The 65149-nt window shown below is 45.8% G+C and overlaps 1 protein-coding gene across 1 annotated transcript; it reads left to right on the forward strand.

Annotated features, from left to right (window-relative positions):
- Positions 1 to 2513: 2513 nt before the first annotated feature.
- LOC135904270 (monocarboxylate transporter 12-like) lies at positions 2514 to 59538 on the forward strand. The gene is made up of 7 exons (XM_065434890.1): positions 2514 to 2894; positions 22895 to 23008; positions 29645 to 29752; positions 34739 to 34885; positions 45725 to 45868; positions 54034 to 54825; positions 58212 to 59538. The coding sequence occupies exons 3-7, from the start codon at positions 29662 to 29664 to the stop codon at positions 58388 to 58390; spliced, it is 1353 nt and encodes a 450-aa protein (XP_065290962.1). The 5' UTR covers positions 2514 to 2894; positions 22895 to 23008; positions 29645 to 29661; the 3' UTR covers positions 58391 to 59538.
- Positions 59539 to 65149: the final 5611 nt, after the last annotated feature.

The raw sequence follows: 65149 nt of genomic DNA on the forward strand, positions 1-65149 counted from the left end.
GCGAACGCGTGCTTTCCTGCGTCGGTTCACGGCCGCGCTCGATCTCGACGCCGTACGTGTGGTTGGTCGGGGCAGAGACGGCTGAGAAGGGAACGAGCCCGAATGGCCGCTAGCTGGCAGCTGTCAAGCCTTGTCCTCAGCCTACCGAGGAGAAAGGAAGACAGCGGAATAAACACCTGCATGTGCGCGCATTGTCTGAGTCGTGTCATCTGCACCTGCGTTTGTTCACTTCGCACTTCTTAGATGTATGGCGGCTTATAACCCCGAAGCACATCCATCCACGTGTATCGAGAGGGAGGATAGGTGGCGCATTCTGAACGACACTTATGAGTGAACAGGTGTAAAGTTTGTGGTTTATTGAATACGAGATAAATTCAGCTATGACACTTCTGTGCCTTTCACCTGATGGAACGCACGAAACCAATGAAAATGTCGCGCGATGCATTGATCTATAGAGCAGTCACTTTCCTCATAAAGAAAGGCCGTATTCACGAAGGTTTTCGTTCTTGAGTGTTTTTTACCATTGGCAGGCCGCCTTTACTAAAAAATATGCCCAGCATGAGGAGAGGCTGAAATTTTCTCTTGCGGATTGTAGCGCGAGAATTTTTTTCTGAATACAGCCCCCGAACACGAACATGACTAACGCAATGCAGGCGAGTGTTTCTCAGTGATTCTCATTAGCTTGCTCCCTGGGTGCTGACTTGCATTTCTTGACTTCTTGACTGATGCGCGGGAGTTTGGTTTCTGGATTTTCTGAAGTGCCGCATTGTCCAGCATGACAAACGGTTTAGCACACTGGTGATGTCTGCAGAGTTGATGCATAGCTGTCAACGTTCGCGGCGCGAAGTGTTAACGGAAGATAGAGAAAATACCAGAAAAGCGCCAGCTCCATTACTTTACCTTGCATAACGATAACAGAAATACCTCGATGTTATTGCGAACGTTTGAACTGATAGGCTAGGCGCCTTCTAATTATGATACAGGTTGCGTTACCCTTTAATGAGCAGTTGCTCAACGGGCCGAACGCATCTCGACTTCCCGAACAATTCAGCATGAGGAAACTGTCTGGCTTCTCACAACAAACTTCCCTCGAATAATATGTGTCCTTCGAGCAAAGACAAACACGGTGGGATAATATCTTGCTTCTTTTTATCGTTTGCTAGTTTCGCTCGCGCATAATTGGGCTTGTTTTGAACACTCTCTTCTCTCCCCGTGTTGAGCGCAGCTTTCATTCTTTAGGCATTCACCTAGAGAGCGCGACCTCCTCCTCCAGCAATTGCCGTCGCACTTCAGGGGGGCCCGGGGGAACGCGTCTCTAGAAAGCAACAAAGCGAGTCCGCAAGCTGCAAACAACCTCGCAGGCGACGTGCGAGATGAACGCGCCTCGAACCGGTTCGTGGAGTTGCCGGTGCGTACTCGACGATGCCGAGCGGGGAGGGAGGGGTGCGTCGGCAGTCGAGTTGCGCGAAAGCGCAGCGCCCCGAAAGTGACCGAATCGGAGAGCGACTGCAAGAACGGATTATTCAAATAGAGAGTCGGGTGCGCGCATGGGCGCAGAAGCGTTACGGTGTAGGAAAGTTGCTTGGGTCATGCGATAGCCTTCATTATTGACAGTGTCGTGTTATCTCTTTTCTAACACGTAGCACGTTGTTTATTTTATAATTATGTTGTGGTATTAGGGCGATTGACATGATTGAATGGCGTGTGCAAAATAAAGGGAAAGTACTGCTGTACCGTATATATATATATATATAAGAAGCTACCTGTCATGGAATTCACTCTGATAGCGCCACCATTTCCGGATCGCTTGATATATGTAGCTGAAATTCCTAATATAAACTAGTAATGTGTCGCCGGCTTGTCCACAAACGGTACCTTAAAAGATCAGACAAAGATTTTTACGACATCTAACTTTGAAAACATGTTGAAAAAGTCAATATGTTGCTTTTCTGATAGTAATGTCACCTTTACTTGCGTGTTGGGCAGAATTTACGGGTCCAGAGGAATAGCAGGTGGTAGTAGTCAGAATGCAAGGCCAGGCTAGATTCGTACAACTCATTCCTCACTGTTGACCTCCGAAATCTAGCGCCATTTATATATATATATATATATATATATATATATATATATATATATATATATATATATATATATATATATATATATATATATATATATATATATATATATATATCATGCGTCACGGAAATGGGACGCGCTATCCTACTGAATCACATGACAGTTAGCTTCTTATTTCAAGTTAGCCACCTCAGCAGGCACAGCAAGCTCTGCTTACAGGAGGGCTCACGTCTCTGGCTTCTATTACACGCTATATCTGTATTATTCCGGCGTGCAAAGAGACAAAATAATAAGAAACAGACGCCGCGCGAAGGAGATACGCAACGATGGGAGCACGAAGGCTGCCTCTTCCGCGAGCGCCAAGGCCGTCGATTATAGCAGAGCTGAGAGTGAAGCGCCGGGGAGAGAGTGGGAGGGCGGCCACACTCACCTCGATCGCCTTGCCGTTACAGACGGCCGCGGAGTGTTTCGGAGCGAGTGCCGAGTGATTCGTACGAGGCGAGGCGCGCGATTTCAACGCACTTTAGTGGACGAATAGTTAAGGAGTCTTCGCGCGTTTCGAAGCGCCCGACATCGGAGGACGTAAGCAGAGCAGACGGCCTTGGCGAATTGTAAGGGCTTGGTTAGCGGTAACCGCCGGCAGACGGTGGCCTACCTTGCGCGAATTGAATGCCTGTTGCACAGTTGCGGTACGGGCGCGGCTGTTTCTCCTTAACGCGCGTAGTTGAGGAGTCGCGTAATCGAATGGTGCGGCCGTGGGAGCTGGACGACTCACCTGAGGTCGTATCGTCATCGAGGCAGCTGACCGTCGAAAGGTGAGACCTTGATTCGTGAGAGCGTTGTAACTTACGCGAAAGGAACCCCTCGTACGGTTTGCGCCGCTATTTAAACTTTTCAGTTCTTTAATGAGGAATAATTGCATAGCATTGTATGGCAATGAAGTACCCTGGCGAACAGCGCGGATGGCAGGACTAGAAATAAAGACGGCACACACGCGCTTTCTTTCTGCGCTTGTCCTTCTGGTATTCACAAAATAACCGCCCGATATTGTTCTCCGGCACTATGAAATAAATCTTTAATGAAGATTTCATTGCTTCCTATCCCCAGCCTTATTATACGTACGAACCGTTTGTAATGGTAAATTGTGCTATATTTGTAACCTTCAACAATTCTTTCTTTTTTTCATGATAATTGCGCAGAGGTGTTTTGAACGCGACAGGTTGCAGTCAGGGGCGTAGCCAGGGGGGGGGGCTTATGGGGCTTCAGCCCCCCCCCCCGAAATTTTTTCGTGCTGTCTATGCACCGCCGACCAAAGCAACCCCCGGCGCTGAAAATCATTCTGGATTTTGTCTAGAATGTCTTTTTCATGCTCGAAAAGACATTTCACCGCGAACATTGCGAACTCAGGCTGGATTTCGCGCCAAGGCCCATGTACCGGAAGTCACATAATTAATTAACATCGTGGTTATCGGCTCTTGTGTGCGCAATGGATGCCCAAGATTTTGAACCACCACCAGAAGGCGGAGCAGTTCGGCGCTGCCTTGACTCATCTGATCCCGTAACGCAACGAGGGTGACGACTTCTTGTCTGCAATTGTGATTGGGGACGAATCATGGTGCCACTACTACGAGCCTGAAACACGATGGCAAAACTTACAGTGGAAACATTCGAATTCACCGTGCCCAAAGAAAGCAAAGGCCGTCATTTCCGCCGGGAAGGTGTTGTTGACTTTTTTTTTTCGATCGTCAGGGACCATTACTGATAGAATTTGCTAAATCTTGAGAGGCTATCAATTGTTTCCGACATTGTGAAACGCCGGAACGGCTGCGTATCGCAATCAAGAACAAACGACGTGGAAAATTGACGAAGGAGGTCATCTTGCTCCTCGACAATGGCCGTCCCCACGTCGCTGATAGGGTTAATAAAAAATTGGCAAAGTTCAAGTGGGAAACGCTGCAGCATCCGCCATACAGCTCAGACCTGTCACCTTGCGACTTTCACATAATGGCCCAACCGAAAAAACAGCTAAAGGGAACCAGATTCGTGTCAGACGATGACGTGAAAGAGTCGGTTGCAGACTTTTTGAAGCAGCAACCCAAGACATTTTGTGAGACGGAAATCACGCGACTCGTTAGTCAATGGGACAATTGTCTAAATGCTTATGTAGACTACGTTTAAATGAAATACCCCGCTTGTCATATATTCGCATTGGCTCACTTTCATTAGACTCGCCCTCGTTTATTTTGCAAAACTCCTGCTTTTTATACGTGCTCTGTGTTGCGACTATAATTTCGGTGCAATTACTCACGATACTCAACCGGTGACAGCTAATCCCACGTAATACATTGGAAAAATGACAACGTCAATGATATTTTTCACTCGTCGTTGCATATGTACAAGAAGTTAAACACGCGGTTCTTGAACGACAGTTTCATTAACATATTTGTCCTCAACTTGTTCATTTCATGGCCTTTACATATTTCATATCAGCTACATGCGCTCCTTTGTTGGTTTCTAACTGATATAGTTCTAAAGTTCGTGTGATATTTTCTTTACTTATTAAATAGACAAAAACATGAAAGCATAGATATATGATATTTTGGGCACAATTTTTGGCACATACAAGTATATTCTTTTATGAAAAAACTAATATTTTACTTTTTTTGACATTGTGTAGCGTTCAAGAATTCATTTGCAGCATCTTTGGCAATGGCAGCGCAGTTATTCATGTATTTGATCCCTTGACAAATTGTTTAGAGGAAGCTTTAGCTCGGGCCCAACTCCGACGCGGCATATTCAAATAAATGAAAAACGCAGAAACGCTTTTCTGAGATAACCCCTGGATCGCTTTTAATTAAATTTGTTGCATTTGAGAAAGTTAAATTCTAGTGTCTCTTGGAAGCGGAATTTCGATTTAGCGCCTGAATCTTGTTCAAAATATGTTGAAAAAATCGAAAGTTCGAAAAAAATAGAAGCACGATGTTTACAAACTAGCAGCTCTGCATCAAGAACAGATATCGCGGCTCTGTAAACGGCATATAATATAACAGTCAAAGCGGATAAACTTGGCGCGTAAATTTGTATCTTACATGAATTGGTTACGTTGTGTAAAAGTGTTCTGCAAAAGCCGCATTTCCATATTACTTCTCTTTTTTGAGATTCAAGTGTAACAAATCAATTTTGTCCGCTGTAGATGTACTATTAGGTGCTATTCACAGAATTGTGATATCATTCTTCATTGTTGAGTTAGAGTTTTAAACTTGGTAGTATAGTTTGCGAAACATGTGCGATTTTGGTCGATTTTCAATAAAGAATTGACAACCTAAGTGAAAAATCCGAAACCAGCCGTCACTAGAACTGAAGTTTTTCTTTTAAATGCAACAAACCTCGTCAAATTTGGTGCAGTGGTTGCCGAGAAAAAGCAATTCCCCTTTTAGCGGAATTTAAAGGAGCTAAAGCTTCCTGTTAAGAGGAAGCTTTAGATCGAGCCCAACTCTGACGCGGCCTATTCAAATACATGAAAAACGCAAGCACGTTTTTCTAAGATAACCACTGGGCAGATTTTAATCAAATTTGTTGCATTTGAGCTAGAAAGTGAAGTTCTAGCGACTGTTGGAAGCGGAATTTTGAGTTATGTCCTGAATTTTGTTAAAAAGATTTTCAAATATACGACCGTTTGAAAAAAATAGAAGCGCGAAGTTTACAAATCCATAGCTCTGCTTCAAGAACTATTGCGGTTATGTAAACGGCATCCACGAGATCATTCAAAGCGGACAAATTCGATATGTCATTTTGCATCTTACGTGAATTTGTTACGTTGGGTACAAGGGTTCTGCAAAAGCTGTATTGCCATATTATAATTTTTTTTTATATTCATGTGTAACATATCAATTTTGTTCGGTTTAGATGTACTATCAGAGGCAATTTATAGAATTGAATTACCCTTTTTCGTTGTTGAGTTAGAGAGTTGTAAACTTGATAGTTTCGTTTTCTGAAAATTTTCAATTCTTGCCAATTTTAATAAAAAATTGCCGACCTAACTCGAAAATTCGATACCAACAGACAGTATATTTTAAGTTTTTCTTTTAAATGCAACAAACCTCGTCGACTTTGGTGCTGTGGTTGTCGAGAAAAACGAATTTTCCTTTTACATGTATTTAGATAGGAGCACTCGAGCTAATGCTTCCTCATAAGGAGGAGGCCGAGCTGCAACTTGAGCCCCCCCTGAACGAAATTTCTGGCTACGCCACTGGTTGCAGTGGCTATATACGTACGAGTGGTGCCGAAGTTTTTAACTGGAAACAAAATAACTTGCAGTTCCGGTATAAATAATTTGAGCAGTCGTAACAGATGTACTCCACGCTGAAACAAGGGTATCGCATACGTGCAATAACAAATGAGTAGTTGTTATTTAAAAATTTTTTTTGCATCATCGCTAATTTTTAGGCCTTGCAAATGCTGATCGACACCAGTTTCAGTTTCATAAGTCATCTTTGCTATGGCACAGCCAGCTCTCTCAAAGGCGACCATTCTTGCTGGGACGGAGAAACCTACTGCCGACAAACGTATGCTCTCGTAACGCCGCCCGCGAGGGTAAATTTAGCTGGGATTGCGTTCATGCGTGGTGCAACAACAGCTCTATTGGAGCGCGCCAATCATGTGTGGACGAAGGATGGCTTCTTTTCTCGACACAGCAGCACCAAAAGAAGGTGCGCGTGCAGTGTGGTTGCAAAGATATGTGACAATGCTATGTTTTCGTTGCTTCGGTTTTAGCAAGCGTTTCTGATCGTTTTCAAGGACGTTTCACGTCAAAAAAAGAAAAAAAGGACAGCCGAGAAAAATGCACCCCGTAGAACAAGTCATCTCGCGCCAACAATCTCCGTAGTAGGTTCCACGCGACTTAGTCTGGTCGTTGTGGAGTCATCGTCATCCTTACGTCCAGGTCCTTGTTGCCGTCGGGCCGTATACCGCTGCTTTCTGTGTCATTCAGGATTTTGTTTGAGGGAACCTACGCGAAGGGGGTGGGGAGCAATGTTATTAAGTCCTTTTTCTTTTTGAAGGTGTGCCGCAAGGCTTCTGGGACGCAAGAGGGGGCACTGTGCTCTTGGCTTGTTCAATACGGAGATCATACCAGGATTCCAGAAGCTTATCTTTCGTGATATATCAACATAAACGAGGGGTCTCAATCTCTGTACGAAAGGAAATGGCCATTTTCGAGCAAAACGCTTCACATCGTGATTTTGGCACGCAAAAACTGATAATTACTCTTTTTTTTTACCCGAACGCTTTGCTTAGGTGGCACGAAATGAAAGCTGAAATTGTTAACGCTATCAAGTTATCTACTTAAGCACGCGGAATACTAATTTCACAAAACACATTGCACACTTTCTGAACAGTCATGGCACGAAGTCCGGACATGATTAGGAGCCGAACGTTTTCATACAAATTTCAGAATAATTTGTTTAATTATGGGGTTTTTACGTGCGAATTCAACGATGTGATCGTGAGGTACGCCGTATTGGTAGACTCCGAAGATTTGGACCACCTGCGGTTCTTTAACGCGCACGTTGTTTTAATAAGCACACGGGAGTTTTCGTATTTCGCCTGCGCCTAAATACGGCCGCCATGGCCGGGATTCGATCTCGCGACCTCGTGCTTTGCAGCCCAACATGATAGCCACTGAACAACCACGGCGGGTAACAATTTGTGACCATTCCTTGATAGTCAACTTATTTTACTCTAGTATACCGAACAAACCTACTCGTAATTATTCATTTTGCAAGAGTGAGCCTGTGTAATGTTTCAAGCAGCGAGGGAGCTAATTTGTTGGCTTTCAAATCTACCGAGTCACAAATTAGTTTGGTAGGTCGAAATACAGCTGTCATGAGTTAGTAGTATTTCAGGCTCAAGGAGAACCAGTAATCAAATCATAAAAAATATAGAATGAAGACAGACGTAAGATGTTGAGGAGAAGAGTTTCGTCAAAGAAAGAGTTCTGGTCTGAACACACATGACCATCACACAGCTGAAAATCCTATAAGGTGCAGTTGGGGTTCCATTAATGTCACCCAGAACCGGTAGAGGGACGTTTATGGAAAAGTCTCAGCTAGAACGCTCATGTATTTCATAGTGCATCCTAAGGGCCGATATACCCAAATTGACACAAAGTTTAGAATTTCGGCAACGCAGACATGACAGTCATCTACAGCAAAGGGGGACTATGTTTTAAAATAATTTTTAATGGACACAGGGTCACAAAAGCGGTTATGATCTGTAGCGCGGTTCACACATGTATCACGTAACACGCTTGTGCTATTTACTGTGGACGGAACCGGTATGTTGGCGTGCGTTTGGACCTACCACCCATCAATTGCGTGTAGGACCCGGACAGTATTGTATAAGCCCTTCAAAGTTGATATATTGTTTGGCTAGCGATAGACAGACGTCAGTGAACCCTCAGTTGCGATGTTATCCGTGTTTGTTCCATCAATGCTTACTTATTTAGGCATAACCACGCATTCTATAATTTTGTGCTGCATAAGCTAGAAAGAAGAAGTAGCCCAGGCACTCTTCACGTCGATCTTTCCTCAGCAACTGATGTATGAAGCGGAGAGCACACCGCCACTGCATTTCGCCGCTGCAACCTTCCCAAAGCTGAATAAATAAAAAAAAGTTAATATGTAAATATTTTCAGTTATATGTCTATACATGGAGACCTCTCATACCCATAATTCCAAGCTCTTTGAGAAGCTACCGCCCCCCCCCCCCCCATTTGCCCCCCACCCCCACAAAAAAACGTGAAAGAGCGTCTTTGGAAGCAGCGTATACAGAATCTGTAACGAAATTGTAAAATTTGAAAGATAAGTCTAGATGTCCCTAAGTGATGCCTGGATGCCTGTGCAGTGAGAGGTTGCCGCCATGACCATTCATATGACTCTGCTTTCTCTCTCCCGTTATGCCCCTTCGCTTTTTCCTCGACAGGCAGTCATTCCTAACTGCTACCTTAACATCTAAACTTACTGTAGGGTCCTTCGCGCAACCGTTATGGCGCCACAGTAATTGACCGAGCTGCGAACAGCTGGCACAAGTATCAACCCGCAGATCGAAAGCGCGCACAGAAATGGAGTCGAGGTGTGGCTCGCCATTTGGCGTTTTTGTTTACTGTGGTATTTTCAACCAACTACAGGCCTCAGCATGGTGCAGTTCATAAGACATTCACTGACTGATAACACTGCCCTTCCGTACGAAAGACAACAGAAACGACGACGGATAACGGCGAATTCTCGGGTATTACGCAATCGCAGCGCACGTGGAATGCACCGGGTGCTTAATTTCCATAAATTCACAGCAATGCTTAAACATGGCCTGTTGCAGATAGCACATTTCTCCTTGGTCATGTTTAGTCTAACCAGATGACATTGCTTACACGAAACAGTCACCTCGGATAGTTGAATGAATGCTACCACTCACTGTAATAGCATCTAACCAAGTATGCTGTATTAGCGCTTATACCACAGTTTCCAAATTGTAGCAGGCGCGCTCATAACGCATATTCAATTCAATTATTTCTGAGGCCGCAACTAGCGTCGGAATTTTCGATGCTAAAATGCGCTATGAAGAGCCAAATCGCCGTTCTGTGAGTTCACGGGAACGTACCAATTTGCCGCACGTCCAAGGGACTTTCCCTGAAACTTGACGCTAGAGTCATGATCTTTAGCTAGTCGTCACGAGAGCTGATGTAACCCGCATTCACGTCAACGATTTCCTTAACTGCCCTGAAGCGATAATTTCAGAGATAACAATGAGAATTCATTGTGATTTCATATGCATGTCTAGCTTTTTGTATAGCCTACTTGCGGAAGTGCAATTGTGCTACCCCCCTGCCATGGGCTACATTAAATAATTCCTTAAGGCCTTTAAGTACCACGCGAGAAGCACCGCACAAAAATGCGGAAGATGCGTCCAATACGCCAAAGGGAAAAGAAAAGCAGGACAGGGAGGTAAAAGCGCGTTTTGAACAGCTACAAAAATGATATCGGTTGCCAGTTGTATATAAATTTAAAAGCCGCACCTTGCAGCTCACAGCGGCTGTAGTGACGTTCTCCCCTAGTTAACTTAAAATATTTCTCCAGCTTTACTCGTAGGACATATTCAAAACCAGTTTATAAAATTGCATGCACTGCTTTCTTTTCCGTGTGAGCCTTTTCGCGTCTCATGTATCTATAGAGCGAAGAATACAAACAGCAAACTCTTGGCAAGAACACAAAACGCGTTATGTGGCAAGCCAAGGGGAAGTGCTGTATATTCCAAGGGATAATGTTCTGTTTCTCAATGGTTGCATCATTGCATGTATTCCATGGCGTCTAAGGAGGCGGTGAGAGGAGATATATCTGAGGGAAGTGGATGAACGCTTAGCATTCTACTATCGTCTTCTGTGTAGTGTGAGGCTAGTGAAAGTACGTTTTATTCCTCATTTAGTTTCTCTCGCGTCATCGTTTCAGTACCGAAAAAAACGATGCGCTACTAAAATAAATATCCATTCTGATGACACCATTCTCTAAAAAATATTATCAAAGCACTTCAGAACGTAACTGTACTGAATTCCAACTGTTGCATACAATATTTCGGTTAAACAGCCTGCAGCATATCGACTGCTTTGAAAATCACCTGTAAGGGAGCGATGAAGTGTTGCAGTGGGTATTTCTGTTCTCTGCTCCTCCCCGTAATTAGGATGTAAACTCAAGAGCTACAAATCGTGAAATTCATTTAAAATATCACGCTACGAGAAGACATCGCTTCTGACGGCCTTACAAGCCAACAGCTAATGAGAGCATATAGTTCATCCAAGCAGTGTCACTGGGTGGTGCGTACGAATATTGCATATATGTTGTGGATCCGGGTATAGAACGTTAATCATTGTGAAATATGGAATAAACAAGCTTATCTTACGTTGTATCTGGCAAAAAAGAGACCAAATATATCTTCTACGCACACACACACACACACACACACACACCCGCATATATATACATATATATATATATATATATATATATATATATATATATATATATATATATATATATATATATATATATATATATATATATATATATATATATATATATATATATATATATAGCCTTCGACTCTGACCCACAGTGTGCGCACGCGCGTGTCTGCATAACGCATGCCAGACTTCGATCCAGGTTTTATTTGCGTGGCATGTACACCTTTGTGTGCAAATACATTTAACCGTGCCCTTAGTGCCAATGCTGCATGGTTCCTGCTCTGCTTGTCTATGGCCCGCTCCAGCTAATTCCGTGCCCTACAAGGCCCTTCGACCGAATAGGCATTGATATGTACGGACAGCTTCCAAGCGTGAAATCGCTTGGAGTTGACCCGAACCAATCTAAGCAGGAACCTAGCGGCGTTGTCACTAAGGGCACGATCGAATGTATTTGCACACAAAGGCGTACATGCCACACCAATAAAAGCTGGATCGAAGTCGGCCATGCGTTATGAAGACACCCGCATGCGCACATTGTGGGTCAGAGTGGAACGAGCACGGCTGCTAGTCCTACGCTGCTGGCGTCAGCGGGTATTTCTCTCGGAGCTGTAGGCTGGGTCGAAGTGACGCAGTGTCGGCGGCTAGGTTAGTGGACGCAATTCTTGGAAGGCATCGTCACAAGCGGCGACCAGGCATAATTGTTCGAGTCACTCCGTAGAAGATGATTGAGATGAGGTGATGGACGCAAAATTTTGAATAAAGTGGCGAAGCTAGAACATAGGCCAAGGAAGCTGCGAAGTTGTTTTATGAAAGAAGGCTTGGGAAGAGGCATGGTTTCCACTTGAGACCAGGCAAAAGGTTGTCCATCAGACGCTCAAATGTTGCGCGTACGTTTAAAAGCCAGAAAGGCATGACCCGAAATTCATATAGGTCATCTGGCGTTACAAATGCCGTTTTAAGTTGGTCGTCTGGTGCCGTAGGCACTTACCAATAGTCGATCGTTAGTCGATCGAAGAGAACGACTCCGCGTCTTGAAGGAAGTCAAAGGCATCGTAAGTTCTCGGCAAAGGTAAACATCTTTGCGAGTGATTGAAGTTCACAGAAATTGACACAGAAAAGAATCAATCCATCCATCATCTTAACAAGTACAACTGGGGATGACTAGGGGCTATAGGAAGGCTGGATGATGCCGCGCGTGAGCATACGGGCTACTTGGTCATCCATAACACTGCTCTCTGTCGCGGACAAACGGTATGGTGTTTGTCGCAGTGGGTGCATTGGTACCCGTATGGATGCAGTGACCAACAGATGACGTACGGCCCAAGGAAACACGCTGGGAGTCAAAAGAATAGCGGAACTTGTCGAGATGACGCAGAAGCTGAGCGCGTTGGGAAACAGTCAACGCGTCGGCGATGCAGCTATTTAAATCATCGGTCGAAGTCGGTGCTTGCGCGGGCTTACAGGTCACTCCGGCGACCTCATGCGTTGTGATGGAACCAAGTGGCATGTCGATTATATAAAGCATGGTCGACACATTAAAGGCGGCCAACGCATTGCCCCCGAAGCAAAGTCAAGGGACATGACAAGTCGTTGGATACGAGCAGTGTGCCAACGCCATCTCAAACTTCTAGAAGAGCAAGAGGCAGCGGGTAACATTTGCGACGAAGGGAGATAGCAAATGGTGTAAAACGTGCGCTTGCATCAGCGATGAAGTCGGAGGACACCAGGTAACTGTGGTGGTATTGCAACACCTACTGCAGCAAATATTTTATTTTCAGCTTGAGGCGCATCAAGAAACGTAGCTTCCCAGTGCGAATGAAATTCCACTTCAGCACGAGAACAGTCGCTGACGGAATTATTAGCGAAAAGAAAGTCCCAGCCCAAAATAAAATCGCGGAAACAAGCAGTCAGCCCAAAAACTCGATGATGTAGAGGAGGCCGTTAATCCGTGTGCGAGCACTACACCTAGCCACAGTTGTGATGCGGTCCGCGCTGGCCGTACGAAGTGACACGTTTGACGCTGGCTCCGTAACGTTTCTGGGCAAATGGCAAAGTTTGACGCTAAAGAACTGAAACTCCGGCAGCAGTGTCGACGAGCACGAGTGCAGCGACGACATTCACGTATACATCAATCACATTAGTTGGACAAGGGAGAGGACCTCGTCTTTTCGTTGGTGACGCAGTTCTTGCTTCTGAAACTACGCCGATTAGTTTTAAAGTTCCGGCGTAGAAAGACGAGGACGCACGGGCGAAAATGAGCGGCGTCGAGGGGATAGCGAACGGCGTCCAACAAGAGAGCAGTGGTCCGAGTATGAAGACATTTGGCTGGGGTTCCGACAGGCGGAGGACTACGGGTATGGTGAAACGTGCGGATCGGAGTCGAAGCTGCGGCGGTACAATGTTATGCGAAGACGGCAAAGTAGTGCGATGCGGCCAGGTATTCCACACGCAAAACATATTGGCCGGTTGTCGGGAGTGCGCCATTGTCCTGTGTGGGTACCTCGGCTGAACAAAATGAGGAGCCGGATGGAGTGGCACGGCTGGTGGGAGTGGCGCAACGGGCTGTGGTTGCGGCAAAGCTGAGAGGAGCGTTCGCCTCGCTGAGGACAACGGGAGGCGGCAATGGCGAATTATCGCGGGCAGAAGGCAGAGCTGCGCAAACTTGCTTCTGCATGAGTGTCGAAGGTTGGCAGGCATAATTGAGGGTGGTTGTGCGGCTGAGCACAATAGCGAAACCTGGCGAGCCACCTCAGCATGGACAAACTCCTTTATCTGGAAAAGCAGGAAGTCCGTCATGTCACGAATGATGGCGATTCTCGCGAGTGTGTCGTCGGACACAGGTGAGAGCTAGGTGAGGAGACGCGGTCTGCAGAGATCGTCGAAATTCAGGCTAAGCTCAAAGACCTGAGAAAGAGTGTTAGGGAGTTTTTTGACAGCAGCATATGAAATATATCGCCTAAACTGCCCTTCACGATGTGACGGGCCTTGTCCGCCACCACCATCGCCGGATTTACACGCCGGCAGAAGTCGGCGATGTCCTCTGTATAGCTGGCGAAGGTTTCACAGTTTGTTAGGATCACTTTTGTATGTGTTGTTCGGCGCGAAGATTCCGCATGCCAGGCCGGCCGAAAACTTCCGCGATGTTGGTTTTTAAGCTAGCCCATGTGCGGAGATCGGCTTCGTGGTTTTTAAACCAAAGCTGGGCAACGCCTGATAAATAGAAGACTGCGGGCTGTTGAGCATGTGGGGATTGTTCCATTTATTGGTCGCGCTCACTCTTTAGTAAGAATCCAGCCATCTTCAACGTCTTTCCGAAAAGACATCATTATCAGCCTGGCTACGCCCACTGCAGGGCACAGGCCTCTCCAATACTTCTCCGACTTCCCCTGTCATGTGCTAATTGTGGCAATATTGTCCCTGTAAACTTCTTAATCTCATCCGCCGACCTAACTTCCTACCGCCCCCTGTGTTCCTGATTATATTTGCGATTACCTTAGCGAATGCTTTGTAGGCAACGGACATTAAGCTGATCGGTCTATAATTTTTCAAGTCTTTGCCATCCCCTTTCTTATGGATTAAGATAATGTTGGCGTTCTTCCAGGATTTCGATATGCTTGAGGTCATGAGGCATTGCATATACAGGGTGGCCAGTTTTTCTAGAAGAATCTGCCCACCATCCTTCAATAAATCTGCTGTTACGTGATCCTCCCCAGCTGCCTTCCCCCTTTTCCTAGCTCCCAAGGCTTTCTTTACTTCTTGCGGCGTTACTTGTGCGATGTCAAATTCCTCTAGACTAGTCTCTCTTCCATTGGCGTCGTGGGTGCCTACTTGTAGTGTACTAGCAGTACTAGTACTATTACTAGTCGTAGAACTAGTACTACCACTCTATAGAACTACTCAACCACTGGAACTATCTCATTTATATTAGTAATGATATTGCCGGTTTTGTCTCTTAACGAACATCTGATTCTTGCCTATTGCTAGTTTCTAATTCACTGCTTTTAGGCTTCCTCCGTTCCTGAGAGCATGTTCAATTATATCCATATTATTCTTCATTATGTCAGCTGTCTGATGCTTGTTGATTAACTTGGCAAGTTCTGCCAGTTCTATTCTAGCTCTAGGATTAGAGGCTTTCATATATAGGCGTTTCTTAACCAGATGTTTCCTCTTACTAATTTACTGGTAGCCTATCTAACGAAGTTACCGCCGTCTTCTATTGCACACTCCTTAATGATGCTCATCAGATTGCCTTTCATTGCCTCAACACTACGGTCCTCTTCCTGAGTTAAAGCCGAAAACCTGTTCTGTAGCTTGATGCGGAATTCCTAGATTTTCCATATCACCGCTAGCTCATTGATCGACTTCTTATGTACCAAGTTCTTCCGTTCCCTCCTTAGGTCAAGGCTAATTGGAGTTCTTACCATCCTATGGTGACTGCAGCGCCGATTGCCGAGCATGTCCACATCTTGTATAATGCCAGTGTTAGCGCAGAGTATCAAATCTATTTCATTTCAAGCCTCGCCATTCGGGCTCCTCTACGTCCACTTCCGGCTATCCCGCTTGCGGAAGAAGGTATTCATTATCCTCATATTATTCTGTTCCGCAAACTCTACTAATAACTCTCCCCTGCTATTCCTCGAACCTATGTCATATTCCCCCACTGACTTCTGTCCAGGCTGCTTCTTGCCTACCCTGGCACTGAAGTCGCCCATTAATATAGTGTATTTTGTTTTGACTTTCCTCATAGCCGATTCCACGTCTTCATAAGAGCTTTCGAGTTCCTGGTCATCATGAGTGGATGTAGGGGCGTAGACCTGTACTGCCTTCAATTTGTACCTCATATTATGTTTGACAGAAAGACCTGCGACGCTCTCGTTAATGCCATAGAATCCCTGAATGTTACCAGCAATATTCTTATGAATCAGGAATCCGATTCTGCTTAATAAATAAAAGTAAAGAAAGGATAAATTAATGGAAAATAAAGTGGATGAAAAAACAACTCATACATACACGCTCTCTTACGGAAGGCCGGACCCTGGTTGAAATAAAGCATATATATGTATCTATAGACTGCCGGCTGTGACGGTAAGTCCTGATAATAAATGGCGCCAATTTTTCCAGAGGGGTCAGAGGACCGCATTATTGGTTGCATTACTTGGCAACTTCATTATTACCTGTAAGAGTGCGGCTCCACGTTTAGCCTGTACTGACCTTCGCAGTGCTTATATTAGTGTAATTTATGCCAACCTTTGCTGTCATGTGTCGGGAAAGTTAATCTCAAAACTTGCACACCGTGACTTTGGACCGGTCTGACCCACCTGGCTCGAACAACGGGTGAGCGGCGTGCCACAAACCAGGAGCAATAAATATTTATCCGTACGTGGCTCTTCCTAAGGCCGTGCGCAACACAGAGCTAGCGGTCGTTCAAGGTTCAGCGGCCAGAAGCAGGCGCGTAACGCCATCTCCAAGCGTCGATCACACAAGCGCGTACTTCCACGGTTCTCTGTTATTATAGGGAGCGGCATGTTTTGACAAGCACGCGCGTTGCATTCATTCATTCTCCTTTCTTTCGTTCCTTGTGATTATTCTTGGCAATTCTCCTCGTGTTCTTGCTTTCGCCTTTCGGCATCGACTTGGGTGAATTATCAATGGCGCCCGGTTCCTTCGAACCGGTTAGAGATACCGAGCTCGCGACCTTGGTGCCGAGCGCCAGACGCGCTGCCGAAGGTGCGCTTGGGTGCCGCTCGTTGGGATTCGAGAACGCGCAAGGTACGTGGCCGTTGCTTGCAGTGTGATGCATTTCGCTCTAACAGCCTGCGCTCTCATTTAGGCCGGATAGAGAAAGGCTTATCGCGCACGTAATTTTGCACCGCAAAAAAGTCGGCGACCCTGGAGACTGCGTTTCTCGGTCGGCGACTCCGTGCACGTGCGACCAAATCTTTGGCGATCGCCACCGGAAAGCAAAACTTTTGTTTGCTTTGTGCGCCTTGGTTACTGTGTTTCGCTTTCATGACATACGTGATTCGCTTACTAGAGGTCTAGTTTATTTTTCTCTGATTGCTCGGGGCGTAAAAAGAAAGCCACAACGCGCGTACAAGAAATCCTGCACTCGGGTCATTATATAGGCTATTCGTAGCCCACGCAGTGCGCACTGCGCTCGGCATCGAATAAACAGTTATGCTAAGAAAATGAAGTTCCCAACCGGCAGTTTACGAAAATACGACCTGTACAGATGCAACGCGACGCGAATGAAAGCACGACAAGGAGAGGGAGAACAGGTATGGGCGTCTGCTTGTTAGCTTGACGCCTAACAGCCTGGCGCGGACCTTCGTGCATGCACGCGAAGGCATACTCTGACAGGCTGTGAAGCTAATGACCGGTCAGTTCTGCGTTGGTCATATCAGCTGCATAAAATGGCTGTGCGCTCAGTCCTAAACATGCACCGGGATTTTGCACATGCTGCAATAAACTGTTGTAAATTCTAAGGCAATGTTCAGCCCAATGTATATGGAGGCCAAGTGCGCGAACAAGAGACTGGAAGATAAAGTGACAGTTACCTCGACCTACAGGCGTGGCTACGTCATAAAGTGCGCCACTCTTACATCAGCAGTACACTAGGTTCTTTACCCGATAAAACCTAAGAAAGGCCATTTATGCGCCCTTCTTTGTAATCTTATCGTTTCTTGCATGTGCACATTTTTACGTGTTGTCTTCTCGGTACGTCTGACAATTTAGTTCATTTGTTCTATTTTTTTTCCACAACTTGTGGCACGCAACAGCAATCTTCGCAATTAACAGCAAGGGCACCTGACATCATTCTGTTCACGCTATATTTCCTCAGACTTTATTGGGTGAGCGGGCTGTCGTCCTCATGTACATTTACGACGTGTTAGCGGAATAGAAAAAAAAAAGTATAATGAACATACGGTGTCAAGTTATGCCAATGTACCGTTTTTTTTCCATACAGTAGTCATTTCACGGCTTTCCCAGCTGTATGTCACCCCACATGCCCCCTCGCGTTTGCCACGAAAAGCCTTATCTCAAAATGAAATCGACGAATGTTACTTATGGACTACTTATGTAGGTGTTGCTTTGCAATTTTTTGTAGAGCAGATGCAAAGACACAGACATTGAAGGTGCTGTGTTGTCTCATGTTTCTGCTATGCCCGAGTCATTGTGCCTGCGGTGCTACGAAGTCTAACGGAAAATCTAAGGAAGCTTCCGTTTTACAACAAGCTGCTAAGGTCAAGCAGTATTGCTCTTTAAGCGACGTCTCACGCACTCATCATCATCATCAGGGTGGTTACGCCCACTGCAGGGCAAAGGCCTCTCCTATACTTCTCCAACTACCCCGGTCACGTACTAATTGCGGCCATGTCGGCCCTGCAAACTTCTTAATCTCATCCGCTCACCTAAATTTCTGCCGCCCCTGCTACGCTTCCCTTCCCTTGGAATCCAGTCCGTAACCCTTAATGACCATCGGTTATCTTCCCTCCTCATTACATGTCCTGCCCATGCCAATTTCTTTTTCTTGATTTCAACTAAGATGCCATTAACTAGCGTTTGTTCCCTCACCCAATCTGCTCTTTTCCTATCCCTTAACTTTACACCCATCATTCTTCTTTCCTCACGCACTATTGCGTAATTATTCGCTCTGTATGCTTGCGGCCGACAGGGAGGAAGGATTGGTAGTTTTCCTATACTGGCGCCTTGCACGCCAAATATAGCGAAGCGACCGCGGCTGCTTTTAACGATCCTCAAGGGGTTTTCGTACTTGAAATAAAGGCGAAATTCAAGGACCACTGTGGTTGACGAGTGGTTATGGAGTTCTCCTCCTGATAACGAGGTTATAGGTTCGAATCGCGGGGCCCGAATTTCCATGGGGGTGTCACGCGAGGACGCTCCTCTACCGGGCGTTGAGCGCAGGTTGCAGAACCACTGATAATTTTTTTTAGCATTACATAACATTGTTTGGCTCGTTAGGTGGAAAATCCGGCTTTGGCGTGACCATGTGATGGTCTAAGAGGCTACGAACCCTCAACGTTTGGCGGGAGTCAAGCCCACGACCTTCGGTATAATTAAGATGAAGGTAATTAAGGCACGGTTAATTAAGATAAAAGAAGTACGGCACTGGAACCCATGACCTCTGGTGTTAATTAAGGCGAAGGTAAATTAGGATAACTGAACAAGCGTAGACATCCCGCGACGGTCGCAATGCTTTCGCATTTATTCCTGTAGGGATGAATGCGCATGAACTAAGTACCCATTCAATATATTTTTCTAGCGCCTTCTACCGCGGAACTTTTTTGAAGACTACCCGTTAGGCTGATTCTTCCTAGTTTAGCTAAAAGTAGCACCGTGTGGTCGTAGCTATTGAGTGCGAGGACTTACGGAGTCGCCATCTGTCGGAAGCGCCTCCCTTGCGAAGTATGAGGGATCACGCGGAGCGCTCCTCATAGGTTTCGCTTACGGCGTTCAATAAAAACACCATGCGGCAGCCCTCCGTGACATTTATGTAAGCAGTCTCAAAACGAGGGAAGTTGTTGACTGTCGATATAATAATCTTGGGCAAACTGAAAACACAGAATCGTTTAGAGACGCTATCTCTTTACCGAAATGTGTACAGCGGACGCCACTGCGCCCGATCGCCGCGATGGAGTCTCCCGAACTGGCTTAATGCGTGAAAGGTAGGCAAGTGCTGAGGGTAAACTTTGTGACGAAAGATGAAGATGAGGCAGAATGAAGCCTCAATGCAGAGATAGCACGGGTTCGCAGTGACGGACTGCACGTGTGCATGCATGTCCGCGCACAATGTTTTGCTTTCGCATTGAGCGAAATTTCGGCGCTAATTTTCGCACCGTGCCATGAGCTATAGGTTTCAGCATATGAGCATTTGACAGTACACAAGCAACCATTGTTGCGTGGACGTTATCAGAACTGTTGAAAAATAATTTCGTTATAGAGACATCGACGCCTAGTTAAGGGGACTGTGATGTGCCGTCGCGACGAATTTTTTTTGTCTTCTAAATTCTTAGACATTTCAATATTATTTCTCACAATGCGTCCCACTGTATGTTTATCGGTCTTCTCAGCATGCGGTTTTCCTCTGCTTCTTTTTCGTAAATTCATAGCACAAACATGACCATATGCCATGCCTTCTTTTTAATGTGAGTCTTACCGCTCCCCGTCCGTTCCAGTGAGCTTGCCAGTATCTAGCATGAACAAGTTTATAGACCGAACCGTCATGACATTAGCCGTGCAGCGGGCGCGGGCGAGCGTCTCAGTGCGCGTTTTCTGCAGCTCACCGAACGTCACAGTCCCGGCGCCGTAGCAGATATCTTCCTCGCGTCTGTGCTTGCTGCGTACCCGAGTTGTAGCCGATGGCTGTCTGCCGGTTCTAAGTTTCACGAGCCAAGCTTCGCGCAGCTCGTTGTCATGCGGCTACGTGTGACTAAGGCTTATACCGGGCTCCGCTGCTTACGTCCGGCACTGCGGCACCGAGCAGTAGCCTACCACGCTGCACGCACCTCCAATGGCAGCCACTACCTATTATAGTACTTTCAATGTTGTCAAGCAGACACCCAAGGCGGTAAAGGCTCACCACCTAATCAGAACTTCAGCGCAGCTGGGACTTTAAACTTCCGTTTTCAGCTCGCTTCGGTGCTTCCGGAGCAGCCGACGCGGCCGCTGTGTCCACGTGATCCCTCATGCCTCGTCACGCCGATGGTGGCGCCAGCTTTACCAGTCGTGGAGCTCGCCCCCAATATGACAGTATTTGTCGCTTTAGCTCTGCTAGTTCGGCAGGTCATACCATTTGCTGTTTATTCCCTATATACTAATCGGCTCCCGTCAAGCTTGGAAATATAGCCACGAGGAGCGGAGCAGACGCGACCATTACCGCACCTAGTCTTTGCAGTTAATTTTAACTGTTAGGTATATCTAGTTGTGTTAGAGCTCGCAAGTGCACAGACTAAAATTCAGACTAAATTCGTACCGCGTTTCTGTGTTTTTTCCCTGTTCTGCGAAGCTGCGCTAAAGTGTGCTCCTGTGGGGTAGGCAGGCTGCTGACTAAACGTAGAGGCTGACGGACCGTAATTGTAAAGCGGACAAAAACACATCAGGCGCACAACACATTGCAGTTCAATGTGAAGATTGCAGATGCATGTCATTATTTGAAAATTAACAAATAAATTAGAAGTGGTGAAAACGCATAGCGCGAAGTGATGGAAGCGGAGGTGATCATAAAATTGAAAAAACCATGCATCAGCTCTCTCTTGCTGGCTTTATCGGTTGAAGAGCTTAATTTACGGCGCATATAATTTCGGTCCAGTGCTGTCAGCGCGCTCCTTAACTTCTTCTCGAACTTCTTCGTTAATGTTCATAGGTCTGCACAACGCGAACCCAAACGCCGCAGGGGCTGATGCAAAAAATAAAACTCAGCTCTTTTATTATGCAAAGTAAAAATTTTGTCAATCTAACTTTTCCACAAACATATTTTCGCATTTCGTCTAGACAGTTCTGTCATCAGCGATTGTCTAAATGACAATCGCTGCTGTCGCGATGGCCTTTATACGTGTTCATCTATTTGTATAGCTTAGTCTGGCCAGTCTGTAGAACCTGCTTTGGGCTCCAGCGCGTACTCAACATGAGGACTCAAGAAAGCAAAGATACACACTCTGTGCGATGGCTAGCAACTGAGATTTTATTGTGTGTTGATCAACGTATACATCGAAGAAACGTGGCGAAGTAGACAGAATAGAATGTAAAGTGAGCCATAGCTCAATCTAGGCGTCACCACAGCAGCAAGCCTACTGCGTGGAGGGCAGTACGCTTGGGGCTCTGGTGACGCCTAGATCGGGAAAAGTGTTAGGTTAAGAGGCATTAACATTAAGAGGCAGGAAGAGAGCGGTGTGTATCACTGAGCAAATGACGATAAACGATATTCAAATTGACAATAGCAGAAAAAAGAAATGGAACTGAGCAGGCCTTGTAATCCTTAAGGCGGATAACCAGTGGACTATTAGAGTTGCAGAATGAGTCCCAATGAAACTGAAGTGAAGTTGAGGTTGGCTGTAATATAGGCGGAGTGATGAACATTTCCAATTTCATCACCCCTATCTTGCGCTAGCCGACCGGCTAGCGCAAGACAGGGGGTAACTAGACATCGCTGGGAGATGCCTTCATCCTGCAGTGGACATAAGAATAGGCTGATGATGATGAGAATGTGCAGACCATGAACTGCCCTTTTATATGTTTGTGAAAAAGATCAGTTGTTAGTTAGCGCTAGTGCTGCCTAGGTTGTATACGTCTTGTTTTTCCGTTTTGTGCGGTTTAACTTTCTTCTGTATCGTGTGCCAAGTCGCCGAACAAACGTTTTGTGTCACATGTAACTATGAGGACAGCGCCAGCACTGGACCCCATCGCTCCTATGTTCGACTGTTCGTGACCTGTTCGCCGTATTCGTAGATGCACTGCAGCGTTCTACCATGTTACCTTTTGTTGCTTTACGAAACAAAGTCGGTCACTCCCATCAAAAAGTATCCCTCGGCGTTATTTCTTACCTTGTGTTCTTAAGAGTGTAGAACTGCGCAAAAGGAATTTTGAGTGTTCAAGAGGTGTCACTTTGTATCGCTGCTTGGGCGTTTATCCGTTCTAGCGGCGTTGCAAATCGCAAAGTTTTGTTCTAAAAACAAGAAAAAAAATTCTTTCGACACTGAGAGATATTTCAGTGGCGAAATCTATGCATGTAATGGTGACATTAAAGAAGCCTTGAATTCGTCTCGTCTAAGTGCGTTATTTTTGCAGGAATCTCACCGTGCATACTCACAGCACGGAAACTTCAGAGTCATGGCCTCACCACCCTGAGTGAACGTTGGACCAGCCGCTCCAGAAAACTGGTGACTGAAAAAAGTCTGCAGCGTAAGTGCCCCTTGAACAAAATTATTTTTACCTGCTAAATGAAATCTACACTTAGGAGTAAATGCGAACCTTGTGCCTGTCTCGGGATACGGAGGAGTGCGCTGCGTAGTCCAATCACGGCATGCAGTATGACTGTGCAAGTGCGGGACGACTCCGCCTTCCCTATTTCCAACGCACTGCTTTGATGTTCATGACAAAACAGAGCAGCCTACTTACAGTCATTAGTGTTAAGAAAAATTTTTGTGTGTTATCATTATTCGCGTCAAAGTGAAAAAGATGAGTGTGTGCAAAGTGTGGTAAGTCGCTCACGTGGTTGAGGTGGAGAGGTGATAGAAAAGTTTAGAAGAGTGTATGTATGTATGTATGTATGTATGTATGTATGTATGTATGTATGTATGTATGTATGTATGTATGTATGTATGTATGTATGTATGTATGTTTGGTACATGTGACGGCGGGCGGCTGCAGACCAGCGGGGTAAGTTGCATTTAGCTTGTTGATGATGAGGGAATGTCCTAATGCGGCGGCTGCCTTATCTCGAAGGTGATCTGTGATGTGGACAAACTGTGCGGTTCGCGGGCCTCATCTTCAGAGCGATCTGCGATGTGTACATAGTGCGTCGAGTGCTGGTAGCTTCGCAGGCGCTGTGCTTTCGACGCCTAGTTCGCGTTGAGCGAGAGGCAGCACGAAGGTCGATGCGCTCGCTGCCGCTGTGGCGCTTCCTCACTCCAGCGTTTCGACAGCGATTTTCGCGGTCATCAATTCGGATTTGTTCATGTCTACCGGTGAGCTCGTGACACTTTCTTTGTTAATTTAGTTTGTGAGGGAATGTTTGCAAATTTAGAAGGCGGATAAAAAATAATATCCTTACTTATACCCCTCAAATAATTTGCTATCGCAATTGAGGCTTCGTATTTAGGGCAAAAGTGCACCTTTGTTTTCTTCGATGAATAGAAAAATATCCTCGCGTGCCTTGGATGATAACGTCTTCTCTGCCGCGATCATTGCGAGTCCACATATGGGCTCCACTTTTGCCGTATTTCCCTAAGTGCATATAGTAGACATTGCTGTATGTCTATATCTCGCATTCACTGTACAAAGTGGGCGAGCGATGTCGCTGACCCCTTCATTGCTAATACTTGAAATTTGAAATTATAGACTTTTACGTGCCAAAAACATGGCCTCATCATGAGGCACGCCGTAGTGGGGTACTCCGGAAATTTGGACCACCTGGCGTTAACCTAGACCTAAGCCTAAGTACACGGGTATTTTCGCATTTCGCCCACATCGCGAAATAGCCATGGTGGCCGCGATTCAAGCCAGGGGACCTCGTACTTAGCAGCCCATCACCATAACCACTAAACAACCGCGGCAAGTACGTGCGTAAAATTTAGAGACGCTCTCACCTGTTGACCACGTGTATATACAAATGTCTGATATACATGTCCGATATATGAATGCTTGTTACCAGAATCTGCCTGATTCTTTGGGCAGAAATGAGACGCCACTGTCGTCTTTGCGGAAATTGTAGCCCTGACGTTTCATTCAAAACGGTCAAGTGGCGCCAAAAAATTATGGAAAGTAGTATCCCGTAACTTAAAATTTCACCTGCAGATTGATGAAAACACAATTAGCCGTCATGGTGCCAGAATACAACGCTTTTTGGGCTTTGACTTTGTTTTCTCGCGAATTTTGAAGTAATTCATTTACGATGTCTGAATATTGTGTAATCAATCGAATGTTTTTTGACATCTCCGGTTTTCACTAACATGGAGAAGTAGGGCTGAAAATAAAGAACCAACAAAATATACGCAAACAATTCTCACCCATTGTTTAGTATTTCCACTGGTCTCCACATCATGCACAGTGGCGTTTGCCTCCATTGAGATATCTGTACATGCTATATGCAGTGACGCAAGAATGAGGCACATCATTCCATTTCATTGTACTATGCACATCATTGTGTTCGGGAAGTCGTGGCATAAATAGAAACAAACCGGTGATGGAATACAACCAGTGAGGCCACGCCACCTTATCTCCAGGGGTTCATGTCTCCCACCAGTGGATGGATGGATGGATGCTATGAGCGTGTCCTTTGGAACGGGGCGGTAGGTTGCGCCACCAAGCTCTTGCTAATATACTGCCTAATGTCCTACCTAGGTTAAACCATAACAAAGAAAAAAAGAGAACGCTATGAACTACCACACCCAAATTTTCTGATGTCCTATTGCGAACTGTGCTTTTGTACGTCTCCGTCTTTTGTGGTTTCCGCACTTTTCTTCCACCAATCCTCCATTTCCTCTTACTAATGCATAATGCGGACATGTGTACTTTAACAGTGCTACGGCTGAACCCAAGGGGTTCAAAGAGGCCAGTGGTGCCTAAATCGACCGCTGGGTAGACGTCTTCACATTCTAATAAAACATTCTCCACAGTTTCCCTAGCTTTACCGCAGCAAGAACATGCTTCTACCTCCTTATATCTCGTTTTATAGGTGCGTGTTCTAAGGCATCCCGATTTCGCTTCGAAAAGTAATGAGATTCCCTTTGAGTTATTATAAATGGTTTCTTTCCTGATTTCGTTTTTTCCTCTTAAGTAGTTACTCGTGGCAGATTTCTTTTCCATTGCCGCCACCCATGAGATAATTTTTGCCTCTCTGACTTTCCGCTTGACCTTCTTTGTTGCTGCGTTGCCCACCCTATGGGCCGCATTCTTGCTGGTAAGCTTCCTAGTTTTTTTCCTTCACTGTGAATCAATGTGTTTTCTGTACAGATACCTGAACACTCTGCCAACCCATTTACTTTCTTCCATATTCCTAAGCCGTCCTTCATACTCGATTTTACTGCGAGCTTCCCTCACTTCAAAACTAGTCCAGCCCATATCACCCGGCCTGCACAGCTTCATTTGTAGTCTTCCCGTGAGCGCCCAATGCGAGGCGTCCCATTGATCTTTGGTTCCCGTCGAGTTGTGATTGCACCCCTGATTTAAAGCAAACAACCGCATTTCCAAAAGTAAGTCCTGGAACCATTACACCTTTACACATACCTCGGAGGACCTCGTACCTATTGTATCCCCATAGCGCTCTGTGCTTCATTATGGCTGAATTTCTCTTCCCGTTCACTGTTATTGTTTTTCCTGTGATTCCGTATATCTATTGCATTCGTTTATCCATATACCAAGCTATTTATATTCAGTTACCCGGGGTATTTCCCGGCCCTGTATCTCCACTCTGTGTTCACTATTTTCATTGAATACCATACCACCTGATTTTCCAACACTAAATTTCAAACCTAACTTGTTGCCTTCCTGTCCACAGATATTAGCCAGACGTTGTAAATCACTTTGCTAGTTAGCTAGAAACACAATGTCGTCCGCATAAAATAAACCTGGGAGCTGCTGCTCTACTACTGTACCTGCCTGTTTGCATGAAAATTAAACCCGATATTACTTCCTTCTAGCGCCCTCTCCATCCTCACCATGCACATCATAAACAGCAGCGGGGATAGAGGGAACCCCTGCCTCAGTCCCTTGTTGATATGAACTTTCTCCTTGCTCCTCATCCCTTCCCATTCAACGCAAATGGTGTTTTCTAGATAAATTCCTCTTAAATCTGTAAGCAGTCGACACCTAAGCCTTCCCCTCCCAGAATATCCCACAAAATGTTGCGGTCTGCGTTGTCATAGGCTCCTGTAATGTCTAAAAAGGCCACATATAACGGTTAGCTTTCTACTTGTGATATTTCAATAGACTGAGTAAGAACAAACAAGTTATCATACAAACGCCTACCTATCCTGAAGCCATTCTGAAGCTCTCCCGAAATGACATTATTCTCTGCCCATGCTTGAAGCTTTAATTTGATTGCCTGCATTACTGGCCTGTATATTACCGATGTAATGGTCAACCGTCTATACGTGTGAATTCTATATTTCTCCCCCTGACCTTTATAAATTCAATTAATTCTACTTTTTTCGCCAACTGTCTGGTATTTGTCTATCTTTTAAAGTTTTTTCCAGTGCATTCACCAGAGCCTCCATACTTTTGGGTCCTAGGTAATTAATCAGCCTAACGGGAACCTCATTAGCCCTGTGGCTGTGCGCTTAGGAATTTTCTTTTCCGCTTTCTTCCAGTTCAAATTTGTCAGCACCAGCTCCGTTTCCACTTGGGTCTCTTTCATGCTCTTTTTTTCTTCAAATACAACCTCGTCATTGCCTTGGAAAGGTTCGCCTGTTACTTTTCGGATGTAATTTGTTGCCGCTTCTCCTTCCAGTCTGTTTTCATCTTCGTCTAGGATATGTTGTTAACTTCCTGCCTAATAATTTTATGTGGTTCCAAAATATTCTAGGTGCGGCCTTCTTCTTCTCACGTATTTCTGCCAGCCAACGTTCACCTTCACCTTTTCATTTTGCTTGCACCAGTTCTTGAACCATATACGTTTTCTACTGGTTACTTCATCCTGCGGCAACTGCGCCTTCTTTGCCTGCCTGTGCTCTCTAGATGATTTCTGTCGTTCGGCGATCGCTTCTCGTATCTCCTTGTTGTACGAGCTTTTCGGTTTCTTTTTTCCTTTCCAACGAACATGTTGTTTCTCTTTCCGTATTTCTGTCGTCATTACACTTAGAAGCTCGCCATATTCCCACTCTTTACTTGGCCATTTCCCAAGTTCTTCCTCGACTCTAGCAATTATACTTGCTATTTGTTCAATGTTCAAATTTGGACTGGCCAGTTTGCGCGCTTTGCTCTCTTTCACAACTACATATTCCATTTTCAAAATGATGTGTTTATGGTCACTCCCTATGCTGCTAAACCCTTCCTCATCGATGACCATTTCTCTCAACTTATCAAGAATTCCTTCTGTCATCAGACAGTAATCAATGGTCGATTGCCGGTTTCCCACTCCCCACGTGATCTTCCCTTTACACTTAGGCCCTGTATTCATGATAACGAGGTTATGTTGCTCACAAAGGTGTAGCATTGACTTCCGGTTGTTGTCCGTGTAGCCATCTAAATCCTATATGTGGGCATTCATGTCACCTAATAGGACAATTTCAGCACAGTGCCCGAAACCCTTAATATCAGCGCTTATGCATTCCACTAACTCTCTATTCTTATATGTGCAATTATTTCCGGTCCACAAGTACCTAACGCCCAGACAAGTTTTATTGCCTCTCATTGTACCTGATAACCAAAGATCCTCTTGACATTGTGAAAGATCCTCTTGACATTGCGCTTTAGCAAATGTACAGCTGACTTATGCGACACCATGCAGGGCAAAAGGAAGGTGGAGTCTCATGTACGTAGGGCAAGGAGGTCAATGCGAACGAAAAAAAAATTAAAAAAAACGTGGAGAGATACATAGGTCGGAGAACGGAAGGGGGGCGGAGATTAGCGGCAGCTAGGTTCCAGTTGACATAAGGCGAGTAGGGAAAACGGTCGCTGCGCAGCACCAAAGCGCGTGTCACCGTTGTAGCGGGAGCGTGGGCAAGTTTAATATGGTGGCGGCGAGCACAATAGAGCAGGGGCCTTGTAGGAAGACAGTAGAGCGGTAACACAGTGCCACAATACAAATATACAAAGCACGGCCTTTCCCGGTAACATTGTGGTCCAGTTCAGGTGCGAAAAGGAAAAGAAATCTAAAAAGATTATATACACGGGGTTCGCAAAGCGAGAACATCCCTGGGCTTAGTTTTAGGGAGCCGAGTTAGGGAGCCTCGGTGTGGTGAAGTTTTCGAACGTTGAGCGGACAACTGATGCCGCGTCAGCTCGTGCAGATGTCCAGAAGGGCCAGTAAGTCACTCAAAATGACTACTTGAGTGACAGGATGGAGGAAACTGGATTTATTAGCTTTGCATTCATTCTCTTTACGATCACGCGGAGGAAACAGCCATCAGTGACCAGCGTCTCAATTTTCGAGCAGAGATGTATCCGCACCTCCCTCTCTCACCGCATATCCCGGTGGCGCGTCAGCCGCCCCGGGCACTCATTAACTCCTTTAGCGTATGTTCGAAATGTATAGTTGAAAAAGAATTCTCTCTGCTTGCCTGCGCGGGTGTGTTGGAAACCAGGCTGCAAGAGCACGACGCTCACGCGTTCAAAGGTGTGATGTGGCAGTCGGACGTGCCTGGAGAAGGGTAAATTCGGGAGACTTTTCACATGCTCGGGGTGATTGATGCGTTGTTTTGTCCACAAATTGTCTCAATCGCAGCATTAGATAGAAGCGTATTTAGTGAAACAGAAATGCAAACAGGTTTATGCTATATTAGGCCAAGTATTTCACGTTTGTTCAAATTATGCAATGGTGGTGGTGTGAATTATGGTGCATTTTGGGCTTTTCTCATTTTCCGCCGACGAGGAAAATTAGCCCAACAAAAAGACAACGCACACAGGAAGAAAATACGAGTACAACGGCAAACGCGTTCCCGTATGCGTTGCATTTTTGTTGCGCTAACCTTTTTCGTTATTAATGCAACACCAACTAGCCCAACAATTCGTTCGTTTTACCCTGCGCGGGCTGTGCCTCAAGGTGGCGTTTTCAATATTTATAATAATATTTTTTTAATATTTATATCGCATGATCAGTATATCTTTAACTCAATCACTTGATGATTTTATCTGTGTTTTTATTTTTTGCCCATGCAGAGGGGGAAGTCATCATCATGGCCGGAGGCCAACTGTTTCGACGCTGGCATGGTTGCGCTCACGTGCCCCAGCATGGTCCGGACAGCATTCACAGCTGGCTCATCGCGGGTGAGAAAGGACGGCGTGCCTGAGTTGCACGAGCATGTTTCCGTGTGTGCGAGCGCGTGAGACCTGACCTTGACCTTTGTGCGAAATGCGCCTAATGCGATAGCATCTGCTAGGCAGTAATCATCGACAGAGGGCTCAAGGTACTTGGACTGAGGCCAGCGGCATGTCTGGCATAATAGTTCTGGCAATACAAGGGGAAACAGACTGGATCCTTCTGGCAGATGATTATACAAAGAAAGCGGAGAGAAACATCGCGCCATGCTAGGCGTGGACGACGCGGTGGTTGCAGACTCCGACTAGGTGCAACAAGTTATAGTAAGAAAGAAGAATCTGACACATCACTCCCTGCTGGAAGCCACGTGATAGGTTTAATCTTGATGATGTTACAAGAGAGGGTTCGGGTAAATTCTCGACCATCCCAGGTTCTTGAACACTCGCAGAGATATCCACAATCGGGTGTGTATACTTTTCACACCACGAGCGGTTTCCCTATGCCATCATTGCACTGAGGCACAATGAAAGAGGTGACCAAAGAGAACTTTCAAGCTGAACAGGCATTAGAGCTCGGGTAATGCGAATAGAGGTGTTATATTATTTACTGTTTCTCGTGAAATATCACGCAGAGAAATTGGGCACAGCAAACTATAAATAACAAGCAACGCAAATATATTTGGACGAACCTCCTTTAAACTCTCATTGTCGTTGACATAGTTAAGCCGGAGCTCAGATCTTTTGCGGTAATCCCGCTGCGAGTGCTTTCCAAGCACAGTGCAGAAATATGCCGACTGTGGCAATGTGTCCGCCGCGGTGACTATTTGTCAAGCGCAATCCTGCAGATTAAAGTGTGTGAGTCATGAAAAATTACCACATTATTGGAGGAACACACTTTCTACTTGTCATGAAAGAGACACCAATAAAAGAAAGAATAACAAGAAAAATTGCGCTTCGTCGTGTATTTTGGCATGAGCGGCGCTAATACTATCGTAGTACACTGTAGTCGCTTGCTGATCAGTCGTGACACCTCAAATAGTATTTTCACACAACGGACATGTGCTGTTTATTGCGTGGGAATATTTTAGGAGAACTTCATGTGCAGAGTTGTTTATTCTATTTAGTTCGAGGACATGGAAACTAATTCACTCTGTGGCGCAATGCATGTCATCACGGATAGCAGGAGCCATGATGCTTCTGAGAGGGTGGGACACGCCTTCCCCGTGTAGGCAAGCTTCATGTTTGTAAACAAGGAACCTACTCTGTGATAGCGCGCATGTACATAGACGAAACAAAAAAAGAGTCACTTTTCGCGATTTCTCTTCGAGCCACTTCAATTCGTGGCCGCAGTATTCTTCAGCTTTGCTTGTTTTCCTGGACGGCGGTAACGAGGGCAAGTCAAATGAAATCACGTGCGCAAACCAGAACGAGCATGTTCGCCGTATAGACAATGGCAGGCGGCTATCTGTATGACGTCATGGCCTGGAGCAGGTCTGCATTGTCATTCTGTTGAACTTGGAAAGCTGGCGAATAGCGCGGTGGAGGTGGATGTTTTCTGGCACCCCGTCAGGTGCGTCATGACCCCCACTAAGAGGATTTGCTTGGCGCAAGCGACACAGCGTGACATATTGAGTGCGAGTTGCACAAGTGTGGAGCCTGCCCGTGGAATTGACGCGACGTGCTCCTGCAAGGATTATAAGTAGTCATCGCAGCGGACGCCAGCTGAACACATTTCATAGCCTTGCGATGCAAAATTATTACGTTGTTCATGATAATAAACCGTGGCGCGATGAAACGGTATTCATTGCGGTGCCTTTCAGAATAGCTTTGAACAAGTCGGCATTCATATTTCACACGTTCGCATCAATTCCTATGTTCGCGCAAGAGAAACAGGACGGCATAGAGGTAACGTATGAGAATGGTGTAGGAGTAGTAAAAGGAAGTATTGTAAAACGTATTACGAGTTCCCTCGTGAATCAAGGTCGCCTTCATTCGAAGTAGACTACTAGTTAGGACGTGTTGCTTCTAAGAAAAACCACTACTTTTCGTAGAAGCCCGCAAGTGACAAACACGTTGCGGTACGACTCAGGCAAGGGCCAACTCCTAAAGCACGAACACCACCTAAATAAAATGTGACATTATGCTTTTCATTAGGCGTGACGAGAAGCTTCTAGAATAAAAAGTTCGGTGAGTGCAAACAATTTTCTGAAGTCGCGCAGCTCGTTTAAATGTTGGAAAAGATGGCACTTGGTGTCAGAAAAAAAAATTATATAATAGTTTCTGCACAAACTCTACAAGAAAGGAAGGGTGTTTGTTCTGCTCGGCGAATGCGCCCCTTAAAGGATTATACGAGACGTGGTAGCGGAACGTGTATTTCCTTGAGGCAGTTAAAGCCGGTCAGCGAAGCCCCTATGGCTGGGCTCCATGGTTGTGCCCGACTAAGGCCCACAGCAAAATGGACTGTATCGATTGGCTGCCTTCGTACAGTATAAATTTTAGGCGTTCACGTTTGAAGTTTCAAGCCTGTGGTTTCCTTTATTAGAGAGTTTTAGATTAAGGAACGCAAGCGGCTTGCGTGCACAAAAACTGCGGGCGACGGTACAGCGCATGCGCAGACATAGGCGTAGTGGTCTGCGCATGCGCAGCACCCTGGCCTCTAGTCCTTGCGCGCGCAAGCCACTTGCATCCCCTAATCTAAAGCTCTCTATTTTTCCGTATAGTACATGGGGAAGACTGAAGAAAAAGCTGCATAAGGAGCGCATCGGGCCTTGCAACATAAGTGACTCTCGCAGCGCAGTTGTTGCGTAGATGTCTGAACAATTTTGTTTTATTTCTGTTCCCCTGACACATTTGTGGAAGCCGCTGATGCGCCATAGAAACTAAAAATAAAAATATTACCGCGAGTGAGCTTTCCCACAACAGCTTTTGAGCCATCCAAAACGGCACACGTTTCCGAGAATGTAGATGCAATGCGTTAACGGTCTGACCAGTTCTGCCGAAACTGCCGTGCTTAGCTATTAGCCGACTTTGCGCTAGCTGGGCAACATTCCGAGAGCAAAAACGGCCATCTCGATTTGGGCTGTTCATTACTTGCACTTAAGATAGTGTCGAAATGCGGGCTTGTTGGTATGTTATCGTGTCTACTACCAGTGCTTAATACAAGCAAGAGAAGGACACAGAAGAGAGTCATGAACACACAGACACAAGCGAAGTGCCTGTGCACCCATACTCCCTTCTCTGTCCACCGCTCGTTTACGCGGCACTATATACCATTGTAAATACGAAAGCCAGTTCCCAAATTCAATAAAAATGATTATCATTGCTGCAGCTCTGCGCCGCTAAGTTGCACGATTTCCATGAGACAAGCTGTAGTGTGATGAGCAAAACGTGAACCAAGGTGAATGCAGGAGCCAACGTTTCGACAAGTGGACTTGTCTTCTTCAAGGCTTGAAGAAGTCAAATCCACTTGTCAAAACGTTGGATCCTGCATTCACCTTGTTCACGTTTTGCTCATCTTCTTGAATTTCCATCTCCCGCATTCCCCGTGTTTAAGCAGTAGCGTAGTCTTTCTTGCTACGTTCTTCCTTTTGAGCCACTTTTCTTTTTCGGTTTGAAAGTGTGTATAATTGAACTCATAGTGCTGGATTAACAGGGAGATGAAAGATGACAGGACGTGTGCTAACTATCAACATACTTTCATTTCAGAAAAGCATGGTATTTATCCGGCTCACACAAGTGAAAATCATCGCACGCGCAACCCAGCATTTTCCAGATAGGCCATTTCCTTTCTGAAAAATGATGGTTTGCGCGTGCAATGATCTTCACTCGTGGGAACCGGTATAAATACCATGCTTTTCTGAAATAAAATTATGTTGACAGTTACGCACGTCCTGTCGTCTTTCATGTCCCTGTCAATGCAGCACGATGACTTCAATTGTTGTCACAAGATGTAACTTTTGCTTTCGCACCGTGGTTCCGCTACCACGCAGCAAGAACTTCAATGATAAATTTTAGCTCAATTTACGTAATCAGCACCTCAATAATTAATAATATTCCTGTTAATGGACATACGGCCAAGCAATAAACTACGGCCGTTGAGACCAGGCACAATCCATGCGCATCTAATTTTGTAAACCTTTATTAACATACACTCTATTTCGCCCTCGGTTCAATATTGTGAATGACCTTTATTTAACTATCACCCACTTGGTAACATTACCGGTATTTAGAGCAGCAAAGACACCGTTTTGCTAAAGGGAAATGTGCAAAAATATGGATTTAAGAGTGCTTTATCACGAAACGGACTTATTTCGTTCCGTAAGGATGTATTGTTTGACTAAAACATCATTTCGGTGCTTCTCCGTAGCATCTCCGTAGCGCTAATGGCTATATGACTATATGACTATATGACTAGCGCTAATGGCTATATGGCTATGACCGCGGCATAAGACCCTATAGTCAGCGCGACGTGTTGTTATACGTCTATGTCTAATTACGATGGACAACCGGGCTTTCTGGCACCTATTTGTCTCGTGGTTCGCGCTTCGGCTAAGCCATACACGTAAAGCACGGCGCTGCACTCGCTAGATGTTAGCGCTGTGATATATGTACATGACAAAGCCGAGTAAGCAGTAGTTCGCTTTGGCGCCATGATTTCGGTTATGGCTTTCAAAAATGAAGGGATCGCGAAGACGCATGGCGTCGCAGAAGAAATGCGATAAAGAAAGGCTGTTTGCTGTTTGTGATGTGTTGTTTGGTGACTCAGTGCGCAAATCAGGTATAATCTTTCATTACCCTATTTGGCTGCGCCCACGCAACCGTAGTGCACGTGGCTCAAACCTCCTCAGGCATAGATGATATCGGCGCAGTGCGGTAAAATTCAATTTGCTTCGTTTGCGTTGGTTTAGAAATCTTGAGCGCCATTTGTAGAGGTAGGATTCTCTATGGGAATGACCTTTAGTTGAACAATTTTCTCGTGCCGTCGCCCTCGCCAAGGTGCCTGTGCCCTGGCATGCTTCTTCGCCATGGCTGGGCGGCGTTCGGCGGGCTTCCTGTTCGTGGCCATCCTGGACACCTTTCAAGTTAACAGGACGGAGGGATCATGGCCCATAATGCTTATGGGCGGCCTCGTCTACTTGGCAGGTGAGAGAAAGATAAATATCTGCGTAGCCTACCTTGAAACCCACCGGTCGATCAAAAGCGATGTAGTTATTATTTAACGTTAAGACCATCGGTCATATATTGGGTGAATGCACTGTTCTGCGACGAATTGTTTCTAACGGTTTGTGTATCTGCTAAGTGAAGATGCCTGTTATCTGTATTCATCCCCTCTTTGTCTTCGTTTTATGGCGAACCGCCTCATTGAAGAACTCAGTCTTTGTTTTGCTTTATGTTAGGGATTGACATTAGGAGTAGTGGAGGTGCAAACGGGTACGAACGGACCTTTTTCTTTGTTGACGGAGTACGGAACTCAGGCATGGGTAAGCTTGTGCAAGGGTGCTATTCTCGGTGCTGGTTCATATTTGTTTTCCTGATCGCGATATCGTCAACAGGTGTATGAAGCTATGGAGTGCGTAGGCTGTGTTCAGTCCTACATCGCGCTAGAAACGTAAAACGTGTTATTGCTGTAGCAGTGAGAGTGCGTAGCTTTGTCAGTCCACGCTTTTGTTAGGTGCTGCAAATAGATTCTGCAAGGAGAAGCTGCTAACTATCAGTCAAAATGATTTTGACTATTGTGAGGAGGCTTTCTCCGCTTCGCCGTCTTGGCAGGATAAAGTGGTGCACGAGTTTGTTGGCTCATACTGAGTTGGAACTGTGCAAAGGGGGAAGTACTCATTGCTGGAAACCATTTCTATGTCTAACTTTCGTCCTTGCATACGCTTTGTTCAGAAATGATGTACAGGTTCCAATGTGATGTTTGCACTGGAGAGCGAATGGCGCCAGTTTGTCATAAAAATGTAGGGCCAGTTTCACTGCATAAACAGATAGCAGCGTCATGACGAAACAACGAGAATAACTGAGATGCTTCTTGTTGATCGCGCACGTTTCTACATGAGGCTCGCGTTATCCAGGCGAATATGTCATGTGCATTGCGTTCGGTAATCCCCATGGAACTGAGACTAAATTATAAATCTGCACAAGCTGGACACATGGCAGTCGATTGGGTCAACGCAAGTACACACACACGCACTTCGAGCAGCGCAAACGAATTCGAGTTCTCGATCGGCAGCTACATAGTGCTGCGCACACGCAAGCGCATCGAATTTGGCGTGTACCGGCGAAACTTTCACCGCAGCCCTTTCACGCCGGGCAAGTGTCATAAGAAAGACAAATCAAGAATATTATCAATGGCATAGAAATAACTCGTGAAGCGTGTTGCTTTGCGCAAGCAACGACATTGTTTTTGCCTACGAGTACAATGCATGGACGAGGACGACATAACACTCAAAGAAAGCTCAGGAATGTATGTAAGCATCGTGTACATTACGCGTACATTATTGGCGAGATAAATAATTCTGATTTTTCTGCTACTACTCGGCGATAAAAGGAATTTGACCACCAAACTAGCCTCAAAAGCCTTCTTCTAACTGCAAGCAGGCAGCCAACCTGAAGTCACGAAACAAGCGCGCGATTACGCGCCGAAAAAGTATGAAAGAGCATCAGCTTCTGCCAGTTTCATAGCGTTCTCTCATCACTCCGAGCACAGCACACAACAATCAAGGCTTAAATACGGTAAAGAATTCGTGCGCAACCACCCAACAATTTTATTGTCTCACCTCGTGTAACTCTATGTACGGCTTTCGAGCGAACGACCAAACTGCTAGGGAGAGCTACGAGAGAAAGAGTGAGCTGCGAGAAGGCCAGGAGATGGACAGGCCGGGCAAGCAGGAATGTCGCTACCGTTTAGTTTCATTCAGGGACCTCAGCTGGCTGAGTGCAATGCAGCTCGCTGAGGATAACCGCGTTTGGCGCGTCATAAGCGACAAAATCGGAAATAGCCCCGTATACATCAACATCTATGATGAAGTTCCTACTGCACGCTATGGTGACGTTGAGTAGGCGGGGCGTTGTGGGCGCGTCCCACTCCACGGTAGCCTTAAATTCGCAGTGCAAGGGATTAAAGAAGGAGCGGCAGCTCCGCGATGAGGATCTTTAGGCGTGCTGTGATTGCATATAATTCCGCTTTTGTAGAACGCACCGAAGTACTTCTTGCGGCAACGTATTATTGCAGTAGTCTGTTTTGCCTTAGTTTCCGACTTCAATAGAAAGCAGCCCAGGACCCCATTAATGTTTCCGCGCGCTATATCGTAGTTTAGACCACTGTCACGTGGATAGCGCCAGCAACTCTGGTTGCTGTCTTTGTTAAGCCTGTTTCACATGAGGTGATTTTCGTCGCACTGGAAGTGCGATTTGCGTCGTTTGCGACTAAATTCGCAGTCGCAGTGCCCACCCCCCGATTTTCGGCTACGACCAACCGGCTGGTCGCACTGTCGCAGCGATCGCAGCGATTTTCCGTCGAAATTGCGCGGAGAGCTATTTCGCCGGTTAGTTTTGGGAAATGGCGTCTCGCTCAACAAGTTCAACGCGTGGAGACGTAAATTACCGAATTCGGTACGTACGCGAAGGGAGGATAAAATACGTGTACTGCAGATTCCATTCTCCCATTTCTACGCGTTCGGTGACACGCTACGCAGCAAACGAAGTGCATTTTCACGTTTGCTTCGTACACCTTTGCGAGTTGCCGCGTGAGGACATGGCCTTTCGGGGTCTTCACAATTTTCTTTAATTGAATAGCATAAAAAAAATCACGCGTACGGAGCAGCTTAACTAATTTCAACCTTGCCAAGAGCGAATGACAAGACAGCAAACTACCCGAAGTTTCAATGCTGTGCTGAACACGGTACGTTTCAACTGCATTTTCTTGTCGGTTTTCAAGCGTAAATTTCCCGATGCATCTTGAGAGGTTATCCTACCTCACTTATTAAACTTCACAGAGCAAAAGTGTAGGCTATCGTAATGAATTTTCTACGATTGCATTAAATCTGTGGCTTGAATAAACAGCTACGTTAATTGGTTTTCGAATGTTACATGCACGTTAAGTCGTACATTTTCTCTGGAGAATTTTAATCCTTACAGAGAAGCCAATAAACATTGAATGTTGCGGACTTTTTATCCTTACTGCACCTGTATTAGCATTTGCTTTGGAGGGTAATTAACTGTACAGCTGGTAAATTTAATAAATTATTCGCTTGCTATAGTGGCACAGTGACAACGGACCCTCCTGCATCGTCATGTAAAACTCGGGCAACAATGCGAAAAGCAGACAAACAGCCTGGTGTTGTGGGGATGAAACAGTAGTAAACGACACGTTAAAGAAAACTAAATCAAAACTGTGCAGTTAAGTCAGCCAGTTGCATCCCTTCGTGTGAAACTTTGAATCCTTTAAGTGCAAGCAGTTCCATGTTCACAGCTGATCAAGTGTGCAGACATATTCATGCCATACATGTTTCTAATAACGGATTCTAATAAATTTGCCATCACATATTTTAGCGTGTAAACCGTATAAGGATATCTGCTGTGATTACTACCTTTATAAGTAATGAAATACCATGCTACTTGCAAGAACATATCACCGGCGATTTTAGAACAAATTTCTGCATTTCAGCTACACACAATATGGAGCGCGTAATTAGCCGCACGGCAAACTAGCCCCATTGAGATAGTTGATATGTGGTTTATTCAATAAAGGACCCCAAACTGGTTTTTTTCTGCAATGACAAACTATTCCAGGTTTTACCTACATACAAGCAAAAAAAAATTCTACAGGCGAAAATATTGTTCTTCAGTTTATTCACCTGCCACTTTGGCTATACCATTCTGCTGCTAACACAAGGCGAGGGGGGTTGAATTGCCCGCCATGGAAGTCGTATTTCGATATGGGAGTTATAGGTAAAAAAAAGCTCTTGCACTTAGATTTAGTTCATCACCTTTTATTGAACCCTTAAACTGCCAAGTAGTATTGCATAAGGGGGCATGCTTATGCAAAATCTAACACCAATTGAAAGCAAAGGGCACAATTGTAAAACAACCATCTTTCGTGAGAATTCGAGGGTGTAAACATTCATTGCCTCAATATGTATTGTTCAACAGCACTGCACAAACAAGCATAATCAGGTATAGCAAGTACTCTGTCAGGAAGTTGGTTCTACATATGTATAAATGTCAAGAAATGAATGTTCATACTACGTCGCACATACAGCACAAAGAAAACCTTTTTCAAGAGTTATCCCTTCTGGCAGAGATGAGGGGGCCATAAGCAGCAGAAACTTTATTACATGACATTGTGTAATACCGCTTATGAAAGAATGAAGAGGGTGAAGAGGCTTTTAACAGTAGTACTTCATGCTACTCTAATAAGAGGAATGATGAGCAAAAAATTTTCTGGTAGAACACTTAAGTTAAACAGTAACCTTTTGAAAGACAGAAAATTCCGGGTGAAAATTGGAGATACATTTGGCCCACCCACACCAACAACACAGGCATAATACAAGAAGTACTACAGCCTATACTGTACTGCAGTCTATGGGAAAGTTATGTTATACTCAAATCAAGAATGATGCAATAAGCTCCCGACAGCACTGCAGACTTTCTTGCCCGGTGTGGTCTCTCACTTTTGATAAGTCAGCTTACAACGACGTCGGATAAAAGACGAATCAAGAACTACCCCAGATTGCACATTGTGCTCCACATAGCTGGACAAATATACCCGCAAGTCAACATCCACAAATCCTCAACTAGCGTAAGACCATGACGGCAGAGCAAGCACGTGGGTAGAACAATTATGCAATGCCTGGACGCAAACTCTACAACGGGTGAAAAGAATAGTCTTGAAATCACGGGGGGGGGGGGATGGACGAGTGGGCACTATGGAAAATTGCAGATGCCGTGCTTGTGTCAAAGGTATTGTACGGCATGAATTACCAGCACCGCACAAAAAAGACAACTCATTGAATAGAGGCATCGGGTAATAGCAGGTCTTTCTGACTTTATCATGCTTGAAGACCTCAATGAGAAGGAGCAAACAAACAAGCACCAAGACAGAGTAGAGTTGCAGCGTGCAGCAAAAATTTTTTGCCTCAAGAGCTCAGAACCTGGTCCCAAGATACTATGCCAGCTAGCATATCAGATGCAAAGACGACTGTCCCTTCCTTCAGAAACACCCTCGGGAGCACCTGAACTTGAAACACAACAGGCACATAGCGTGCAATATGGGGGCAAACAATTAGGCCTGAAGAGTATATTCAGCTGCCAAACACACAGAGGAGTTTGTTAATTATGAAAATGCAAGCAAACATTGGGCACATATAGCACACTGATGTGGCAATAGCAGTGTAATAGTAGTATGACACTACATAAAATTAAGCCCCATATAAGTGAGTACCATTTCAGAGCATCCTACACCTACAACAGCTGAACTGAAAGCAATCAAAGCAGCACTTGCAGTGCATATTAAAACCTGCGTAACATTCTGCACACCTGCATGGATTCACCAGAAACTGACTGGCCCTGCACGCACATGAGATTGTCAGGAAATTGAGCTGACTGACATGCGACTTGCAAGCACATGGCCAAGAATTAAAGTACAGGATACATAGCCATGCACACATTCCAGGACACAAGCGGGCTTATAAGCCCGGCATAAGAACGGGAAACTGGACGAGTTGGTGTCTATTCATTATTAATTAAAGCGCAACAGATAGAAAACAGACAACAAAGAAGCACTCTGTGTGCTCACTTCGTTCTTGTCCATCGTATTTCTGTTGCACTATAGTTAATGAACTCACAAGGCTGCACAGGAAAAGAATGATACCTTCGCCCAAGGGTCTGATTTCGCATCCAAATCCGTGTGTGCGCACGCACACACACACACACACACACACACACACACACACACACACACACACACACACACACACACACACACACACAAACACACACACACACAGACACACACACACACACACACAAATGCTGCAAGGGTGCATAGCATGAACCACTATCAATAAGATCACACTAGAGATGGATGAAGACTAACTTTCAACAGGTGTTCATTGTAAAAATGTGGCGAGTTACACAAATTACCAGAAGAAAAAAAGACGTCTTTGAAAGCTAGGTAAAAATTGGTGCGTCATGCAGCCAAATAAAGATGCTACAGAAATAAAATACAGAAGAATTCTAAGTGGAAGAAAGAATAATTACAATTGCCAATCCAGCATGCCAGCACCTTTCAAGAAACACTGTTCTTATACCAATAGACACACTGACAGCTTGCTTATGCAAGCACACTCTCCCCGCTCCATGCCATTGAAGAAAAGCGAGTTTCTTGGAAGGGAGCCACATGAACACTTGGTGATCACAATGTTTTTTTTCCCTGGACTTGTATACTTATATGTATATTCTCGCTTTCCCAATTTTATGTTTGGTTTCATCCAGCACTAGTTTTTATCAGGTTTCATTGCTGTGCTACTTTCTGGTAACCTTTATAAATCACTACATTTTTACATTTAACTGTTGAATGAGAAGTTAGCGTACCCTCTTCTCACTGCTTCACATTATACATTCTTGCTACATTGGCCAAATAAAAAAAATTTATAAGGTACACAAAAGCATCATAAGGGCCATTAAAGTGACTTGTCGCAGTCTAAAAAAAGTAAACAACAGCCTGGCTGCAAACGGCACCTGAGAACACATAGGACGAACAAGAAAACCGAGATGATCTAACAACCCAAAGTTTAATGTACATGCCGAGTAAATGCTGGCTGACAAGCAATAAACCGAACATACACAAAAAGGAGAACCAAAAATTAGTGTGTGCTTCCTGACATCACATGTATCCATTTGTAATGGAGGCCACGCTGACAACATGCTCCCAGCATTTTTTTATCTACAGCTTTCATAATTTCTCTAGGCAATCGATCTGCCCAGAATACCAGCTTCTTCCTCTACAATACACGCTCAGATGCCGAGAGTGCACTGTAGAGGAAGAAGCTAGCAGTCTGTGGCGACCGGCTGCCCAGAAAAATTATGGAAGCTGTAGATGCAGACACTGGGAGAATCTTGTGTCACCAAGGCCTCTGTTACAGTTTCAGAGATGGATGCTTTTCCTGTTGGCATCTGTATAGACACACATCAATTTTTGCTTCTGCTTTTCTGTAGCTTCGATTTATTGCTTGTCAACCATAATTTGCTCGGCATGTTCAAAAAGCTTTTATTTGTTGGTACGCCTCATGATCATCTTGGTCTCAAGCAGAAAGGTGTTCATTCTTTTTGCAGTGGAGCTGTATATGTCTAGGCGAAACACTCGTGGTCCGATCAAAAAGCGCTAGAGGAGGGGGGGGGGGGGGGAGGTATGCGCCGTTGAAATTGTCCTACATGACGGACAGAGAAATTCCTTGTTAGGTAGACATATAAATGCTTATGTATTGAAAATATATACATTTATCTACGTATTATTTCCGGCAAGGGATACATAGGGGGACGGGGTTAACACAGAATCATGATGTCATCATTATCTCGCATAAAGGTGTGGTGGACCATTCATTGGCTACACCGATAGTTACGTCGTTTCTCTCTCGCAGCAGAGTGCGCCTGCAGCAGTCTCTCTCCGACTTCATAACAGATTCAAAAATATATCCCTGTGTTTAATTAAATGAAATGTGCAGCCCCGGTGAGTCACTTCGTAACTACAGTACATAACCGAGTCATAAATTCTCTGATTAACGCATTACAAAACACAAATGCGTAACATAATTCAGAAAGACTTTGATGGACCCGCTGAATTAATACAGTGAGCCACTCACTGCACTTTCCATGATGCTGATCTTGCGAAGCGCGACGTGTGGCATTCCAAATAAACAATGTGATAAGCCTAAGCTGAACATGTGCGTAACCTCATTAAGAAATACAGGCATAACGAATAATATAGAAATACTTTAATAAACCGTCGGAATTAACCCAGTGATAAACACAGGGGCCGCAAATTTCGGCTTCGCTGGTTTACCATGTGTACAGAGCGTTGGGAAGTAATTTTTCTGTTATTGTTTGTTAAGTATTCTATGATGTTGTGCCAGTAAAACACGTTGGGCTAGTTGGTGCTGCTTTTTTCTGCTGGTTTTTTCTTAATGATGTGCCCTTCTTCCTTTTGTAACCACTTTTTTATTCCCCCTCGCCTAATACTCCAACCTCGCAGCCTGTCAAGTATATAATTAAAAAAGTACATACGCACAAGTCATTCATTCATCTGCATGCACCTCGCATCATTTCTTGCTCAATAAACGTCAGTGGGTTGATGTCTGGCAGTGTGCATCTACATTAACTGCCGCTTGCATTTCGTTATAGTTTGTGAACATTGTATCGAATAAAGATTACATGACATTAAGATTGTGACATGCGGTGCATAGACAAACCTTGCAAGCGATGACATGCTGGATTGTTCAACATAAGACAAATTGTATATATCTCAGTTGCTTGAACGGTATTTAATTGACCACTTCACAAAAACATTACTTCGCATAGATTCCAACACGTACACTTAATCTGCAGTTTTTTTTGCTTAATAATATGGTCATTACTGCATGGCCACATTGCAGATTTGAAAACAAAGTTCAATAAATTCGTTCGGCTCAATATTAAAATATGCGTAGATCCCTGCGATTGCAACAGTAGAACTTGATACAATCACGTACACTATAGGATGTTACAAATGCTCAGGACCACCTCCAGAACGTTTGCATCTTGATACTTATGAAAGCGAACAGTTTCATTCCATAGCTGTCAATGTGAGGGAGAAAGAAAACCTAATTGTATTCCTGGAGCAAAAATGCATTGATAAGCCTAGAGATATAGTCATTGCTTAACGCTTTCGAAATGAATGCTTTCGAAAAATGCTATCAACATTCAAGTAGCCTTTCGACAGCAAAAAAAAAAGAATCAGTTTTTCCAACTCTGAACACTGAATTGCAGATAAAGCAAGCAGGCAGAAAATTCTGCCAATATAATCTGTTTAGGAACTCCAAATCGGTGTAAACATTGAGGCTTTCATTTGTACTTTCTCTGGTTGAGCAATCTAGTTTGAAATGAATCCCATAAGCATGTCGAAACAACGTTGATGTAATACAGGCTAAATGCATGACTACCTTAAGAAATCTGGATGATTGCTATAAATTACAGTGAAGAAACTGTAATATCTCATAACATTAATAATGTAATAATATTTATTTCCACAAAACCGGCTAACCGTGAGAGCCGTGCGAGGCTGAGCAGAAAGCTGAAAAACTCTACGGCAAGTGCACGTGCCGTGAGCCTACGATTCTGCATTATGGATAGCGCGTACTGATATGGTCTTTTTGTTAAAAGTTCAGAGTATACTACCAGCGTGAGACGCAGCACAACAAAGTGGACGACAAGCGTGCATTTAGAATGCTATGTTACAACGTACAGGTTTCTACAAAAGTGATGGTAACTGCTCAAAACGTTTGATGTGTCGGCTTTTGCTCTTTAGAAATATTTAGAGAGGACTCCCGTATATATATTCACAGCACATGCACGGCGATGGACGAATCAGGCTAGCGCTAAGGTTGAATTGCACAACACAATTTTTATTCCACGTTCAGTAATCACACATATCATTTGCGGCTTCGTTCAGGGGCACGCGCGGGCTTGCGGGTTGGTGCGTCTTGTTGCGTTTGGCGCAAGAATATGGATAGGAGCAGGCACCGCATATGCGCAATCACGAGCAATGTACACACATTATTTCTCAAAAAGCTGACACCGAGCACGAGTAGCGCGAGGATCTGGTTGTGTTGACACGACAACCTCGTGGCAGCCGAATTCCGAATACTGCACATGCGGTGAGGATAGCTATATGAACTTGTCGATAAGTCATCTTGTAGATTGTTGTAGCGCAGGCAGAACCAAACGGTCACAGAAGGCAGATAAGACAACACACAGCGCTGAACCACCTGCGAACAGCTGTTTGGATGTGCCATGTCGCACTGAACTTCAGAAACCGCCGTTGCGCACTGTAAAACAAATCTTAACATGTTGTGAAATTTCTAAACATGCATATTATTTGCTCCTAATCAAGAAAAGTCAATAATATAATGTAAACGTTTTAGTCATTACAATAAAATAATTATACAGAGTGTGCCACGAAATCTGGCAGTGCGCAACCCGGGCGTCGCACCAGTCGCATTGTTGAAATCGCAATCATGTGAAATGGGCCCTCTAAATATCGCATGACAACGCGTGCGACTGCACCGAATTTTGTCGTTCCAGTGGCAGCATGTGAAACAGCCTTTAGTCGTATTATCCGCGTTCGATGATTATGTATTAAGAATGACATGTTCTATTTTGCCCCTCAACAGCATCAAGACGGATTAATTTGGCGCAGTTAAAAAGGAAAAGTATCTGCATCAAGTGATCTTCCCCTAATATGCAGAAAGAATCCTGAATTTAATGAAATGTTGTTGCCATTTGACGTCCCTATGCGAGGCTGTCATTCTAGGGTGAACTGCTCTTTTGTTTTTATAAAACGACTTCGAACATCCTGGTAGACTACGAGTAGTGTTATGTTCCCTTACGTGGAAACGCAGAGAAAAAACAGAATAAGGGAATCGCAGAATTGCTGCGCTGTATCTTGTTCTGCTTTGGTTTCACAAGAACAGCTCGAATACACGATTCGAAGTTTGCGGCTGTCTATACAGCGCAGAACACGGAACGCCCTCTTGGACAGAATCAATATTGGGTAGCCTGTGTATCTGTTTCTCTGACATGTCTTTATGCTTGGTTTTGCCAGTCAATCTAGCACCTGAAGTTTCAAGCGCAAATGCATTGGCAGGGGGACTAACAAGTAGGCCGGAGCGATCAAAAATTCGCGTAAAGGCTGCTTGCTAAAGGATGCGCGCGATTGTTGCTTTACAGGCCTTATCACGGGGCCCCTGGCGCACCGTTTCAACGCGCGGCCAGTCATCATCGCAGGAGCGGTGATCTCGGGTGTTGGTGCGATGCTGAGCTTCTTTGCCAATAGCATCGCCGTGCTGACAGTGACACTTGGAGCGATACATGGTAAGGTTACATCCGTTTCAATATTACACAACTATACCCACAAAACATGTTGAACTCTCCCCATAGGTGTCTGGAATGCGAGAACGGGAAAATGTTCAGCTGCTCCGCAGCCGAGCCCTGCAGACACCCTAGGGCGCAGTAGATGTAGAAGTTCCTCTTGCCCAGTGCTCTTCATCATAGAGATTGGACGTTTAAGGCGAGCAGCAAATAAGCGTTGCCGCAGCTACCGCATGCGGAAAATTCTTGTGGCCATGAATAAATATAATAAAAGTGAAGCAAAGCATTTTCGCTCTTAGAAGAATAGCACCGGCTCTGGACCTTCGGTGAAGCGAAACGCGTATTGTGGTTGTTGCGTTTATTTTTCTGCACGTTTTAAGAAAAACATTTGCGCCAGATTTTCTACAGCGGTCTCAAATCTGTGACGCTGAAAAAAGCGATATTTTTAATTTAGTTTGCCAATTCCTTCAAAAAAATTGACAAAAATTTTCTGAAAACGAAACTTCTAAGTTCACCGCTCTGTAATACAGCAAGGAAAAACGATATCACAATTCTGTGAATTGCACCATACAGTACATTTAATACGGAGAAAATTGATATGTCGCACATTATTCTAAAGATATTCAGTAATGTGGAAATAAAACTTTTGCAGAACGCTTGTACACAACGGAACAAATTCAGGTAAGATATAAATTGACATATCAGATTTGTCCGCATTGAATAATCTGATGGATGCCGTTTACAGAACGGCGATACCTGTTCTTGATGCAGAGGTATCAATTTATAAATTCGTGTATCTATTGTTTTGGAACATGCGAAATCTTTAAAAGTCTTTTAACAAAATTTAGGCCCTAAATTGAAATTCAGCTTCCAACAGTCACAAAAATTTAACTGTTTCTTTCAAATGCAACAAATTTCCTTATAATCGGTCCAGAGGTTACCTGAGAAAAGCGTTTTTGCGTTTTACGTGTATTTGAATAGGCCGCGTCGTAGTTTGGCCCGAGCTGAAGCTTCCTCTTAACACGATGGGAGCTATGATATCGAGTGTCGCTACAAGTTCAACTCGGCTTCCACAGCTGGCAGTAAAACAACGCTTCGAGCTTTTTCTGGCACTCATCTTCTGGCTGAACCGGTTCAGTGTGTTCCTCAGTGATCGTACCAAGTGTATCCTTGAAGATATTGCTGTACCAACCCAGCAAGGTTACCAGCCTGGCTATTTGAGTGATTTGTACGAGGCTGTCTACAATCGTTTTAGGGCTACTATGCTGCTCCAGTTTCACTACGTGCTCTAATAGCAGCCTCGACCGATACGTGGAGGTGCTTGTCCCTTTGCAACATACAACGGCAGTTTGCCGACATGATCGTTGTGTCGTACACAAGCACTCGGCAAGAGCAACTGCACATGTTCGGACCTGGTCGACACTGGATCTAGCTTCTTGGTCGTGAAAATCTTCTTGAACAGTTGCACTAACATGACGACCACTGCTTCACTGGTTTCGAATTTTATACACAGAGGCATAATGTCATTTGTAACACTGACAGTTATCGCGACGTGGTGAGGATGCCTTACGTCATCGACTTCTACCACGATGGAGTCGGTCATGCTGTCGTCCAACTTTTCGAGGGATTTTGTGCTCTTTCGCTGCTTGCGTTTCTTTTGCGAGCAACTCTTACAGGAGCAGTATACATTATATATGTCCCTTATTTAGACACTTGCAGAAAGTGACAGCAGTATGCGGGCAGCCTTTGTTCGTATAAGTTGGCTAGTTCTGGTGGAAGCTGCAAGGAAACGACGCACGCGGTTATTATAACGCATCTCGTCCACGTCGCACAAACCGTCTTCTGAAGCACCCGTGAGCAATGCAGTTCTAGGAGTAGTCTCCGTGGCAACCGCCTGCTACAGTTTTCTGGAATGCTAGTCTCTTGTTCTCAGGGAAGAGTAGTTGGACCGCTTCGTGGTTGAAGGCGCATACAATTGGTCGCGGACTTCGCGACCGATTCGTATGAATCGATTTACGAATCGGTCGCAGTTGGTATTGTTCAGGAAGACGTGTTGTCGCAAGTTATGCAAACCTCCTTAGCTCGGCAACGAAGTTAGCCACAACCTCGTTGTCTGCTTGACGTCTCCTATAAAACTTCGTCGTCTCTGCAATGAAGGACGGCTGCGGAGCAAACTGGACCTGAAGTAGATCTTACAGTGCCTCAGATGTCTTGGATGACGGCAGCTCCGGTGCGGATGGCGACTTTAAGCCATGCGGCTCATGCTGGTGCAAGAGGGTTCGTCACCTGCTGCTGCGCTTGTGGTGGCCTGGTTAGACAGTCTCCGGGGCCTCCGTTAGCCTGGTTTGTTTGTTTCCAAGATTTGAGAACTTATTCCAACAAATTGTTTGGAAAAATAAGCACCAATAAATTAGAGAAATGCACAAGAAAGACGAAGACAACGATGTGGGCATGTCTTGCATCGACACGGAGGTGCCTAAGGTCGTGAACTATGTCTCGTGGCCTCTACAAACTGACACGGCATTCTGAACTTCGTCGCCAATATGTTGTGGCCTCATTGAAGCACAAAAGCCTGGCAGACCCGTTCGTAAGAGAAACGGAAATAGTGTTCATACTTATCTTCTGCTACAGAGACGAAGGAAAGTTCACAAAAAGTTTGGAGTGACCGCAGCACGAGTAGTGGGACTCCGAAAACCTGCGGCGAGTAACTTAACCCTTTGCTACAAGGAAGGAAGGAAGGAAAAAGTGGAGAAGGAAAGGTAGGGAGGTTAACCAGTTTGGCTTAACCGGTTTGCTACCCTACACATGGGAGAGGGATGGGGGAGATTAAAGATGGGGAAGGGGGAGAGGGAGAGAGAGCACATAGCACAGCACACACACATCGTCCGTTGAAGTCCATCAATCTGGCATGGTACGCGACGTCACTCTCACAGCCGCTTGTCCAATCCCGTCTCTTTCAAAAACCGAAGCAGTCCCTTTGTCGTCTTCACCTGCGATATCTTCTGTCGGCGGCATGTGAAAATCGTGTCGAGGGACAATGGTCTACTGTCAAGGCGCGCTAGAACAGATGCCAGGGACTGTCGCTGAACATTATATTCAGGTCAGTCGCACAGAACATGTTCCAGCGTCTCCTCGCAAAGACAGGCATTACATAGATCGTTGTCGGCCATTCCAATGCGGAAGGAGTAAGATTTAGTGAAAGCCACCCCCAACCATAAGCGATAAAGCAGAGTCGCCTCTCTTCGACGCAGTCCAGTTGGCATATAGAGATGCATCAAAGAGGGCAGGTGGTATTGACGGTTGCTCTGGGTGGTCTGGCTGTTCGGTGTGCACCATAGAGATAGCGTGATCTCATGTGCAAGCACTCGAAGTCTGCTAGCTGCGTCGGATCGTGAAAGCGGTATGGCCTCTTCTTGTGTGTCTTCAAGAGCTGCCCGAGCGGCATTATCGGCGTCTTCATTTCCACTGACGCCGCAGTGACTTGGCAGCCACTGAAACGTCACGTGGTGTCCTTTCTCCTGTGATGTATGGAGTAGGCATCTAATATCGAATACGAGCTGTTCGAATGACCCGCGATGCAGAGCTGATAGTACAGATTGTAGGGCTGCCTTTGAATCGCTGAAGATTGACCATTGTCGAGGTGGCTCCCGATTGACGACACGAAGTGCAGCGCGAAGAGCAGCTAGTTCAGCAGATGTCGATGTTGTTGGGTGGTCAGTCCTAAAGCTGATGGTAATAGCTTTTGCTGGGACAACCACAGCACCGGACGAACACTGGATGTTTGTGGAACCATCGGTATAAATGTGTTCCCTGTCCGCGTACCTCTCGTGCAGAAGAAGCAGAGACAGTTGTTTCAGCACAGGCGACGACAGTTCAGACTTTTTTCCGATTCCTGGTACACTGAGATGGACTGTGGGGCTGATAAGACACCAAGGGGGTATCAATGGTTTAGATGCAGCGGTGAAGCCCGATGGAAGTTTGTCGTTGTATTTGATGATAGTTTTAGCGAATGATGATTGGTGCCTGTCTGAAGGTAGTGCTGCGAGGTGGTGATAGGTGGCACGTGCCAAATATCTGATGTGCGTTCTCAGGGCTTCCACCGTAATGTGAGTTCGCATTGGATGGTCCCGAGCAATCGCAAGAGTTGCCTCTGTTGAGGTGCATCTGGGCAAACCAAGGCAGACTCTGAGTGCTTGAGCTTGTGCTGCCTGCAGAACACGAATATTTGTCTTGCAGGTGTTGGTCAGTACAGGTAGACTATATCTTAGAAAACCGAGAAAGAGAGCTCTGTAGAGTTTAAGCATTGCGTCTACTGACATCCCCCACGTCTTTCCTGCCAAGTATTGAAACAACTGGGAAGTTGCTGTCAGGCGCCGTTTCATGTAGGCCACGTGCGGGCTCCAACAGAGGTATCGGTCAATAATTACGCCAAGGAATCTGTGGGTTGGGACATAGGAAATGGTCCGCCCATTGATTGAGATGATATAAGGCGTCATCGGTTTGCGAGTAAATGCTACTAGTGCGCATTTTTCTGGTGATATGCTGAGACCCTGTTTACACAAGTAGTTCGCTGTCAAAGTGGCCGCTCTTTGAAGTCGCGCACGTATCTGAGGACGTGTGACTGCCGAAGTCCAGACACAGATGTCGTCAGCGTATATTGAAATTTTGATGGTAATTGGCAAGTACTCAGCAAGTCCAACAAGAGCGAGGTTGAATAGCGTCGGGCTGAGAGCACCGCCTTGAGGAACGCCCCTGCTGGTATAGCGTCGCGTAGTTGGGCCATCGTCAGTTAACACAAAGAATGATCTTGCAGATAGGTAGCTTGCAATCCACAAAAAAACTCGACCACCTAGGCCGACCGTCGCAAAGGCGTCGAGAATGGCCTCATGTACTACGTTATCGTATGCCCCTTTCACATCTAGGAATAAAGCTGCAGATAAACGGTTACGGGACTTTTCGTGCTGGACATATGAAACGAGATCAACTACATTGTCGATAGAAGAGCGGTCACGTCGGAAACTAGCCATGGAAATCGGATAAATCTTGTAGTATTCAAGGTACCATTCCAGGCGGCCAAGGATCATCCGTTCCATTATCTTTCCTACGCAGCTGGCCAGCGCTATTGGGCGGTAAGAGGTGAGTTCTAATGGGGATTTGCCCTGCTTTAAGAGTGGCGCCAGGCGGCTTACTTTCTATTCGTCAGGAATATTTCCCTCCTGCCATGAGGAGTTGTAAAGGCTCAACAACTCTATCCGTGCGGACTCTCCGAGATAGCACAAGGCCCGGTATGATATACCATCCGGACCCGGAGATGATGAGCGCCTGCAGAGAGCTAGAGCCGCTTCGAGCTCCTCCATTGTAGAAGGAAGGTCCATGCGGCCATCACGGGAATTGGGGACGTCAGCTCGGGCTGGAGGATCTGGACGAGTCGCTTGGTCTGCGATCAGCGCACAAAAGTCTTCTGGGACATCGATGTCTTGCCGCCCTTGGAAAAGCGCTAGCGCCTTGAATGGGAAACGCCGTTCCGGAAGGCAACGCAGACCTTGCACCGTTTTCCAATTGTGAGACAGTGGCTTGCGGGGGTCGAGTTTCTGGCAAAACGTTGCCCAGCGCGCTAATCTATCCATACGACGCTGAATCTTCTTTTGCATCCTCCTGGCTGCCCTAAGGTCATGAATTGATTTTGTACGCCGATATCGACGTTCCGCCCGGCGACGAAGCGCTCGAAGGCGCTCTAATTCTATGTCGAAGTCATTCCACGTGGAAGAGGTCGTCATCATGCGAGTGGCGTTTTGCATCGTCATTTTAATCGTTTGCTCTAACCCTGATGGTAGGCCCTCGCGGCAGGCATCTTCCATCTCAGATTTGAAGTTGGCCCATTGAATCGTCCGAATGGTATTCCGTAAGCCTGATCTAGACGACAAGCCTTTGATGTTCAGATAGGTGGGAATGTGGTCACTCGCATGTGTCTCAATGTGTGGAAACCACTTCACACATCTGGGGAGAGAGTTGGAGACGAAAGCAAGGTCGAGGCAGCTGCCGTATGTCACGCCTCGAAGAAAGGTGGGGCTACCATCGTTCAGGAGAGTAAGGCCATAATTGTGGGCGATGCTTCCTAATCTTCGTCCTCTTGCATTTGTCCTTGTACTTCCCCATGCTGGATGCTGTGCATTGAAATCTCCTATGATGACCCATGGGGCGGGACAAACACTCAAGATATCCGCAAATGTTTTGGTATCGAAATTGCAGGAAGGCGATATACACACGCCTATGGGAGTAAACAAGAGTTTGTTCTTTTTCACTGTGATGCATGTATATTGATTGTAGTCGTGGGGCGCAATTGGTTGAAAAACATAGGTGAGTTCACGACGAACAAAAATGACGATTTTGCTGCATGCACCATTTGTTGGTGACATGATAAATTCGTATCCTGACAGTCTTATTGATTTCGACAAGTTGGGCTCACAAATGACGATGAGGGGAAACAGATTGGTGTACACAAACTGCCGAAAATCTGAAATTCGTGATTTTAGCCCTCTGGCGTTCCACTGGATGACGGACGCAGCCTTGACTTCTTTCCGGAAGGACGGGGTATGGGTAGCCATCTTTCTAGTTGAGGGATGCAAGCACTGGGCTTAGGGCGTCCAGCACTTTAAGTGCGTTTCGAGCACAGGGTGTCCCGATGTCCACTAAAATTGCTCGAATGGCCTCCATGAGAGAACGTAGCACCGAGATGACTTGGCAGTCTGTTTTAGGTGAATCGTCCATGGCCGGAGAACGATCAGGTGGGACCCCGACCTTCTGAGGTTCCTTCGCAAGGGAGCGGCTTGGTAGCGTAGGCCATTCCTAACTGGCACCGCAGTGGAGTGGGTACTGTCACTTCGCGCATGCGCCTTCTTCGAAGGCGTACGATGGCGCCTACGTCGTCGCCGACGCCGGTCTACTTCGGCTGCCTCCCTGTGGGCAGAATTGCCTCTGGCCATTTTGCTACAAGAGTGCGCGCTTGTGTCAGTATCATGAACAACAGCCACAACATTGCCTCAGCAAGGCATTTGCGCCTGGCTGGTCACAATTATAATACATAACAGTCATCTTAACGAATAACCACGTGTTACAAACCTTCGAGGTGTGTTTTCACGCGATTGGTTCATCTCCTCACAAGACTTCGTATCTTCAAGGCGTTCCCATTGTTACAAGTATAGCGGCATAACGCTGTGTCGCAATAACGTGGACTTATCTTGATGCGTTACGCCTGAATTTTGATTATTTGACGGAGTGTCAAAATTGCGCACAATATTTTTAAATTATAGGGTTTTACGTGCCAAAACCACTCTCTGATTACGAAGCGCGCCGTAGGGGAGCACTCCGGAAATTTGGACCAGCTGGGGTTCTTTAACGTGCACATAAATTTAAGTACACGGGTGTGTTTTTTTCATTTCGCCCCCATCGAAATGCGGCCGCCGCGGCCGGGATTCGACCTTGTGCTCAGCAGCCCAACACCATAGCCGCTGAGCAATCATGGCGGGTGTGCACAAAATTAAGGTATTTTGTGTGTGAGCCATGCCCACTCCCTTGCACACACGCATGAACGAAAACACAAATGCACACACCAACACATACACACAGAGAAAACGGAGGTTCAGCCGTGTTGCGTTTAAGCAGAGGCTAATGTGGAAAATAATTAATTGCGCTTGGCGTTGCTGCCATTTCAAATGCAAAAAAAAGAAAAGTGAGAACTGCCATTGTTGCTTAGGGGCTATGGAGTTGGGCTACTGAGCACGAGGTCGCGGTATCAAATAACGGCCCCGGTGGCCGCGTTTCCACGGGGGCGAATTGTGAAACACGTTAAAGAACCCCAGGTGGTCTAAATTTCCGGAGCCTCCCACTACGACGTGCCTCATGATCATATCGTGGTTTGGCACGTAAAACTCAATAACTTAAAGAGAAACTAAGGGGTGTCTTTATGTGCTCTTTTATGTTTGAAAACTTTTATTAGGCTTGTAGCGCATTATTTAGCATATTATGTAACTGCCGCTAGAACAATTGCGAAAGCTATTGGCTAAAACAGGGAGCAGCTGTCGAGACTGTAAGTGCTACGTCACTGAAACGTGACGCAGTGCTACTTTTATATACTTAAAGTGTGTGTTTTTGTCATTCCGTTCTCGCAGCGATCGGAGCCGGTATGGTGTTTGTCGTCTCGCCGACCATAATCAGTGAGCACTTCGTCAAGCACAAAGGTCTCGCAATGGGCATCAACTTTACCGGCGTCACAATGGGCACGTTCGTTTTTCCCAAACTTCTCGAGTACATCACCAAGATGTACGGCCTGCGTGGCGCACTGCTCATCTTCGGCGCCATTGTAATGAATGGGCTCGCATTCAGCCTGTTCCCGCGGACACCCAAGTGGCGAAGCGCCTCTCCCGAGGGAAAGCTGGTCAAGGCTCAGGCTTCACCGTCTGCCTCCAGTGGCGACAAGAAACACGGGACTTTGCGCCATGGGCTCACCGTGTTTAAGCACCCCATCTTTTATCTCGTCATGTACAGCTTCATTGTTCACAGCTTCGGGTTCGAGTGCTACATATCATTGTTCGTGGACTTCGCCGTAGACCGAGGTGTCGCCGTTTCCAGTGCAGTTACCGTGATTTCCATGGGAGCCATCGCCGAAGCACTCGGCAGGCTCACACTCCCCGCTGCCGTCGACCGTGGCTGGCTGACCAACAAGCAGCTGATCGTACTAATCTTTGCCGTCCAGGGAGGAATGTTCATAATCCTGCCTTTCCTCTACGTTCACGGGCTCCTCTTCGCCGTGGCCGCCATCATCGCTTACACCATCGGCACTGGTCTAGTGCTGTTTCCTGTCATCCTCGCTATTTACCTGGGCCAAGAAAGGATGTCCATGTCATATGGAATGGTCATCGCCTCAGCCGGGCTACTCTCGTTTATAAAGCCCTCTGTGATAGGTAAGGATTAAAGAAAAATTGCTTGTTATCCTTCATTACTACGTTTGGCACCCATAAAGTGCCAATTTCGTAAGCAGTAAAAGACTTAAACACGTAGATCTGGGGCCTTTAACGTAAAACTATTCGAGTATGTTTTTATTCGAATCTGCTGACGTCAAACTTGCGTAACCACCGATGCAAGCACTGGGCGCTCACACGCAGGGTTGTCTGACCAGACCAAGCAAACGCTCTCCTCGTTCATAGGAGGTCATTTTTGTTTGCTTGAAAAACGAATAACATTGCCTACACTGAGCGGCTTGTCGTATCTAATTGGCTGACAAGAGGCGAGTAAAACGCTCTAGTGGAGAGAGATTCGACAGGGCAGAGCCAGTGCACTGAAAATTGATAACCGGTTGAAGAGGGTGGTGCCGGCGTCTGCGATTGGTCCGCTTTCCCTTACTTAGATTGCGGTGGCTGGTCGAAAATCGCAGCGGCCTGCAACGTAAGCTTAAGAATGACTCTGAAACGGTTCCTCAGCAAGGAAGAGTTGGTAGAATGAGTTCCTTAACGCGTCTAAATTGCTCGAAAACGCTACACGGCCACGCAAGAAGTTTTATTATACGCAAATAAACCCATGCTCTTCGGCAGCAGCGAGTAGCCAGCGCCTGAGCGATGGGTGGCAGCCATCTTTTATTCCTTTCGGAACGGGGCAGCCTGCGGCTATTCAAACAAAAATTCAATTTTGTTCGGCATATTAATGTATTTTTAATGCATACACGTCACTTTCACGCGGTGAGTTTTAGCGCATATGTGACGTCGCGTAACAGGCAGGTGAAATGGGTGCAGCCCGTAACCTTTTGACCAATAGCCGGGGGCTAATGGCGAAAATGCGTCGAACCAGAAATACCTGTTTTTCTTTTTTCGGTCAAATCATGCATTATCAGTGTATACACATAATATCAGATGGGGAGGTATCGCGGTTTCCGTGACGTCCCGTGACATACAGGTGAAGTGTGAGTAGTCCAAAAAAGTTTTTGACCAATCGCGGATGGCTCATAGCAGAATTGGAATAGAAAAGTTTGGAATAGTTTTACGTTATAGCGCCTCCGCTGGCATAAAAAGTGACTACAAATCACAAACGCAACCGTGGTTGTGAAACGCGTGAAATGTTCATAACCTCGTTCTTTTTGCCGCAACGAGCGATGTGCTTAATTTTGTTGTGACGAAAAATTACAATTACCTTATAGACATATTTGTGTTGACTATTTATTTGGATAAAGTAATATATGGCTATAGAACATTTTCTGAGTCCGTAGCCAATGCAAGTCATATTGAATGTTGCGTTAAATATCGTGATGATAATTGCAGAGATTTATTCAATGAGGAAGTCGAGTTACAGGTAATAAGCGTCAAAGCTCCATTTACTATGGTCTTCGATTATATTTTATGATTCGATCTTGAGCTGTGTACGGCACAAACTAACAAGACGAAAGGAACATAGATCAGCAAGGGATGCTCAAGCGGACACAATGCCTGGCGTCTGTTGCTTTCAGTCGGCTAATTTGTGTGGTACACAGTGCAAGAATAACGAATGCCCACCAATCAGTACCATTCATCCGTCCGCCAAATTAGCCATATCAACGTGGAAGTTTTGAAACGATACGCCGGAGAACAGGGATTTGCGAACCATTGCGTCTACAGTAGAAATAGTGGAGGTGGTATGTCAGTAAACTTCGCGCGATGCAAGAGATACTGAAGAATGGATGCCTTTTTCCATAAACGTAGCAGTCGAAAGTTCGCACAGAAAAGCCCACACAGGAAGCAGGATTTCTTCTATACCTAGTAATAATTGTGGATACCAACATTAGTGCTATGCGTAGAGGTACTAGCGACAAAGCGTAGAGGCTGTGGATGAGCAAGCCCCAGAGCTGTCATCAAAAATGCTACAAATGGAAAGAAAAACTAAGATCAGTAAATGTAGCAGAAACTGGAAGAAAGGTAGAGAAATCAAGGTCGTTACTCACAAACATCTAGGCTCTCAATCAGGTGCATAAGGACCGCAAGTGGCTATGAATGGAGAGTACAAGTAAAATAATTTCTCAGGCTTGAATCGTAGGCGGGAGTATAGTGCAAAGAGGAGCGCGAAGCAAGCTTTGCAAAAAAGTAATAGCGCAAATGTAGAATCCGCACAGCATGAAAGTTTCGTAGGACAGAACTTTGAATCCTTTGTGCATCTCACACACCTATGTGTATATATATATATATATATATATATATATATATATATATATATATATATATATATATATATATATATATATCGGTGGGCTTAGTATACTATAAACCTAGGTAATTTTTCTACCTAACCACCGTTTTTCGTACCTCTGGAGCAGTTCCTTTCGTCCACCTTTATAGAAGTATACCGTCACGTCTGGGAATTGAACCGGATGACAGCGGTGGTCTTGAGTTTCTCGTTGTCTTCAAACCGTTGTCTCCCAAAGCTCTGTTTCAAGTGCAAAAAGGGGAAATAGTCAGTTGGTGCAAAGTGGGGAAAAGGTTCCCGACCAAAATCTTAAACTTTGTGCTTGGTACGGGCAGCGGTGTGAGGACGCGCATGCTCACAAAGGAGGAGAATTGCAGAGGACAGATTCCTGCACCCTATGTATTTGATCGCACGTCTCAATTTGTTGAGCGTTTCGCAGTATACGTCAGCTGTAACTGTAGTACCACGTTCCATGAAATAAAGCAAAAGAACACCTTTTTGGTCCTAGAAAACTAGAGATGAAGTTGTGGAAGCTTTGCAAGATATTTTGAAAACTCAATGTTCACAGCACGCACACGACATGGGGTATACAAACGATGTTCAGGGACACATTACTGTCATCGTCTATCTAGGATTTGTCAAATCACCATTATGCATGCAGTCAATTGATCAAATCAACCAGGGTTCACGTTTGAAGATGATAATCTAAAATATACAATTCCTCATCACTAATGTTTAATTTTGAGCACTCGCATAAAAAGTGCTAAATTTCTTAATTCGTGGTGCCCAAGTACCTATTTCTCGGCCTTCGTTTACGAATTCCTTAGAAAAGTGGTAGACAATAAAATTAGGCACTGCATAGGTCGCAGCACGTTGCTTATGTTTTTATTCAAGCAATCTGCCCACTGAAGTTGGTATCATGCGTGTGGCGTACTCACGCAGAACGCAAAGTCCGTAATAAAGAAACCACTTTGGCGTAAGAATTCAGCGAGCATTCCCAATCCTCTCGACTGTGACACCCCCTCCCCCTCCTCACGACCGAGCCAAAACAGTTTACAATAACTACACATCCAAAGCTACCGAGAGAGTTACATCCTTTGATCAGGCGACTTTCATGTGATGCTTCTCCCATTTTCTTTTCCAGGACACTTCCGGGACTACGTTGGAGCCTACGATGCGCTTTTCGTTATCTGCGGATCGCTCATCGCCTTTGCAGCCATTATGTGGATTCTTGTGTTCATGTGGGAAGCGAGAGAAAGGAAAAAAGGTGTCATGGGCAAAGGTGGTGCGCTGGAAGGTGGTGAGGCCGCTACAAAAATGTAGGAATTATAAATTATGAAGTGTTAATGGCACACTCATTCAGGGCAGCAGAGGAAAGCACTAGCAGTCGTCAACGGAGAAAGTCGACGTCCTGCTGCTGAATTCCTCATTCATCGTTTCTTATCGCCTTTAGCACACGCGAGGGGATTCACAAAGCTTCTCATTGCCACTCTCTCATTGACAGTATCGGCGCTGCATCTGCAATTCATAACTCCGTAAAACTCCAAAGTTCTGTCAGTTTCACACTACGTCTGTGGGACAACAGCACATTATGCATATTGTCACATTTTCATGACGGTGAAGAACAAGCAAGTGTTACAAATGTGAATCACGATTGTAGCTCTGTACTCGGTGAACTTGTACAGTGAAAAAAATGTGACCCTCAAATCACAAAGATGGCAACGAGACCCGTTGTCGGTCATCGGAATCTTTGCGCACGGGTCATGTGCGTCGGCTATTTGTACATGACTCATTGTACATTCCAGCGCTCGCTTACGTTTAAGAATGTACGCGCGAAGTTCGGTCGTTGACGCAATGCGATTAGATAAGATTATTTCGCTATAAAATGGGCGACAACACTGATGAAAATTCCGACCCATACAATAGGTATGTATATGTGTGTGCGTGTGGGTGTGTGTGTAGTGTGTCCCAGCTAACGTTAGTCAAGCTGTTCAACAAAAAAGATTTTAAAATAAAATGTGAAACATGTCATTATGGAATCTATGGTGTTCGGTCATCAAATGTTTGGTGACTTATCACCGTAGGTCCTAAAATCCTATCTTGCACCGTTTCTAAGTACTTTATTTTTCGTTGAACAGCTTGGCTAACTTAGCTGGGACACCCTATATGTATATTCATTTGTAATTTGTATGAATCCAAACTCACAGGAACGTGTCCCAATGATGTAGTGGGCTCATTGAGCCTTGCGTGCTGAAGAAATTATGTCGCTCACATGTATATATACTTCAGGTGTTCTAAATGTATTATTGCTTCATTCACATTTTTAAAATTTTCTCTTACGTTTTTGTGAGCGCCTTACTGCGAATAAGTACGTCACGCTGTTTCTGTATCGGCCGGGACTAAGGAAATCATTCACGCAAGCTTATGCTGTGAAATTTTACAGCACAATAAAAAAAATTACTTGACGAGCAGCCGTAGGCAGCTTCATCAAGGAAGGCGACTTTCAGGCCGCCTTAATCACGACGCCGAATTGTCAAGGAGAACTTCGTTGTCTTTCGAGAACCTCCGTGATTTTTTTATAGTGTGCCCATTCAGAGCGAAATGCGTGGTATTTATTGCTTCATTGTGGCGGCCCTAGCTTCACTCGAATTTGACAGTTGTCAGTACTAGAAAACTGAAATTTAGGATTCGTAGTGCTGTCGCTAAAAATACTGCGCCTAAGCTTTGAACTGCATGAGTAGTGATTATGAGAGTCGAAAGATGGATAGTGCGGCAATATAGCGTTTGGTCATAAGCTGTGAGCAATAACAGGGAATAAGTTCACTTTAAAGGTCTACTGCAACGAAATTTAACATGGGCTAACTGTATTATAAATGCCTAGTGTATACTCTCAATGTAATCGTGGCAAAGCCGCAGGGCTGGGAATTCGCTAATTTTGCTGTTAGTACCTATTGAATAGCGCCTATGCACAAGACGCGTGCACCTTACGGCAAAGCGGTAGGAATGCGGATGCGGTGAATATTGAAGAACCGCACGCAACTCTTGATCTCTCAGCTAAGCCTAGTTTTGCCACTTGTGTTCGAAGACGTGGGATCCACTTTCCTCGTTGAGGATTGAGGAACGTGAGGCTGGGTCCTATATTCAGGACGTTGAACAAACACGTATATATTTACGTAAGTAGGACAAAAATACAAAGTAATACAGAAAGTATGATGATGAAGTGGTAGTCACCGATCACTCCTGCCGTCCGTAGCTCCTTTTATGCCTTGCGTGATCGCTGTTTAGTCACTTCCCCCAATCCGGCGTGAGGAGGCCGATAACATCAGGTCCAACCAATCCGGCGTCAGGAGACGCCGATGACATCAGGTACCACCAATTCGGAGGTAGGTCGCCCTTTTCGCCGACTCCTATCGTACTCTGACAGGAGATGGCCGGATCATCGCACTGAGCGCCTCTCTGGCTTGGACACGCCAGTTTGTGCTGTTGACAGGTGACAGCCACATCATTGCTAATTGCTCAAACCACTCCTGAACGAAGTATTCCCGCGCTGGTCATAATTCATCCGTGTAGAGAACCATTTTGACGAGGCTGTCAAGGCGTTCCCCGTAATCGTGCGAGCCGTGACCGAGGGGTGTCGCGGGGTGAACGGCCGATCACAACAGCCCATCCACCGCCAGGAAGTGGGATCGAAAGGGGGCAGCTCATCAGTGGCCCTTGAAGAGGCCTTGGCCGCTGAGCAGGCGCAGCGTCGGCTCCCAAGTGCCGCGCTCGCGGGGAGAATCACGCCCAATGGCCATCTGGGAGGGAGGGTAGGCCGCAGGTGGCAGGCTCGGAACTAGCATTTTAGGGACCAAATCCGCACACCGCCCGAGCAGCAACAAGGCAAGTGCCCAAAGCCCCTTCGAGATATGCAATGTAATCCTCCCTCTCTCTTAATCATTCCGGGGTCAGGACCAGCGAGCGCCAGAAACGCAGCCATAGAGGAACACCGCGCAAACGAACCTAAAGAAATTAATTAGTAATTTAAATGTCAGACCCTAAACAATGTTCAAATGGTAGTGTGAATAATGTTTTGATGAATTTCGTTTCCATCGTCTCTCAATGAAGGCGCAACTCAAGCAGGTCTGAGGCAACGATAAACAAATGAAGATCGTTTAAAACCTACATGAACAAACAATAATTAAAATCCTCACAAAAAGCTTTCTTATCGAGGCATAAAGACTTATAAAAAAAACAAAGACATGATTCGGCTACTTTCAGTCGCCTTTGTCCCTTTCCTTCGAAACGACTCCAAGACCGCTGTCAGTTTGTGTCACGGTAAGGCCAGGTCGTAATTCAAAGAACGGTGATCTCCCGGCAACGTATCTCGCGTCTCGAACTCCGCCCTTAGCAATTAAAGATTCCACGAAGCGCGTGCTTCCCAAGTAGCCACAAGGAAAGGAAAAGGCGACAGTTTGAACCACGGTATTCGTGACAGCGATTGAAATTGATTAAGGGATAAGTGCAGCGTTACTCGTTCGGTCAGTGCCACGTACCAGCGGCTATAAAGCAAAACGTACTGGGCTCTGCTGACCGCGCTACATTAAACGGAATTAATTCATTTAGAGCTGTTTACAACCTAAAAATATTAAGAAAGCTACACTATCTACGTGCAAAAATCTTTGAAAAGAATTGCTTCCCTAACGCGAACTATTAAAATGAGAGGTAAGACGTTCTTAATAATGAACAAAAATGCATCGCGTAATAATTACAAAGATAACAAACAATAACAAAAGAAACTTACACAAGCGCTCAAATTACAATTCATATTTCCTAATGCGTGCTCGAATGGGTCACAGACAGACCGCGTTTAGGCTACGCTGAGCAGAAGAGGTGCGAGACCCACATTTTTCTCAGCCGTCGCTCCATGTGCTCGCGGCGTGCCGTCTCGTGCCTCAGGGGGAGGCCGTAAACACGGGAATAGCCATTTTAACGCGATAGCGTTAAGGAGCTCGTGTCGCAGAAAAGCCGGTGTCGTCGGCGTCGGGTGTCGGCGTCCGCGGCGTTGACCGTGAGCGATAAATCACGGCAGGCACTTCATAAATAAAAAGCAACTTCCAAGATTGGCTCGGTGGGAATCGAACCAGGGTCTCCGGAGTGTGAGACGGAGACGCTACCACTGAGCCACGAGTTCGATGCTTCCAAGCGGTACAAACGCGCCTCTAGTGAATGCGGTGTTGCCTTCGAAACGAGCCGTGGAAAGTTATACTGTGGTGTATATCGGTAATTATGAACATGCACGTACAGAAGTCGCAATTACACGAGTTGCGAAGTGCGTTTCCGCTGCATTTCTTCTGCACTTTCCGCACACGCAGAGCCATCTTGCGGCAAACACAGAAGACCCCCTCCTCTCAATGTACGGCGCTGCCCCGACAGGAGGCGCGCCGCGCGCGCATTGGGACCGCTGCCAGGCGCGTCGCGGTCCCGACTGCCTCTCCCCTGACCACGCTTCGCCGTGCTCCCGGTTGCAGAATCATGCGCCGTTCCTTTCTTTAGATTACTATCTCTCTGCCCGTGTCGATCACGACGTTTGGCTGGCGTAGATCGTTTCCCCTCCGAGACACCGAGTTCTTTGGTTCGTCCCGTTCGCTCAGGCGCACGTTTCGTTGCCGCGCCGAACGCTGCGTTGCTCGACGCTCACCGCGTGATAGGCGGGCGCTAAGTCCGATGCGGAGCGCATCGTAAGTGATCGCTGTGCCGTAGCGCATTGTCTTATACCCCTTGGCGGGTCGACGGGAACGTTGTCGCGTCCCACTCTTGAAGGCGAAGCTTAAGCGTCCTCCAATATTTTTCCCTTTGTTCTCGTTCTCGCGGCACATACCCGCTCAGTCACTATTCGACTGGCCCGGTTCCGACGCGCATGTCTCAGCACAGTTGAATTTTTTCGCCCCACCCCTATCCGCAGAGACGCGCTCTCTCCTGTCGTTATAAATCTTTCGCGACGCCTCCGTTTCCTGAATCGCCACAACGAACCCTTTTCGGCTCTGCGCGATGGCCTGTCCCTCTGCGTCACACGCGGTGATGTGGCGTTTTTCGCGAGTTTTCGATGCCCCGAATACTTCGCTCTTTTGTTCCTCCGCCACCTGAACCAATTTTTTGCTGCCAGGTGGTCACCGAATCTGTCACTAGAACAATCGAGCATCGGGTTCCTGCCCTGCCTGACCGACAGGCCCATCTCTCCATTTGGCGATTCCGGAACATCGTCCAAGTGTGGTGGTACGAGGAAGGTTTTCAGCGCCTCCTTTAAACTGTGAAGGCTACTGAACTAAGGAACGCCTTTAGGAATCGCCACTGTCTCTTCTTCGCTCTATATACTCGGCAATGCCAGAGAGTCACTCAAATGCTGAGGCACGAGGAAGGTATCCAGCCCTACAGTGACCCTCATAGGGTTAATGGAACAAGCCGCGTCCCCGCAAAGAGGGCTCTCCGGGATGGTCGCTGGCTCGGATTCGGTGTACGACTGCTTTGCGCAGTCGCCGATTATAGAGCCCTGAGCGATTTCCTTTCCGTTCTGCCGCATCAGGTAATCTCTTGGCTCGGCCACTACCGTATCTGGGTCTATCCTAGACGATTCCGGAAAGTCGCCCAAGTGCTCAGATACAAAGAAGGTCTCCAGCGCCTCCTTAACGTCCTCATGGCTACTGGAACAAGCCTCGTCCTCGCAAGGGACGCCCTCCGGAATGGTCCCCGTCTGTAGATCGGCCACGACCTCACTCTCGACACCCTCTGTCTCTGAGGACTTCGACAACTCGCATTTTTCGTGCTCATCGTTTACTGGCGCAACCTCAGTCTCTTCGAAAGGAGAAATTTTGCACTTGTCATTCGAGCTTTCCCGCACGCGCTCAGCAGGAATACCAAAATGCCGCAATAACGCACTTTTGGCTCTAGCTTAATTCCGGAAGCTTTTGCCGCAAAGGCGAGCCAAGCAACAGGACACATTACAGGGAAGTACCACCAACAACCCTACCCAAGAATGGTCACGGTCCAGCTGCATCCCTGCGCAAACCTTCTCGAAAAATTCAGGAAAGCTTTTTATATTTTGGCCGTCCTCGAATACGTGCAGCCTACACCGCGCCTGCAGTGCCCTTAGATACTGGAGTTCCCGGCGATTTGCTTCATCCGCATTCTTTGCTGTCGCGTTTGCTCCTGCCTTTCCCTTTCGCATTCTTCTTGCCTTTTGCTTTCTCTGGTAATCTTCCGTTCCGCATTCGCTTCATCCTGTTTTAGCCTTCTCTGGTATTCTCGTTCATCTTGCTCTTGCTTTCTCTGGTACTCTTCCCTTTCTCGTTCGCGTTCATACAGCTCTCGTATTCTCTGGTATTTTTCCTTTTCGCGTTCGCGTTCCGTATGTCCCTGAATATCCTCCCAAGCCTCCACGTTCTCCTCTTCATTTCTGCCGCTTGCCTCTATCGCATCGATGACCTCCGCCTTCTTTAGCTGCTTCCCACAATCAGTCCCGAATTCCCCGCATATCGCACTTATGTTCGTTGTGCGCAACTTCCTCCAATCCATGACTACTTCTCTTTTGCCGACAAGTTTCTTAAGGAATTAAGTATTGAAGCAAGGTATCTTTCAACAAGGGTTCTAACATCTTTGTTAACAGGAAGAAACAGGTTAAGCCTGGCAACCCTCAACGAGAAAAGGTCGTGCACTCACCATGCCGAAGTCGAAGCGCTGCGCAGACTATCTCACCGCTGCCATCCAATGCTGCAATTGGGGTTCGAAGACGTGGGATACCTTTTCCTCGTGGAGGGGAAAGTGAACCTGAGGCTGGGTCCTATATTCAGGACGTTGGACAAACGCGTATATATTTACATAAGTAGAAAAAGAATGCAAAGTAATACAGAAAAGTTGATGACGAAGTGGTAGTCGCCGATCACTTCCGCCGTCCGTAGCTACTTTTATGCCTTGCAAGATCATGGTTTAGTCACTTCCCCCAATCCAGTGTCAGGACGGCGATGACATCAGGTCCCAACAATACGGAGGTAGGTTGCCCTTTTCGCCGACAGGTGAGTGCCGGATCATCGCACTGAGCGCGTCTCT

Source organism: Dermacentor albipictus, chromosome 2 (genome assembly GCF_038994185.2).
Source record: "Dermacentor albipictus isolate Rhodes 1998 colony chromosome 2, USDA_Dalb.pri_finalv2, whole genome shotgun sequence".
NCBI classification, from domain to species: domain Eukaryota; kingdom Metazoa; phylum Arthropoda; class Arachnida; order Ixodida; family Ixodidae; genus Dermacentor; species Dermacentor albipictus.

Coding starts and splice junctions, on each gene's coding strand:
- LOC135904270 (XM_065434890.1), top strand. CDS start 29,662: ATGGCCGGAGGCCAACTGTTTCGACGCTGGCATGGTTGCGCTCACGTG. Junction 34,886..45,724: donor CGGCCTCGTCTACTTGGCAG/GTGAGAGAAAGA, acceptor GTTGCTTTACAG/GCCTTATCACGGGGCCCCTG. Junction 54,826..58,211: donor TATAAAGCCCTCTGTGATAG/GTAAGGATTAAA, acceptor TTTCTTTTCCAG/GACACTTCCGGGACTACGTT.